This window comes from Saccostrea cucullata, unplaced genomic scaffold, assembly GCF_032062105.1.
Source record: "Saccostrea cucullata isolate Sc308-1 unplaced genomic scaffold, CSIRO_AGI_Scuc_v1 ctg1399, whole genome shotgun sequence".
Classification (NCBI taxonomy): domain Eukaryota; kingdom Metazoa; phylum Mollusca; class Bivalvia; order Ostreida; family Ostreidae; genus Saccostrea; species Saccostrea cuccullata.
Window position 1 is genome coordinate 216 of NW_026940060.1, and position 72,089 is coordinate 72,304.

The 72,089-nt window shown below is 35.0% G+C and overlaps 5 protein-coding genes and 1 long non-coding RNA gene across 6 annotated transcripts in view; 2 read left to right on the forward strand and 4 right to left on the reverse strand.

Moving 5' to 3' along the window:
• Positions 1-840: 840 nt before the first annotated feature.
• LOC134254688 (uncharacterized) lies at positions 841-2,875 on the reverse strand. Its single transcript, XM_062737228.1, has 3 exons — positions 2,780-2,875; positions 2,494-2,739; positions 841-2,281 (listed from the first exon to the last, which is right to left on the reverse strand). Exons 2-3 carry the CDS (start codon positions 2,705-2,707, stop codon positions 999-1,001), a joined length of 1,497 nt encoding a protein of 498 aa, XP_062593212.1. The 5' UTR covers positions 2,708-2,739; positions 2,780-2,875; the 3' UTR covers positions 841-998.
• A 30-nt stretch (positions 2,876-2,905) lies between these two features.
• On the forward strand, positions 2,906-21,831 carry LOC134254693 (probable RNA-binding protein 19). The gene is made up of 27 exons (XM_062737232.1): positions 2,906-3,006; positions 3,380-3,562; positions 3,906-4,031; positions 4,437-4,502; positions 4,633-4,849; positions 4,996-5,042; positions 5,274-5,390; positions 5,503-5,565; positions 5,974-6,052; positions 6,484-6,555; positions 6,775-6,878; positions 6,974-7,015; positions 7,638-7,713; positions 8,223-8,353; positions 8,462-8,522; positions 8,734-8,788; positions 8,905-9,001; positions 9,114-9,224; positions 9,487-9,687; positions 9,839-9,946; positions 11,557-11,676; positions 11,986-12,052; positions 12,330-12,468; positions 13,037-13,153; positions 13,551-13,656; positions 20,717-20,840; positions 21,619-21,831. Exons 1-27 carry the CDS (start codon positions 2,971-2,973, stop codon positions 21,687-21,689), a joined length of 2,736 nt encoding a protein of 911 aa, XP_062593216.1. The 5' UTR covers positions 2,906-2,970; the 3' UTR covers positions 21,690-21,831.
• Positions 21,832-28,051: 6,220 nt separating this feature from the next.
• LOC134254690 (14-3-3 protein epsilon-like) lies at positions 28,052-33,495 on the reverse strand. Its single transcript, XM_062737230.1, has 5 exons — positions 33,333-33,495; positions 32,145-32,344; positions 31,819-31,925; positions 31,341-31,684; positions 28,052-29,366 (listed from the first exon to the last, which is right to left on the reverse strand). Exons 1-5 carry the CDS (start codon positions 33,394-33,396, stop codon positions 29,311-29,313), a joined length of 771 nt encoding a protein of 256 aa, XP_062593214.1. The 5' UTR covers positions 33,397-33,495; the 3' UTR covers positions 28,052-29,310.
• A 9,693-nt stretch (positions 33,496-43,188) lies between these two features.
• Positions 43,189-44,978, reverse strand: LOC134254692 (uncharacterized). Its single transcript, XR_009989366.1, has 2 exons — positions 44,421-44,978; positions 43,189-44,133 (listed from the first exon to the last, which is right to left on the reverse strand). It is a non-coding gene; the product is annotated as an uncharacterized LOC134254692 (long non-coding RNA).
• A 1,070-nt stretch (positions 44,979-46,048) lies between these two features.
• On the reverse strand, positions 46,049-57,818 carry LOC134254689 (TLC domain-containing protein 2-like). The gene is made up of 5 exons (XM_062737229.1): positions 57,254-57,818; positions 57,083-57,165; positions 55,815-55,897; positions 48,008-48,179; positions 46,049-47,694 (listed from the first exon to the last, which is right to left on the reverse strand). The coding sequence occupies exons 1-5, from the start codon at positions 57,466-57,468 to the stop codon at positions 47,492-47,494; spliced, it is 756 nt and encodes a 251-aa protein (XP_062593213.1). The 5' UTR covers positions 57,469-57,818; the 3' UTR covers positions 46,049-47,491.
• An 11,256-nt stretch (positions 57,819-69,074) lies between these two features.
• Positions 69,075-72,089, forward strand: part of LOC134254687 (INO80 complex subunit B-like) — a 9,681-nt gene continuing 6,666 nt past the window's right edge. The window contains exons 1-3 of the mRNA XM_062737226.1: positions 69,075-69,192; positions 69,611-69,776; positions 71,137-71,213. Of these exons, the coding sequence (XP_062593210.1) occupies positions 69,147-69,192; positions 69,611-69,776; positions 71,137-71,213 (289 nt within the window). The 5' untranslated portion in view covers positions 69,075-69,146. The remainder of the gene's footprint in view (positions 69,193-69,610; positions 69,777-71,136; positions 71,214-72,089) is intronic.

A 72,089-nucleotide genomic window follows, 5' to 3' on the forward strand; every position in this document is an offset into this window, starting at 1 on the left:
ACTCATCAGTCAGGGGCATAACTTAAACAAAATATTTTTAAAAATAACTCAAATGAGTTATTTTTTTGTCTCAATCAGTTACTTCTCTTTGCTATGACCTACTTTTTCCAAACCTTAATAACTCAAACACGTTATTTTTCCAAAATAGCTTCAATAAATAAATAACTTGTTTAAGTTATTTTGTGTCATTTCTCCCTAACTTCACACCCCGTGCACCAAAGGATTTTGCTCGTGCACCAAGACAAAAACAAATGTTTGACTAAATATTTATAAACATTGCTCAATGCAGAAAAAGTGTTCAAAGTCTTGGGAAAAGTGCGGAATTTTTTTTATTTAATGATTAAAATTAGACATATACACCATGTGGATAAAACCACAAAATAAGGAGTAAAATGCTGTTTATCTCCACCTCCTCACCAATTCTCCATTGGAGTTGGTGAACTCCATCTAGTATTACATAATGGAATCCCAAAATGCAATGCAAAATGGCAGGAAACATGAAATTTCCAAGAAATCAATGTCCAAGTAGGAATTAAAAATAACTTATTTATTTTTAAAAAAAAAAAATTTGTGTGTGAAATAATGTAAAATAACTCATTTGAGTTATTTTTTAAAATAACTTGTTTGAGTTATGCCCCTGACTGCTCATAGTATGGGCAAAGTATACTCAAAAATAAATGCATAAAATTGTCAACTTGAAACATTCTGTACAGATTTTCAAATTTCTAAAACACATCACATTTTTCTAAGCAAATCATTTTGAGTATCGTGTGTTCTTACTAATGATTTAATTTGTGATTTACCATTAATATTATCTAAACATAGCAAATCTCAATCCCATTCATGGAAATCAGAGAAATTTATTTCACATATAAAGAAATGCAAAAACAAACATTAATCATGTTAATGAATGGCATACAGTTTCAGGTTTATCAACAACATTGGATTTATTCCACATTATTCCCAATTCAAAAACATACACTGCGATACAGTATACATTAGTTAAATGGAATTACAGATTGGCATAAGTTTGTAAGTCCACAGCATACAGTAACAATTTTGTCTACCACTGGAACCTGGTTTTCTTCAGAAGTCACTAAAAAGTCAACTGGCATAGTATCGGTAACTATCATATACTTATTTCGCAATAGTCCAATAACTCTCTCAACATGGATGCGGACATGGGCAATTTTGCGAGTGTTTTCAATTTCTCTAGCAGAAAGTTGAGTTTTTCCCTTCGTAAAATTTGGGATTTTCACTTCAGCACACACAAGTCCCACACTCTCATGGATGTCAAAGCCCCTGTCTGCAAGAACAATATCTCCTGGTAAAAGTTTATTTAAAAAGCCACTGTGGTCGGTTATGTGTTTGTCGCTCGTTCTACCTCCCCATGCTTCCGATATAAAAGATATGCATCCCTGAGGTGTTATACCTATCAAATATTTAACAGTGTTATGGTGCTTGTATGACGACCATGTAGCAGCTCGTGCAAGTAAATTGGATGGTCTTTCTATGAAAATCTCGAAACAGTCAATCACAACAGCCACTTTAAGGCCAAAGTATTTTCGAAACTCCATTGGCATAGTTTTTCGCAGCTCCTCCCTGGTTGGCCAATAGATGAAGTCTTTCAACTGAACATATAACACATGGAGGGTTGTAAGAAAAATTCTTGACACTGTTGATGTTCCAATTTGGAAACGGTATGCAAGATCTTGCACTGGTGCATTAAGTCTAAGTCGAATCAAAACCAGTATAAATTTTTGGAATTTTGTGACTGAAATCCTTGGACTGTCTGGTATGTAAGGTTCAATAAAATTGAAAAGGGCCATGAGAGTGATGAAACTAGGTAACCCTGTGTAGTAACTCACTTTTCTGTCATCTCCAGAAAATGTATCTACATTGAAAGTTCTGACACTGTTAATTTGCAATTTCAAAGATGAGTTTTCACAAATGAGTTGCTTACATTCTTCTTTTATTTTCATTAAGAAGTCTTGCCGATCATTGGAATTCTTCAAGGTACATTCTGTGCCACTGGTTTCATTTTCTAATCTTCCCTTGAATATAAAAGCACACACTGGGTTCGACCGTGGCTGGGCGTACTCTGGATGTTCAATAATCGATGCTGAGGTAGCTGCCTCCTGTAATTTCTTTGATTCCAAACGTTTCTTTAACCTTTCATGGCGCTCCATTCTCCCCTCTGGGCATTGCTGGTCTTTCGTATTCATATTGAAAGATGGGGCCCAGTCTGGGTTTGCAAAATCATATAGGTCTGCTCTTTCACCTAAAATGAATTCAATAAAAGACGTAAGTAAATTTAAAGTGCATTACACACAGTATCTTCGGTTATAAATATCACACGCTTTTAGAGTGTAATAATTTAGTGAACGGGGGTCCAATGAACAGTGCACATCTGAACTAAACAAATAAATCATCAATGCTCTGACATCTTTTTTAATGAGCATAAAAAATAGAAACACATAGGGCCTATTGTACCTGATATGAAATGATCTGAGCAGACTTTAGAATATTTGGATGGTTGGAAGTCTTTCCGATATATACGCGCAATCCATAACATACGTCTTTGTTCACTAAGTTCTTTAGTTCTCTCGCCTTCTGTCGTACGCACTGCAGGAATGGTGAAGAATTTCCGTTTCTCGGGATCATCTGACCTGTTTCTACACCCGTGAACAACACATGTATGAACCATTGTCTCGGTTACATAATTTTCCCTTAAATAATCTGGATTAATTACATCTCGCCTCGGGGGGTATGGTATAACAAAAATTCTGGTTGTAAACACAGCTTGACCCACAAAATGGCGCCTGAGCGAAACTTCCGGTAGCATGACGTCATATGAAAACTATCTATAACAAAGGGAAGTCACTCTATAACTTTCATGCACTTCCGGTTTAGGATTGACAGAGAAACAGATACACGTGCTTGCATTTTCGTCAATCATTGTGATCAGATATGTCGAGATTGATAGTGAAAAATTTACCCAAAAAGGTAGGCCTATTTAAATGTGGAAAAATCACCTGATATATGCAACTTTGCATGACATACTTGGAAATTTGAATGCTTGTATCACCTATCTCAGAGTCAGAGACAATTAAATGGATTATAAATAATGTCTGGTTTTCTATATGATTTTGTATAATTCATTGTTTATGATTATACTATATGCAGTAGAATAACACGTCGTTTGTGATAAAACTAAAACTCTATTATATATTTTGTACATTTTTTTCAGAGTTTGGAGAGTGATCCATTTTAAAATGTTTACTGTGTACATAACATGATTTGAAGAATTCAGCATATAACAACAGCTGTTACACTTACTTGTAGAATTAGAAATGTTTTATTTATCTTTTCCTATCAGATCAAAGAAGAGAGAGTGCGTTCGATATTTGGTTCAGTCGGAACGCTGACAGATTGTTCTCTGAAGTACACCAAAGATGGTGTGTTTAGGAACTTTGCATTCATAGGATATTCCTCTGAAGCAGAGGCTGACCAGGCTATTAAACAACTCAACAAAACCTTCATCAATGCTAGCAGAATTAGTGTAAGTTTAAAAATAAAAAATGATTTCATTTAAAGACTGAGGTAAACTGTTAATCTATACTTTTGTCCAAAATAAATGTGCATATTAATTATAAAGAGAGAATTTGTATATTTTAATCTAAAATGAATTTATCTAAATACAGAGTAAAACTGTTCATACATTTAGTCCATTGCCAAGATAAAAGAGATTTTACATACATGTAATTGTATCAATTCATAAACATGATCATGGTTTTGAGATGGCATCATCTCATGACGATGAGGTGATGCCAAAACAAGAGGCTGTAGAGGAGGGAGACAATGAAATCATGGCAGTTTGAGTTTTCTGTCATTACATGTCACAGGTTGAGAAGGCGAAGGATTTCAGTGACGTGAGTAAACCAAGAGCTTGGAGCAAATATTCTAGTGACAGCTCCGCATTCCAGAAGAAACACAAAGGGACTGAGGACCAACAGAGCGATAATGCCAAGGTAGTCAATGACTAATAAATGAAGATAAACTGTGTGACTTTCCGTTGTGGCTTAACTTAATTTATAAAATGTACTTTTCATGAGATGGTTTATATTGGGCTGATATGCTATTATAATATAATCAAGATATTTTTTATTCACTTTACATTTCTTTATGTATTGAGACATCTTTTTAGAGATTTTAATTTATGTCAAATGGGAGCTAATACTAACTGAAGTATTCAGATAAATAAACTTTCAGTAAGAATTCTAAGAAAATGCCATATGTATGGAGTAATCCAATAGAAACTGAAAAACTAAAATAATGATAAAACAACTAACTCACTCTGAAAATTGTCGGTTGGCATCTGCAAATGATTTTTTTTTAGTTTTTTCAAACTTAATTGTTACCTTCATTTTATGTAGAATATTGAGAAAAAAGAAAAGAAGAAAAAATCCAGAGAGAAAGTGGTGGCTGAGATGTTAGGAGAGGTAAACTTTAAATGTTTCCTGGCAGTGGATGGAGTACATTTAAATATTTCATAAATGATCTAAGTAATGGCAATGTGTTTTTGTTGGTCAAGTAAGTGTTATAAACCTCAATAAACCTGTATTTTTAAAGTTGAAAGATGATCCTAAGTTTGAAGAATTTGTACAAGCCCACCAGAGAAGTAGCAACAAGTCTTTGTGGGCAAACGATGAGGTGATGCCAAAACAAGAGGCTGTAGAGGAGGGAGACAGAATGGAGGGAGAGGAGAGGAAGAGAACTGAAGATGACAAGGAGGATAATGAGGAAGGCAAGGACATCGATGAAGATTTGGAGGAAGAGGATATTAAAGGTGTGAAATCAAAGCAGTATACAAAAACAATCTTATGTTGTTTGAAGGATTACAATATATTACATTAATATGTATAAACAGTGATTTTGAATTTGATGAATAATTTGGAATAAATGAAGCCTTGAATTTTAATGTTTTCTTTTCAGAAGATAAGGATAAACTGGCAACGAAGAAGAATGTAACTGATTTGGATGTAAGGATTATAGAGTCTATATTTTTACACCTAGAATTCTTAACATATTTAGTATATAAATGTATTTTCTCTGATTATAGAAGTTGAAAAAGTAACATAAGATTAGATTAGCAAGTTGGCAGTTAGAATACATTAAGTCAACTTTATTCCATGAGGTTAAGTAAGATTAATTAAGTTAATATATTTCCTGTATATTGTAATTTACGAATTCCTACCCCTGTAATGTTTTAGTACTTGAGATCTAAAGTATCCAGTCAGGCCGTGTTTGATGACAGCAGCTCAGACTCCGAGGAGGAAGATCCCGAGACGAAAACCACGAAAACGAAGCTGACAGACAAACAGGTCGAGGTCAGAAATAGAGACAGAATTCACTCAGTTAAAGATGAGAAAAGACGTACCACTAATTGAGATAAGCATTGTCTAATTGAAGTTCCATTATTTTTTATTTTTTTGCATTTAGCCTGTCAAAACAGAACAGAAATACATGCTGAAAATGCGGAACCTGCCTGTTTCATCTGGTGAGGTAATTATGGAATTTAGTTTTAAGTTCACAATAGGGGATTCAATATATGGTTTTATTTGGAACTTTTAACATTTTGGAAATCAAGTAAAGAATTCAAGGTTGCATGAACGAATGTTCTGAAATAAACGAAAAAAATCTTGCAAAGAAGATGTACTAATGGAGAAACACATTTCAGATAATGGGTTATTTTAGTGGTTAGGCTGGTGACAAGGTTTAATTTTAAAATTTCCTAGAAAGTTGGGTGAAAGGAGTGAGCTGATAAATATGTGTGTGTGTTGAGACCTCATAAGAAACTTTTAAATTGTTCTTGGACTACACTTATATGTTCAGTTACATACATGTACATATAACTAGTCAATATTTTCCATGTACAGGTATCACCACAAAAATTCTTTTTTGCTTTTTCAGAAGGCAATCAGAGAGTTTTTTAAACCAATTATTATTAAGGATATACGTTTGCCCCAAAACAACCAGAAGAAGCCTATAGGTGAGTACATTTTGCATTTAGGAAATTGTAAATATAAACTGTGCTGTAAGTAGGGAGGGGATTGGACTGACTTAGACATACATTATACATGAAATTGCAAATGAAGAATCATGTTATTAACCTATTATGACAGGAAAGAGGTTTTGAATCTTAAATAAAGGATTCAGGAATGATGGTCATCATGTAGTTGTATACTTTAGTTGCTAAATGGGTTGATATTTCATGCAATTCCCCGGAAATCTTTAATGGTTGTATATGTTACAGTATGGCCAATGATTTTTGTTTTCATTTATCAGATTAATTTTGTCCATTTCATAGCAGGAATACCTATCTAAATTGTTTTCATGTATTTATGGAAATTCTTCATTATCAATAGGACCTCTGAAGGGTATCCTTGAATGTATAAAAATAAATTGAATTCTCTTTTTCAGGAGTAGCCTATGTGGACTTTTCCTCAGAAAAAGATCTAAATGATGCCATGAGAAGAAACAAGAACTATATTAGTAAGGCTTTATAATATGTGGTAAATAAAAGTCATTGCATACCGGTAGGTTTTAAGTTATCTCAAAAATCGCAAAAAATGATTGATATATAAAATGATTGTCTTCTGTTTTCATCATGAGAAACACATGCTTTAAGGAAACAGTCTTTATCATCTTAAAAGAAAGAAGAAAAAAAAGGAATGGTGGTTAGTTATGATATCTACACAATAAATATTTCAGAAAGTAAAAGAGTTTACTTGAAAAAATGTGAGACAGGGGACATAACTCAGCCCAAAGAGGAAGAAAAGGAGAAACAGAATGATACACAGTCTGCAAATAAAAAGGTACCCTATAGAGAAACACAGAATGTAGACAGGTGTTCCACCAGACTTACAGATTTACATATGTAGGTAGTAAACTCTTAACATCTGTTTTATAGAAGTGGGAAGAACATGAAGCTCAGATGGACAGTGTTGCAGAGGTAAGAACAGAACAAACTTAGATCAGTGACCTCTTGATGAAAATGTGTAATACAATGTAGTATTAAATAAAAGGAAAAGAACTACAAATCATTGTAATATTGTAAATCAGGTTTTTAAATCAAAGGGAAAATATTACAGGGGTAGAAACTCCTTAAAATTACAACTCGGAATAATTGCAAGTACCAAAAATATGAACTCGCAATTTCAAAAGACAACTCGCAATTTCAAGCTTTTTGAAAATAAACCGTCATCTATCAATCTTTTTAAAAACTTCTTAATTTTCCACATGATCATCGGATTTGGCACATGCTTGTTCATTTAAAATTGGCAGATATAAACAGAAACTAAAGAGAGAAAGATTAATTTGGATTGAAATGGGTTTTTTTTCAAGGGTGAAATTTACACTTAAAAAATCAACTTGCAAATTTTTGGGAGTTAAAAAATTTTTAACTCTCAATTTTGATAATCTAACTCGCGTTTTGCCGTATGAATTACTGAAAGTGCATTTGAATGTAGAATTTATTAAAGATTTTATTTTATACATTAACTTGTATTTATGAATTATATATTCAGATATTGATTTATATGAGGGTTCAATGATGGAATTTTTACTTTATGCAGACAGGGAGACTGTTTGTTAGAAATTTGCCTTATAGCTGTACACAGGAAGATTTAGAGGAAGTTTTTGGAAAGTTTGGTAAGAAAGTTAGTGAAGTCTTAGTACTGTAGATCACTAATTTTTCGCGACACCTTATTTTCGCGAGATAGTCATTGACTCTTGATTAGCGACACAAAATTTTCACGAATTGTGGTTAAAGCTCTATATATTCTTAAGGAATGCTTTTATACGCGAGAATTAAATTTTAGCGAGCACAGTGTCTCGCATAATTATGCGAAAATAAAGTTCTTGCAAATAAAATTTGATTTACAGCAATTCTTGTACAGGGCATGATGTCACAGAAGCAGTAATTACCATTTGTATTTGTATACTGTTAGGTATTCCTTTATTACAAAGCCAAAATGAAGTCTGTCCTCATGCCCTAATTCTTAATGAAATTAGGATGTGAATGCAAAATTTGCCTTAAGTGAAGTTCTTCCACAAGAGATGTTTTCCAGTGAAAATAAGCGATGTCAGCTTCATGCTTGAAAGAAGTTAAAAACATTGGGTAACTTGCTTTTGTTGATTAGCTTTGTTTTCACCTACAGGACCCCTGGCTGAGGTTCATCTATCCATTGACACTGTCACAAAGAAGATTCGGGGTTATGCCTTTATTTTGTTCATGATGCCAGAGCATGCAGTCCGAGCTTATGAACAACTGGATGGAACGGTGTTCAAGGTTTGTGCTTCTAAGTGCTGCCTTATATTACAAAATTTGATTGATCTTTACAATTTCATTATAGGAATTTCTCCTTGACCTGATTGTTATTCTGCTTGTAAATTTCAGGGCAGGATGCTACATATTATTCCTGGTAAAGAGAAGCTGGATGAGGAAACAGAACACTCAGGTAAAATCAACAAAGAAACTGAAAATAAAATTGAAACTGACAATAATTCAAATCTGTTGTTTATTATAAAGTGACATATTCAAGACTGGAATGATTATGTTCTTGCTTTGTATTTATGAAAAACAATGCATACTGTTCGTTATGATTTATCATATTACACTTAACACGTAGAGACAAATCTTCATTTAGCAAGGTTTCTCTCATTTTGTAGAAGGGTCATCTTTCAAGACTAAAAAAGCTGCAAAGCAGAAAGCTGAGGCAACAAGGTAAAGCTTTCATTCAAATGTTTAAACATCATGGTATATACTGCCACATTAATATCTCATTAAGCTACACTACACTTAATTCATGATAGTTTTAATGAGTATGCCCGGTCTTTCAGCTCCCATAACTGGAATACCTTGTTCCTTGGAGTGAATGCTGTAGCTGATGTAATGGCAGCCAAATACAACACAGAGAAAAGTCACATTTTAGATCCAGTAAGTTCTCATTTCTGATCTTGTTCCTAAACATTTAATCTATCAGTTATGTCAGTAATATAACATTTTTTTCTTATTAAAAAATGCTGATTAATTGCTTTACACTTTAAAGGAAGCACCCCAAAGTCTTGGTGTTAGAATGGCTCTGGGAGAAACTCAGATTGTGGCAGAGACTCGGGACTTTTTAACGGAGAATGGAGTTGTCTTAGACAGTTTTAGTCAGGTTTATTTAACCTTCCATTATCATCTCATCACATCCATGTGTTACATTCATTGATAGATTCTTATTTAGTCAAAATTAGTATGGTTTGTTTGAATAAGAATTTTATTACCGTGTGTATCATAAAATCTTTGGCCTAATTTGCCTGTTTTCTTTATTGATGTCTTTTTATGCTCATGTATATGATGTGACATCAATTAAAATATTCCTCTGATACAATGTGCCTTGAGGCTAAGAGTATAAATTCTCATTACTCCATTCCTAGGCTGCAGCTCCACGTAGTAAGACGGTGATCCTGGTAAAAAATCTGCCAGCTAACACGGACCCTGAAGATCTGCGGACCGTCTTCAGTAAACACGGAGCACTGGGGAGGGTCATTTTACCTCCCTCTGGAATCACTGCCATCGTGGAATACTTAGATCCAACGGAAGCAAAATTAGGATTTAGAAACCTTGCTTACACCAAGGTATACATTCATTTGTTTGATTGAAACAAAATGATAGGCATGCTGAATATATACTGAATAAATGAAACTTGTATTTCTTATTGCTAAAAAACCAGATGTTTATGTGTATAGAAGAAGTAAGATGCACATCAGTTTTGTTTTATTCTTACAGTTTCAGCACGTACCACTGTACCTTGAGTGGGCTCCAATGGAAGTTTTCCGATCATCAGTTGTCAAAACAGAAAAAGAAGACACTTCACAAGATTCAGAAATAGTCAAGGTACATGCTAATTACATGTAACATTTTAGTAACATTTTAAAGTCAAGGTACTTTAAAATCTCTTTTAATCATATGTGTATCAACTTTAATAGTTGACTTCGTGCACTTCACATTTAAGTAAATTGCACTCCTTGATATTAAAATTTTTAATTGAATGATTTTTTCTTTTTTAGCTCACCTCAACAAAGTTGGGGGAGCTTATGTAATACCCTCGGCGTCGGCGTCCTCGTCGGCGTCCCGGGTTAAGGTTAAGTTTTTTGGAGCAGTTTTCTTTTTAAGTACTTCTATGTCCTATATTGATTAGACATGCATGGAAGATGTTTCTAGTGTGTTTCATTGTACCAGTCAAAGTTTCAGATGCTGCAATTTCAGCAAAGGAATGACCAGGTTAATGTTTTTGGAGCAGGTTAACATTTTTGGTGCAGTTTTTGGTGTAGGTCCCATTTAAGTAACTATAAGCCCTATGTTGACCAAACTTGCATGGATGGTACATCTTAGGATGCACACTACCAGGCTTGCTTCGGATGCTGAATCTGACATACATTTTCCGCATGAGTGAACAGGTTTATGTTTTTGGTGCAGGTCTCATTTCCAAGTAACTATGAGCACTATAGTGACCAAACTTGCATGGATGATACATCTAAGGATGCATACTACCAGACTTGCTTCGGATGCTGAATCTGACCTACATTTTCCGGTTGAGTGAACAGGTTAAAGTTTTTGGTGCAGGTTTCATTTCAAAGATACTATGAGCCCTATAATGACCAAACTTGCATGGATCATGGTACATCTTAGGATGCATACTACCAGACTTGCTTTGGATGCTGAATCTGACCTACATTTTCCAGTTGAGTAAATAGCTTAAGGTTTTTGGTGCAGGTTTCATTTCCAAGTTACTATGAGCCCTATAATGACCAAACATGCATACTACCAGACTTGCTTCGGATGCTGAATCTGACCTACATTTTCTGGACGAATGAACAGTTTAAAGTTTTTGGTGCAGGATTCATTTCCAAGTAACTGAGCTCTATGTTGAGCAAACTTGCATGGATGATACATCTTAGGATGCATACTAATAAAACTTGCTTCAGATGCTGAATTCGACATACATTTTCCAGATAATGGACCTCGTAAAAGTTATGGGTGCAGGTCTATTACCAAGAAACTATAAGGCTCATATAAACCAAACTTGCACAAATGATGCATCAAGGGTTGAAAACTCTCAAACTTGCTTCAGATGCTGGATTTTAATTACGTTTTCATGATAGAGAACTAGTTTGAAGTTTTTTATATAGGTCTCTTCCAAAGTATCAAATCAAAATTGCTTAAATTTTGCATTTTTGGATGTACACTTTTTGTTGGTTAATTGTGTGACTTTGCCTTACTTAAAGACAACGTTCGTTGAGGTGAGCTCTGTAATCTTTGATTACCTATGTTTTCTATAACGATTCAAAAATTAATTTCTATTCATTTTAAATAGCAAGTACTAGATTAAAATTTTAAATACTTTCACATACATATTTTCACTTAAAAAAAATTGTAGTAGAGGAATGAAGACAACCTTTCCTTATGAAATTTGGTGATTTAATTGATGATTATTTTGATGACAGAAAGAAGAGAATGAAGAGGAGTCCTCTGATGAAGAAGAAGACGATGGAACCCCAGAACCTGATTCTACTCTCTTTGTGAAAAATCTTAACTTTACAACAACGGAGGAAAGTCTCAGAGAGGTAGGAAATTACGCTGTTGTCATTAGATTACTTAGTTGTGATCTAAATTTAACTGCGATTTGGCAATATTTTTTCCTAAGAGAAAAACTCTAAGTCAGTCAAATTTTATGAAAGATTATAAGGTTTCATTTTCACAAATGTACATGGAGACACACCTCTTCCTCATAAAAGGCTATAACTTAAACTGAAATGAAAATTATCAAATTATATGATATTAAATCATGTGCATTTTACTAAAATTAAGGGGATGTCATTGAAGAGGAAAAGATTGCAAGCATTATAGCACATGATCCACTGTTTTTATTTCAGAAATTCAAGAAATGTGGAAAAATACGGTCAGTTTCAATTGCAAAAAAGAAAGATATGAAGAATCCAGGTATGTGATTTTATTAGTGATAATGCATGTATCTTATTTATACTGATACATGTACATTAGTTTATGATTTGTATTAAATAGTAGATTACAAACTCTGAAGAAATTATGTGTTTAGAATTAGAAATCAAAATTGTAGTTCTGTAGCAAAAAAGGAAAAGTAAGGCTCTTTAGTTAATTTTATATAAAATTAGCAAGGTTTATTCTGTGAGGAAGTTGAGAATTTTTCTGTGTATTTTGAGTTAACCCTACATATTAATTACTGTCCATTAATTTACAGGGCAGTACTTGTCTATGGGGTACGGATTTGTGGAGTTCCAGAGTAAGGAGAGTGCAATGAAGGCCATTAAAGAGCTCCAACACTCGGATATTGATGGTCATGCTGTGGAGTTAAAGATCTCCAACAGGACAACTCTTACGTGAGTAACATACAGAGTAATGCACAGATCTGTCTCACAACAGAAGGCTTAAAAATCCAGACAGGCAGTCTTATTTTGTTAGTTTAAAAAAATTTTGTCTTTTTAGATTGCACTTATTTCAGATTGCCAGATTGGACAACACTCTGAATTATACAACAAATGAAACAATTGATTTCAGTAATAGGCATTCAGATTGGAAATACTCAATATCTGAATAATACAGGTTTCACTGTACTTGAAATATTGTTAACTTTTAATATAATAAATCTGAGAAAAACAAAGATAATGGAAACAGATGTGGCATGATATTCATGATAACATTGAAATTTGAGCATAGTCTGATGGAATATAGTTCTCTTACTTTGCCCAATGTTTTTAATCAATCTTGTTTACAATTTTTTTCATGCATTTCCTTACTTACCTTCTTTCAAGGTTTTGAATATCTATATCAACAGTTTTCAATGATTTTAAAAAAATCTTTATAAAGAGTTATGTCCCTTTGATCATGACTGTAACAATATATTGAAACGTTGCAGTTTATGCTAAGGATCCAAAAATTCTTTTTCAGAAAGGAGAAACCAAGCACAAAGAAGAAACAAAAAGTGAAAAAGCAAACAACAACAAAGATTTTAGTGAGGAACATTCCATTTGAGGCCAAAAAGCATGAAATATATGAACTTTTTAAGTATGTGCATTGTTATTTAACAAGATTTGTTTCACACAAAATACAGCAGAGGCAATTTAATAAACAGTAATTGTTAAGAAATGCATTCCTTATTTGTGCCTGTCGAATTAAAGTTTAGGTAGAACATCTCTATTTGTGGATGACAAGAAATATAGATGTACATCTTGTTTTTCCTTCCACAACAGTAAGTGGATGCAATAGGGTAAAGTGAGTATTTATGTAGATGCCTTGATTGTACATTTACTTCAAGTATTAAATGGTAGTTTAGCTCTGCCATCATGCATATCTTGGTACTGTATATGCTGCTCAGTTGTACTTTGATGTTATAGTAGATAACTATTTTTTAATTTATTTGAATTATCTAAATCAGTACTAAGTGCAGCTTGATGCATTACAGGGTGTTTGGAGAACTGAAGTTTGTGCGACTCCCTAAGAAGCTTGGAGGGACGGGTTCACATCGAGGATTCGGATTCGTGGATTTTCTGACAAGACAAGATGCTAAGGTAAGGCCCAAGTTTTCTCCCTTTATTTTTTTTTTTTATGACAGGTATATAGAGTACAAATAAAGTTTGGAACTGAAAATTACCCAATCCTTTAGTGAAAAAACGTGTATCAGCATAAAACTTCTCTGTTAAAATATACGCAAACAAACCTTTTATCATTTCTACCTTAATGGAATTACCACCACAAATTATCCTCTTCTGATATTGTTTGCCCCAAGTAATACAGTCAAACCTGTTTTAAGAGGCCACTCGTGGGAGAATGACAAATTGGCCACATAAGACAGGTGGCCACTTATTCCAGGTTTCAATCCAATGAACAAAAGAATTGTGACCACAGTTGTGTATTTCTTTTCACACGTATCCAAATCCAATTTCAAAACATTTAAAAAGTTCAGAAATTTTTAATCAAATGAAATCCCTTTTACATTTAATTTAACATGAATTTCTGAAAGAAATCTGTTATTATTTTTTTGTGTGTGCGTTGGTAATTTAAATTTTACAGGAAATCATAAAATGTTCTAATAACGTAGCATTTCCCTCATACTGTGTTAAGTTTTTTTTTAGTTTTTCTAGATATATATTTATTTATTTAATATAAAAGATTAAAACGTGAGACTGACCGTTTGACTTGATAACCTCAGGCGAAATTGAATTGTAATTAATGCAGTCTATTGGGTTTATGTCATGAAAATATTCAACAACTTAATTTGTATATTAAGAACATCAATAAAGATCTTTTAACAATAAATCATTTAATCATATTAATTAAATCCTGACAGAATTCAAATTACACCTGCAATTATTGGTCATTAACTCATTATCAGCTGTTCATGTTTGGCTTCGTATGAGGATGCGAGGTCACATGACAGACGGAAGTCATGTGACAAAACAGACAAAATGGCCGCTGAAAACAGGCATGTTGAGCAAACGGGACTCAAGAACACTGGCCACTGGCCGCGTTAGACAGGTGGCCGCTTAAATGAGTTAAAATATAGTGAAAAAATGAACGGGCGGGATTGAAACTGGCCGCTCATGGGGAGTGGCCGCTGATTAAAGGTGGCCGTAACAGCAGGAGCGACTGTACTCTTCTACATAGCTATTTGTTTCATTACGCAGGGGTATCATACATATTGTAACATACATGTATCTTTTGAATGCTTTAAGAATGGAAATATGATACAGTAAATTTCGTTTAGTAATTAGTATGAACACGGATATTTTCATGTCACAGATATAGCAAAGTTTGGGAAGTTTCTAGTATGCCGGTCCCCAGAATCACGCGATTGCGCATGAGCAGTTATTTCCCTTGCCGTTGCTATGCAGAATGTAAACAAACCGCAATTTCCCACTCGCTTCAACAAAACACATCCGATCGAGTGATTAGGGTTAGGTTATATAGTTTTTAGAATTGGGGTTGTTTTATAAATCCACTCTGTAATCTTTCTGACTTTGGGTTAATTTATGTAATTTTTGCTTACAAATGGCACTATGAGTGCCTTTTGTGACCAAAAACTTGCATGAATCAGCCTGTCAAATCGTGCCGATATCTTACACTTTGGTTTAGTTCATAAAATTTTTGCTTTACAAAGAACAGGAAAGTTTAAGAAATGAAGTTTCGGGAAAATCAACTCTATTGTCGAAACATGACGATTTTCAGCGCTGAGTTTAGGCAAGTTATTGTAAAAGCGACTTACCGTTAACTGCAGCTCGATATCCTGACCTCCTAATCATGTCCAAATATTTAGAATATTTTTCCTTTCAAATCGATAATGATGCACAATTCAATCCATCGATGACTAGTAATTAGCTAACATTTGTTAAATCCCTGTATTTCTCACAAAAATCACGCAATTTTAATAACATTGCACTTTGAGTCCTATCAGGCATTACGTCAAAACACAAGTGACGCATCTCATGAATATTTATCAGATTACGTCAAAAATTGATCATGTGACTACATTCCTAAACAAGGGGAGATGGAGATTTACTTCCTAAACAAGTACGTTATTTTACGAAATCTTTTAATTCTCATTTAAAAAACTGTGTTTAAAAACCAGTTTTTTAAACCAAATTTTTCACAAGGAACACGAATTTGGGGTCAAATTTGCAAATTTGTGGCTTCTTTTTCGATTTTGTCGATCGCTCACGCGATCGTCTATATACTGTACACCGCCTTCGGCGGCACCTATTTTAGCGCCATAATTATGGGGACCGGTATACTAGAAGTGTTCCCAAAGTTTTCTTAGATCCCCTGCTTTAAAGATTTAATGTATTTCTTATACGAATATAGTGAATTACGAATATAGTGAAGTAGTTTTATAGGTCCCAGTGACTATTATAATGGAGTTTTATTGTATTTACACATGCAGGTATTACATGATGTAAATGCTTTTGTTTTTATGCCCTATTGTCTCTAACCTCAATGATTGTTTACACCATATCTTTTCAGTCATGTGTGTTAGATTGTGAATACAATCATGTTCAAAGCTCAAAATGATTGAGGGCCCACTAGTCTGGGGCCACTGAATTTTTAATCTTAAAATTATAGAAGGCATGAGCCCTTTGGGTCAGTTGTTTTTTTTCTGTTTTAATGCATAACAGGATTTATTCATGATCAGTTCATGCAGTTAATTTGACTGGGTTGTGCATTTAAGTTCTGTCATTTCTTGTTCAAATTTTTTTACGCTGTACTCCTAAGTAACAAAATAAATATAAAATATTACTGTATTAATTATTATGATTTTAAGTCAGTCTTTAAAAAATCTACTGGACTACTGGGACAATGAATGTACTGAGTTGACCAATAAAAATTTAAGTTGATTGTCCGAGTGACAAATTAAAAAAAGTATTTTTTGCCCTGATGTTCAAATAATATAACATTTAAAGCAATATCAAGGTTATTGGTTTTTTACCTTGATAACAAAAATCTTATCTTAAGCACTTCTATAAAAGTTCTTTAAAAAGTTGTTGACCTTGTTAATTTGAAGTTGACATCATTATGTGCCAAAATATATCAGCTTTTTAAAAAATTTTCTGTTCTCTTTCCTTTTTTAATTTTTTTTTTAGATAATAAGGCTCTTGGGTGAGTGTTGTTACCCATGGGCACTAAATTTAGATTTTGTATTGATTTCAAGTAAGGATCTCCAAAATTGAAGTAAGTATAAAAGTTTGCATGGAACTTTACAAATAAAGGTATTCAAAAGCTAAGCTGGGGGCTAGTATATTATAAAGACTGTTTATGGAGTGGGAATATTCATGAACTTCATGATGATGTGTTGAAGAAGCCAAGATCAGGCTTAAGTTTGGTGAATGAAAAATATGTACTCTCTCTATGATCTAAGTGGAGATGTACATTTCAAACAATTCTTTATCTCTGAATCTAAATGTATTGCATAAAGTGGTGTTTACTGAAGTTTCTGTCAACATATACCTACACTACAGGTACCGGTATGTCTGTGTATAGTAAAACATATACCATGTATTTATATTGAAATACCAGGAATAAGAAATTTTGTTTTGCTATTAGCATAATTTCTTCTGAATCCATTAATTTCATAAATATGTTTTAAAACTATATTGCTGTGAGCATAAATTCACTTTAAAGGTGTATTTAGAGAAAAGAAAGTGTTTGTTAAGTTATCTAACCATGATAATTTTATATGCTGGCCCAACCTTTTTTTTGTTGTTGTAAAATCTATTTCTTCAAACATAATGGTTTATAGGTCATAAGGTCAGTTTTTAATAGTCATTTCTAGAGCTATCAAAAGTTTGCCTTTAGGTATAAAGTAAAAATAATAATAAAATCTTACCTACTGACCCTATTTATTATTCATTAGCTTGTAATTGGAAAACAAAATTGCAGGCCTGATCAAATTTCCTTCAAAATATTTTTTACCATAGTGGCTTGTTTTGTATTTTGGGAATGATTGAGCAATTTGGGGAGTTGTGCCCCTTTGACTTAGAAAAATTCCAATTATTTGGGGGAAGGGGGCATATTAAAGACAAGTGTTTCACAAACATCTCTTGTTAATCATTAATTGGATTGAACACAGGCATAATTGCTGATAAAAATTCTCTCCATAGGTCAAGGTAATTACTGATACTTTTAATCACTGAAAAATGCAGTAATGGTTGGTAGAGGTCTCACTGCATGATTGGAAGATCATGTGTTCAAATCACAGCTGCGACTTATTAAGTCGATAAAAAATAGCTGTTAGCTACATGTAGCAACTGTTCCTTTGGCAAGGTATTAGTACTTTGAAGTGAAAATTGTGAGTCCTTTGGATAGGATTTTAAAAACCTAAGCTTTCTAAATATCATGTTAGGTGTTGGCACGATTAGAATCCCTCACTGCTCAATGGCCCTGAGTGTTGAGTAAAGGTCTAAATTTGAAGCCCTTTATTAGTAAATGGTCTCTTTTATATGAGTGAAAAAAGTCTTAAACAGGACATAACAAGAAGTCTGTGAGCCAATGCTCACTTATAATACCCGCGCTCTGTTGTGAATGTACACAAGTTCAATTACAGACAGATGCACAGATGAATAGGAATTTGACACCAGGTTCATATAAAAATTAATCCAGCCATATTGCATGCCTCTAAAAGTATGTGCTAGAATTTCAAGCATCTGTAATGAGTAGTTGCTGAGAAAATTGCGACAAAAATTAGTTATGTATGAAACAGACAGATGCACAAATGAACAGGAATTTGACATCGGATTTAAATAAAAATGTATCCCAACATATGGTATGCCTCAGAGAAGGTTGTATTAAACTTTCAAGCATCTGCGATGAGTAGTAGCTAAGAAAGCTGCGACCAAAATTTGTTATGTATGAAACGGACAGACGCACAGATAAACAGGAAGTTGACATTGGATTTGAACAAAAATGTATCCCACCATATGGCATGCCTCATAGAAGATTGTGTTAAACTTTCAAGCAACTGCAATGAGTAGTTGCTGAGAAAACTGCCACCAAAATTTGTTATGGACAGCTTATAAGACGGATGGAAACACAAGGGTAAAACAGTATACCCCCCACTCCTTCGGAGCTGGGGGATTATGATAAAATGGAATCAATCAATTAACAATCACTGAAAATGTAGTATGTGAAGTAGCTCATTGATAGGTTCATGTATAGAATGAAGCAAAAGAGAGAGCTAAAATGAAACATATTGTACGTAAACTCAGGGTGGGAAAGAATCCCTTACAAAATAATATACTAATATAAGATAATTATTCTTCCAAGCATTTCATGATATACTAAGTTTTCAATCAAAACCTCTGAGTTTCCTAAAATACATGCACCGGGTAATGTAATGGCTGTAACTGTCACCATAAAGAAAGGAGTGAAAGAGTTTTTATTAGGGATGTCAACGAATATTCGAGTACTCGACTATCGTTCGATCATGCCGCCTATAAATTTCTTTAGTCGGTTATTCGTTAAAAATGTGTTTCATCAAAGTAATTTTGAATTCAAGGCAATCAACTTAGATTTGCCCATTTCATTTATTTACAGATCAATATTTTCTTATGTAAAGTTCAGGGTATGGTTTAACTGTTCAAAGGAAATTATTGACGTCGATGTACATGTATATTCCGCAAACGTGTCTTCAAAATCTACAGTTTTGGTATAGTTGGTGATTGTCAACCTCTTACAGTTTTAAATGGAGAAGGCAATTCTTTAGTTTTGTAGATACAAACTAAGATCTGACATGATACAACTATTCAGAAAGAATATTAATTAAACAGCTATTACAAAATTGTAAAATACATGTAAATTGGGGTCAGTTATGATCATAATTAAACTGTGTTTTCTTTTTCTGATATTATAATTTCATAATTACAATCATCGATTGTTTGCACAAAATTTCATAATCAAAATATATATCACAAGCTCTCGCTCTTTTTTTGTTTGTATAAGAGACACGCTTTAATTGTTTACAAGTAAAATCATTGACAGACATGTACAAATGGCTTCAATTATGGGGTACATGTACAATGTACTACTGGTATGTAAAAAGAACAAGTGAGAGTGTTTCACTTTGATATCCTCCATTTAGATAAAATGTGCAGCTAATATATATTTTGAAATTAAATACATTGGATACATATTGATGTACAGTTTTCATTGTACTACGTAAATGTATACAATTCAGAAATTTGTTGTATAATAGTGATAGCGTAGGTTAAATATTGTAAACTCGTCTGAAAAAGACAACAGTAAAAATGACGTAAAAAATTAAATTAAACAAATATTCGACTATTGTTCGACTAAAGCATCCGACTGTTCGACTAAGCTGTCCAAATAAAATTGACATCCCTAGTTTTTATAAATGACATTTTCTGACTGAGTTTGAATTAATTTGTTTGGAAGATCAGTTCAGTGTTGAAAAAAAGACACCATTGAACGAAATTCAAGATTGGAATTTTTAAAATCGATCAAATATTACAGAAAATTTAGTAATTTGTGTGAATATGTTTTGTTTCTTGAAAGAGAAAAAAAAAGCAGACAGAATTAAACAGTGATAGCCTTGGTTCAAACAGAATGCCTCAATACTAATGCTTTTAAGCTTGCTGTCTTTGGACATGTTAATGGAAAAATCAATCTTCTGGCACCATACAAACAAGTCATTTAAGTGATGTTCTGTGGAAGTTAGACAAACTCTCACTTCTTATTGCATAATCCAGTTAACTCTGATGATTTTATTGATTGACATTGGTTTCTTTTCTACATTGCTGATTTGTACTTGTCTTACTTATTAACCTCTACTAATAAGTACTAGTATGTTAAATTATATACACTGTACATCATTGTTGCATAATTGTACAGTAACACTATGAAAACCATGTATTAAGAATGTACACATGGATATAGTGTTGAACATTAAGTTCCCTAACTTATAAAGCAAGCCTCTTCATGTGCACTAGCTGGCTCTTAAACATGTTAAGTGTTACTCTATATGCACTGACCTAAAGACCAAACTCTTAGATCTCTTTGTCCATTTTAATCTGTGAGAAGGGAGAGATAGACAAAGTAATTTGATTTGATTCTTTTAATCAGAGAGCTTTTGATGCCCTATGTCACAGTACACATTTGTACGGGAGGCGGCTGGTGCTGGAGTGGGCGGAAAGTGCCGAGGATCTGGACCAGCTCCGTAAGAAAACAGCGGAACATTTCCATGAGGGTCAGTATCCTTAATGTTTTGGTTCATATTGTGCAGTAGGAGTCTACTTATATTATTTATAGATAAAAAATAATGTCCAATAGAATTGAAATACACGAAGCATTCCATGTTTTAATCTTCATAGTCCCCGCTCACTGATAGATTCAATGACAACCTTGAAATTGACATTGATATTTAGAGGCACTTGACCTTTGTAAATTTGCATTCACTGAATTACAAAACAGGAACAATTAGTAAACACATGTAGTTATAACTTTCAAGAGCTTTAAAAGAGAAATTGGAAAAAAGTAAGTATTTTAGGATTGAGATGGTGTCATAAAGTAGGATTTATGTGAACAATAATACAAATGCATTTTCAAAGCCCCTTTTTTTACTGACCTTATATTCTTCTTTGTTTGATTTTGATAAAGAAATTGAATTTTTTCAATGCAAAATATACATGTAGCAGTTAGCTTTTTTGGAAAATGCTCGAGTATTATGTAAGAAAAGGTGTCTTTTGTTATTATAGTTGTAAATAAAATTGAGTAACGAAGTCAGCGATTGGAACCTACAAAAAATAAATACAGTACAACCTCCCCCACCCACACATTTACTCGGGGAAATTGCCTTGGGTTTCTCCTCATTGTGGTGAAGCACTTTGGGCTGATAATCTTCCCACAATAACATTCATCAATTTTGATTATTCTTATATGACATGTACTATGCATATTTAAAGTTGCAAAATAATAATTTTTTTTATTTTTTTTTTTTATTTTTCAAATATTTGTTTTTGTTTTAGGTGGGCCATCCAAGAAACTGAAGAAATCAGCAATTCTAGACAACCTACAATCTTCAAATTTAGAATTTTAATAGTTGCAAAATACTGTGTTCAAGTTTTTAATGACATTAGTTCTGCTATAACCTAAAATAATTTGTTATTGTATTTTGACTGTATACATTTCTCAATGCAAGAACTTCTTAAACATAAATATCTTTCTGTGGAAAAATATCCTTTTCAAATTTATTTTTTCATATTAAAGCTTGAAAATATCGGGTAGGTGTTTTTAGCACCCTTTTGGTTTGCATCTCTGTGTTAGATGGTCAGTAGTTGTGGCATCAAGATCTTGAATTCAAACTCTTTGTTTGAAAAACATCAAACTTTCTGAGGAATTATAGATGGGGAAGGAGTTAAAAAATATTGGTTTCAAAAGAAAGGTTTTATCACAAAGATTATAAAGTGAAATGTTAAAACCCTAGCACAAAGTTTTCAAAAGTTATAAACAAGCTTAAAGTTTTATTTATTACAAATGTACGATAGGTCAAGCTCAAAGGTCATGATTAGGGGATCAAAACTATTGGTAGAAGGAAGGTCTTGTTGCTAGAAAAGGCCTAGCACAACACATTCAAATGTTATGGTCAAGGTAAAAGTTTTTCAAAAGTAGGTCAAGTTCATGGTCAAGGAAGGTAAAAAGAAGGTGTGGACAATGGAAAATGCCATGTAAAAAAATTAATGCTAAAGCAAACAAAAGTTACTTCCAGGGAATAAGTTTGGTAAAATTTTGCAAGTTTTTCAGATGTTGAAGTCATGAATTTGAAAGCTTTAGCAACAACCATTAAAAAATTATGAGCAAGATTTTTTTGTTTTGGGGAGGGGGATCCAGGGACCCTAAATGTATCAACTGACAAAGTTTAACAATTCTTAGCCAATTAGTATCTGAAATATTTTATTTCAAAAGTAGGTCATGATGACATCAGCTGAATCATCTGTATCTGCGCAATTCACTTATTCCAGTCCTCACGATTCATTGACAATGCCAGATTTAATAAATAATCTTTCCTACAATAGTCATATTTTTTTTTTAATTGTTCACAGTGACCTACTTTTTGGTTGACGTTTTCTGAAGACCCAAGATGCATCAAGTGACAAAGTTTGATGATTCTATGCCAATAAGTACCCGAGATATTTAACTCTAGCCAAACAAGAGATGTTTGTGAAACACTTATGCCCCCTCTCCCAAAAATTGGAATTTTTCTAAGTCCAAAAGGGCATAACTCTGTCAACCCAAAATGTAACTGGACCTAGATATTCATCTGACTAATATGTATAAAAAATTTCATTTCAATATGTGCAACCTCTCCGAAGAAAATGAATGGAAACTGCAAATAAATTGAGAATTTTTCAAAGTCCAAGGGGCATAAACTCTGTCAATTATGGTGCGATCATACCCAAAACATAACTGGACCTAGATATTCATCTGACTAATCTGTATACTAAATTCCATTTCAATTTGTGCAACCTCTCCAAAGAAAATGAACAGAAACTGCAAATAGTTGGAATTTTTCTAAGTCCAAGGGGCATAACTCTGTCAATTATGGTGGATCTGATATACCTGTATACCAAATTTCATTTCAGTATGTGCAACGGTTGCAAAGAAAATGAATGGAAACTAAATGGACCGACAGACCAACCAACCGACCGACAGACAGCAGCAAAGCAATATGCCCTCTCTTCTTTGAAGGGGGGCATAAAAATTTCAAAAGTAGGTGACAGTGAACTACTTTTGGGTTGACAATATCCAAGGACCCATGATGCATCCACTGACAAAGATTGATGATAATACGTCAGTTTGGACCTGAAATAAGTGAAGATAATCCACCCAAATTATGCCAAATGATTCATTTTCCACTGAGAAATTGGATAATACATAAGTTTCAAACTTTTAAGTGTTCAAATTCTACATTTTTGAAGTTTTACAAGGACATTTGCGACAACTGAAAAAATAATGTCTTCATTTCTTGGTTAATGATGCATATTTAAGTTCGATGTTGCGTAAATTTCATGTCAGTTGACAATGTTTAAACAAGTGTCAAGGAAATGGTGTACCCTCGTTTGGAAAATTCACAGAAATAAATCGGTCGAATTGTGTAAGACCCACAAAATTGGTTGTGTTTAATTCCATAGAGAGTGGAATTTTAATTTTAAACCATGTGGAATAAAATATAGATATTTATCGGTATTCTGCTGAAAAACACAAAAATGTACTGCAATTTTTTGCGCAAACCATTGAAATTTGGCAAAAAACGTAGCTTATGTAAACTTTTAAAATTACAATGTGTTCAATGGGTTTTTTACTTTAAAAGAAAATTCTCTCACACAAATGCTGCTTTTGTCAATCATGTCCTTTACTTTCTATTTCGATTATCCGGGCAACCAATCAATTAGTGCAAACCAATCAAAACGATGAGCACCAATTTCTTATCATATCATATGATGAAAATGATTTGTTTGGAGGCACATTTGTTTAAATTTTTAGGAAATCAGAAGAAAAATAAGTTTTGCCTTTATTTCTTTTTATTTTGAACACAATGGCTTTGTTCTTCATAGAAATAGTAAATGCAGTTGGGTGTGACATAATTATTGTTTTAAATTGTGATAAATTAGTAAAACGATGTACTTGGAACAAAAACAAGAATAATGGCAAAAGTGTGTTTTGTACATCTTTTATTGAATATTATTTTTCGAATTTATTAAATTCAAGTAATATGCGTACAATTAAACCCCAAAAGAAAGCATGGAACGTGGTGCAACTTCGGTCCAGAAAGAAAAATAACAACAAATATTAAGTACAACTCTGGAAAAAATGTACTTTTGTGGCAGGAAGTGAAACCAGTTTTTAAAATTTGATAATGATCACAAAAAGATTTTATTACATAAACATACGAAGAGTACAAATTTAGTTTGAAAGTTAACTCATCAAGAGTTAAATCACTGTATAAAGTTGGATTTTTATCCAACAAGACACAAAAATATTTTTTGATATAATTTGAAAAGAATCGGCTGTTACCATTCTATACAGGTATTGTTTTTATATATAGACATTTATTACAAGTGAACATTAGAAGTTTTGTTAATTGTAGAGGAATATGTTCACTAAAATCCCCCATTGCCTGATTTTAATCGCTTTTGTTTTATTTTAATAAAAATTGCAATAGGGGGGGGGGTCCCCCATTTGGTAAGTAATATTCGTTACCGATATGGTAGATTATCTACCAAACGGGGGATAAAGTACCATTTGTTAGGCTGTGCCCAACCTGATAAAGTTGATGATTCTAATCCAATTAGTACCAGAGATTTTTAAAATAAGCCATTATATTTTGAAAGTAGGTCATGGTGACCTACTTCATGGTTGAGTTCTTCCAAGATGCATCAATTGACAAAGATTGATGATTCTAATTAAGCAATGAGTACACCAGATATTAGAATATGGCCATAAATTTCAGAAGTTGGTCACATTGATCTACTTTTAATTTGACATTTTCAGAGGATATAACATTAAGTTTGACAATTCTTATCCAATCGGTATCGGAAATATTTGATTATAGTCATTAAATTTCAAAAGTCACAGTGACCTAACTTTTGGTCAACATTCTCTGAAGACCCAAGATGCAGCAACTGACAAAGATGGATGCTTCTAAGCCAGTAAGTACCAGATATTTGAATACAGCTTTAAAATTTCAAAAGTAGGTCACAGTGATCTTTTTATTTGACAATTTCTGTTGACAAGAGATTCATTAACTGACATGTTTGAGGACCCTAATCCAATCAGTGCTGGCAATATTTAAATATAGCCATAGAATTTCATAAGTAGGTCATGGTGACCTACTCTTTGGATCATGTTCTCTCAAGACCCAGAATGTATCAATTCACAATGCCAGTAATACCCAAGATATTTATATTATAGCCATTTCAAATTTGAGTTGAAGGATTTTTTCCGACTTGTTACTGCCTTTAGTTTTCATAGTATTGTACACGAAGCTCCACCTCAATGGCTTTCCATGACTTGTGAGCATCTTCGTATATTACAGCCCTTGGAAGCATCCATAGAATGACAGCTAATTTGAGCTAAATAATGACAAAATATCAAACAGAAAAAGAAACTGATAGATTCAGATATGCTGCACTCTAAAGCAACGAAAATGAAAATCAAAACAATTGTAGTAATTTACTAGTTAATGTATTTACTTTCAACTCCCAATATTGGCACCACCTGAACAACACAAATCCAAAGAGTATTCTGAAAGGACACTAGTGTACAAATATAGATAAAACAAACCTATGGGCCTTGCACATTGTGATTGAAATATTTTCCTTTGTCAATTGTTACATGTAATTTCAGGTCCAACTTTATAGAACTCCATTTTTGAATTACACATTTTTTTTCATTGTTATTGACCTTTCAATTGCACTTTCAATTGCACATTTTAATTATATTTTATAATCAATGTATATTAAAGGGAGTAACATTTCCTCAATGCTCAGGAAATACCTAACCCAAGCACCCAGGCCCCAATTTCAATGGTCAAATTATGTATTCACAAAAATTTCTAATTTGCACTTTTCAAGGTAGATGCTCAGGATCAGAAAGGATTTATGAATAATGTTAACTATTTGACCAAGATTATACATAACTCGGATTAACTCCAACACCAGAATTCTTTACCCTGGAGCAAAAATTTTTTCCATATTTCTGTAGAGGGTTTCACTATCGACAGTCCGACTGCTTAACAATATAAACTAGAACTGTCCAAACGGGACAAAATACCCCCCGCTGGGTTTTTCAGAGGTAAGTTTTTCCATAATAAAGATATATGTATCACACATGAATTATGAAATTTTTCTTCCATTGACCTTGAAGTTCCCCAAATGACCTTGGGTCAAGGTCATGACACACCCTTGGGTCATGGGCAATCTTTGTGTGAAATGAGAACCTACCAAGTTTATCCATAAGAAAGATATGGACCAGACACAAATTATGAATTTCACTTCCAGTGACCTTGAACTTCTCGAAATTATTACCTTGGATCAAGGTCATGACACACCCTAAGGTCAAGGGCAATCTTTGTGTGAAATGGGAACCTACCAAATTTATCCATAAGAAAGATATGGACTGGACACGAATTATGAACTTTTTCTTCCAGTGACCTTGAATTTCCCCAAATGACCTTGGGTCAAGGTCATGACACACCCTTGGGTCATGGGCAATCTTTTCATGAAATAAGAACCTACCAAGTTTATCCATAAAAAAGATGTAGACCAGACACGAATAATTAAATTTTTCTTCCAGTGACCTTGAACTTCCCCAAATGACCTTGAGTCAAGGTCATGACACACCCTTGGGTCATGGGCAATCTTTTGTGTGGAGTAGATATAGATTATGAACTTTTTCTTCCAGTGACCTTGAACTTCCCCAAATGACCTTGGGTCAAGGTCATGACACACCCTTAGGTCATGGGCAATCTTTGTGTGGATATGGACTGGACACGTTTGCACAGACAGCTAGACAGACAGACAAGGTGATTCCTATATACCCCCCCAAACTTCGTTTGTGGGGGGTATAATAAAATCAGACTTGTATTTTTGCTTCTCTTATATATACTTCAATATGCAGTGGACCTTCAGATATCCGGATGCTTCAGTATCCGTACAACTTTTCATTAGAACAAACTTTTTTTAAAGTTATTGTCTTGTTTAACAATAACTGGTAAATCAGATATCCGGATGCTTCACATACCCACACAAGTTGACCAGGAACCAAAGCGTTCGGATTAATGAGGCTCCACTGTACTGTTTCATTAAAGTATGGAGAAGTCAATTTTATGAATGACTGTTGTAACATAAAAATTGAAGTCTAATTTTAACTAAATTGATAGCATGCAAGAGTCTCATAGTAAGAATGATTTTTGAAGATTTGCTTTTTGCCTCATGTGTCAAGCCACTAAATTCCTAATTTTTTGGACCGCATTACCACAAGAGGCCAAATACTGTTGTGTAAGTATCCAGAAAAACAAAAATGTGTAGGTTTATATGCAACAAAAAGATAGCATTTCACTCCATTTCCAAATAGCATTTTGTAATTTTGCACCACAGGCACTTGTTTCGTATACAGGGCACCCCCTATAAGTAGGGGTACCACTATAAAGTAGGGGTTCTGTGTGTACGAAACAAGTACCTGCATTGCACCCCTAAAAAGCCCCTGCTGTTGGAAAACTGAATAATTGTAGAAAGTACTTTCTAAGGGTATTAACAGTTACAAGACTGTGTCCTCCTGAAGTATTCTTCATATTATTATAATAAAACCCTAACATCTGCTGTTTATTAGCACTCTTTACTGTTAAAAGCAAGACACTTTACAAAAGATATATTGGGGAAAATATCTAGAATAAACTAGGTATAAATCTATCCACTTTTTATTGTGATTAAGACTTCTTCAAACTTGTGAGATTTTAATGTCACAACACCAGACAAGACATTTTAAAACAGCAAAGGCCGAAATCAACAATATACTAGAGCACAGATTCATATACGATAGTTGGATTTATTGTTCCAGAATTGGTGATGTCTGAGACACTGACAATATTCTCCTTTCTTGAAGACCTTTGGCTTTCTTGGCAATCTTAGATGTCAGTCCATCTTCCTGCATTGCCAGAGCTAGGAACCCACCAATCAGGAAATATTTAAAATTCACAATAGAAATATAGAAATCAAGCACATTTTTCTTCAAGATCAAATATGCCTTTTACACAATGAAACACAACTAATACTGACAAATTCCATTCTTAAATAATAAAATAGTACTACAATCAGCTCTCCATACATAAAAAAAATGTGCACTAAGTGTTCTAAACTATAACAATATTAATAAGAATCATCAAAAGTTAGCAACATTTAATAATAATAATAAATATAAGTCCAAGCGACAGATTTCAAATCCTGGCATCCCCAATCCCCATTTTACTCAAATGTTAAAATATTATTAAAGTCAAACACTTTGAATGCTTTTCTATTACAACCAATCACATAGATATAAAAATCTGTTACAATATTTAATTCCATCACAACTGCTTTCAACTTTTTCACTTATACATGCTGTGTATTTCAAGTTAGGTAAAAATGACACAAAGATGAAAACTGGTCTTTGATTACACTCCATTTTTTTTTTTAAATAACCCTATGTGAATAAATATGTCTGGTAATTCCCAAAACTATTAACCAAAGATAAACCAATCCTTGCATTTCCTACCATGCAAACAAAGAAATAATAGAGAATTTCATAAACAGGTAAGGTACAAAGTTATAATCATGCTCCTCTCATATTACATAAAATGAACAGACATTGGGTTCTTTACTGTAGGTGTTAAAGGCCTAGAAAACATTTTCCTAAAGTGATAAGGATGGTTAGGATCTTGTAAGATCAAAGTACAGGGTTATAGAAAAAGAGCAGATATCTAACTGATCATATGTATCACAATAGTGTAAATTCCCTAACAACATGCAACTGTTATTTTCTCCTTAATTGATGTCTGTCCAATACATGAATGGAACATGATCAGTGAATGAATGATATACGTCCACACAGCTCAGCACATCAAGTGTCCAATGGCCATGTTGACTATGTCCAGTATCTTATCACTTCTACTACTACAGGTCCGATTATGATTCCTCTTGCTCTACATCCTGCAATTGCTCCCCTCCTCTTTGTTCACTATCTGTTTAAGCATAAATACATAATCATTGTTAATGATATTTCATAATTTTGATCTTCTTGGCCATTTACTGTGGCAAAAAAGACCTTTCAGTTAACATTTCATCTAATACATTATCAGGGACCAACCTGTTCACTATCTGATCATTATAAAACTTTTTAAAAATAAACACATAGTCTATATTGTTAGTAAAAATAATTTTAAAAAGGGAAAAAGAATCTGAATTTTCTTCCAATTACAAGGTACATGTATATCTAGCCAAAAAAAAAAAAAATGACAAAGTTTTTTTTCATTTCTTGCATAATATGCACATTGAATTAACTTTTAAATCCTATCATTTCATTTAAAATTTTCAGCCTCATTGTGTTGTCATAATTTTGTTACAAAATTTGTTTTATGATGATATCTTCAGAATCATCAATAACAGCAATGAATTAATTATTTAAAGCTGTTTTGCGTTTGGTTGTGACTTGTAACAATCTTGCAAAATTTGAAGGAAACAGGTGCAAGTGTCCTGCTGTTTCGTTTATTTCAGCAGTAATAAAACAAGATTTATAAACTACTGACGATTCTACCATGTTTGTTAATAGATATTTTATGATTTTCAATAAAGGTTAATTTTGCAAATGTTAAGGCGACTTAAACTTCGCTTTCATGATAAATTACGGCGAAGTTTGGAGCCCAAAAGCGACTATTTCGCCTCAGTCGCCCCCTAGGCTGGTCCTTGCATTATGATGATATCTTCAGAATCATCATGCAATGAACAAAATGACGTCTTGCAAAATTTGAAGGAGACATTGTATAAAGGGGAAAATAATACTGCATCTTTCCAATGCAATACACAGTTTGTCTTGATTTTAGTCTTTAAAGGCTCCAATCAATTATATATATTTCAATAATCTTTGAAGAATTTGGTCAATGTTGAAGTATTAAAACTCCTTACACAATAAACATACAGACAAATCTTTTTATCTCAACATCAACTGGACAACGAAATAGAAGCTGCGACTTCCAAATCAGTTTTAGATATCCATGGGAATAGAGATATATTTCAATGCAATCAGCCAAAGAGAAATTTTTAATGACACCCTGTTATTTGTTGTATGTTGTACATTTACATCTTTCTATGTTGTACATTTTATTAACATTAGTCATGCACTTCACTGAACTTAAATAAACAAGAGATGTTTGTAAACACTTATGCCCCCCTCCCTCAAATTGGAATTTTTTTGTAAGTCCAAGGGGCATAATTCTGTCAAAAATGGTACGATTGTACCCAAAACAGAACTTGACGTAGATAATCATCTGATTAATCTGTATATTAAATTTCATCTCAGTATGTGCAACATTTGCAAAGAAAATGAAAGGAAACTGCAAATAATATTGAATTTTTTTTTCAAACTCCAAGGGGCATAACTCTGTCAAAAATGGTGCAATCGTACCCAGAACAGAACTTGGCCTAGATATTCATGTGATATATATGTATACCAAATTTGATTTCAGTATGTGCAACGGTTGCAAAGAAAATGAGCGGAAACTGCAAATAATTGAAATTTTTCCAAGTCCAAGGGGCATAACTCTGTCAAAAATGGTGCGATCGTACCCAAAACAGAACTTGGCCTAGATATTCATGTGATATATCTGTATACCAAATTTGATTTCAGTATGTGCAACGGTTATGAAGAAAATGTACGGAAACTAAATGGACCTACAGACAGCAGCAAAGCAATATGCCCTTCCTTCTTCGAAGGGGGGCATAATGAATCATTATCTTAAAGGTAAGATTAGAACAAACTTGACCCAAAAATGAATCAAACATCAAATGGAAGACACAAAGTACAATTCACTTGCATCATAATTAGACATTTCATCACTATTCAATAATATTATTACACTAGAAAAAAATAATTTATGCATTATACTTTAAACCAACCAAGAGTTCGACAATTCAAAATTAGAAAAAAAAGCCACTCTTACCTTCACCTTGCATATCAGAGGTCCATAGGGTTAAATTATCTCTTAATAACTGCATTATCAATGTTGAATCTTTATAGCTTTCTTCACTTAAGCTATCCAGTTCAGCAATGGCATCATCGAAAGCAGCCTTGGCCAACCTACAAGCCCGGTCTGGGGAATTTAGGATCTCATAATAGAACACAGAAAAGTTCAAAGCTAATCCTAGTCGAATTGGGTGTGTGGGTTGAAGATCAGCCATTGCTATATCACTAGCAGCCTTGTAAGCGACTAAACTAGATTCTGCAGCATCCTTCCTGTCTGTTCCAGTGGCGAATTCTGCAAGATATCGGTGGTAATCTCCCTTCCTGCAAACACAAGCATTAGATATGTCAAGCACAGTCTTTTCCTTTCGCAGAATATAGAGTGAATTTATATTTCAAAGCATCTAATTAACTTTGCAGTACATTTTTACTGCTATACCTTGAATGTATAGACTTACATTTTATAGTAGAAAACTCTTGATTCACCAGTGGTTGCAGATGAAATTAGATGATTATCAAGGATCTCCAAAACATCTTTGCAGATATCTTTCAATTCAGTTTCAATCTATTATGAAGGAAGAACTGATCAATTGGTTGATTTCAAAGAGTTTTTACAAATCTCCTGCATGCCTGATGTTAAAATAAGTCAACTGAGTATCTTGAGACTTCTCAAAATATACTTTTATCAACTTTATCTTAAAATCATGAAAATGTTTGGAAATCTTTTACAATTTTAACCATAAATTTCTTGCATACAAGAGTACATAGAGAATGGGTTATCAACCTGTTGCCTGTAGGCTTTGACTTGGTTCTGTTTACTTGAATCGTCCTTGGATTCACTCTTTTGTTCAATGCTTGTCATGATTCTCCAGGATGCACGTCTAGCCCCGATGACATTCTTAAATGCTACAGACAGCAGGTTCCTTTCCTCTACAGATAGTTCAATACCTGACACAGCCACTTTCTTCATTGCTTCAACCATTTCTACAATAATTAAATAAATGCCATACACATGTATTTATTTTAATTATCACTAAGTAATGTTGCTGAAGGTTCCTCCAACTCACTGCATGCACATTTGCTCATATTATTTAGAGCTCAAGTGCACATAATATGATAAACCGAAGACCTACATGTATACAGTCAGTAGAAGAAAATGTATAGAATCTATCAAAGTCATTGTTTTGATCTATGTCTTTCAAATTGGTTAAAAACATTTATCAAACAAAATATCTTTCCACAGATTACATGTGCCACATTCTGTTCCATTACAGTGAATATATATCATCTTTCATCTGAGGCCAGACACTAATATGACTATGCATAATTATATGCTGACTGCCTACACTGACACTTGTAATTTTTCCATATTAGGCCTATGTTGTTAGTAGCTGAGTGAGAACATGGATTTTGTCTGATTCGTTTTTTTTCCAGGTTCATATAATACCACTCTTACTCTTTACTGTAAAATATAGAATTAACTTTAGTAGGAACAGACTTCCTGTTGATCATTGGATTACCTCATGATAATCAATGACGATTATCTGTGACCGATTTATTGAATACGAGAAAATTCTCGTAGTAAGAACATTGGGAATGGATTTTTTAGGAAGTAAAACAACTGTAGGACAATATATTGGTAATTATGGCTGTATGTGAGTGACAGAGACCATCCTTTTATGGAACTGACTCATTCAAGATGGCGACGACGAACATTCAATATCCATGGACACAGTTCCGCATAACACCTGCTTAACTTCGACAATAATTACTTATTTTGGAATGTTTACTGAAAATCAGAATGACATATATGATTCTGTAACCCTTAAACTCATGGCATAATCCTAGGACACTGACAAATGTTTATACTACATACATTACGCTATGCAAAAAACCGTAATACTCGCATTCCGATATTTAACGTGGGATAAGGGAGGGGTACGAAAAATACACAAAATAAAATAAACATTACCATCATATCTTTCAGCCTGTTCAGCTAACTTGGCTCTATAGACGTTATCTTCCCGATCAGCCATTCTAGATGATTGTTCTTAACCTTTGATTGGCACGGATTTTCACTGTCCTCTTCTGAAAATATTTCCAAGATGGCCGAAAGCGCCAAAGAAAGTAGTGCGTAAATTGTGGAGGTCAATATATTCATACGCCGAACCGCAAACATGTTCATTCATGAAGTCGTATTTAGTGTGTGCACTACTTTTATACCAAAATTTGACTAAATCTAAGGCAGTACCGTCAGAGTCTTGAAACACAATGTATTTACTGTGCATATCAAGGAAAAAGAAGACAATTAGAAACCAGACCTGCATGTTTATACGAGTGTCTCAAGTGACCAAAATATATTCCCACGCCCTTTTTAATGAAATATTTACTACAGAACGTGCGGATCCAGTGGGGTCTGCAACCCGTAACTTTATAGTATTTAGATATATATTGCAGTTTTAAGGTACAGACACAATTTTGCAGCCTTGCAGAAGGCTCATGGGCCTTTACAGTCACCTGAGTATCAAATGGCCTTGAAAAGTTCTGCATGACACATGCATAACTCGATCCTTCTGGAACATTAAGTACTCTGCATGGTCGTGACTCTACTAAAGGGGATCGAAGGGGTGGTAGGAGACTTCCAAAATTTTTTGTCGATATATAGTAAAACATGGAAACTATAGATACTTTATAATGTCTGATGACCTTTTTTGCTAGGTAGTATACCCCCATCCAATATTAAAATATGTTATAAAAAGTGCCTACCCACCACCAACCACCTAAACTGGGCCAAAATGAGCATGGCTGGAGGATAACATGTAATCTCATCAATACAGAAATTATTTCGAGAGTTACAACAAGAAAAAAAGAGGGGAGCCATATGCAGCCAGCCTATGTTTGATAAGCCCCCTAGAACCCCCCCCCCCCCCCGCTTAAATTCTTCCGGAAAATTCTGTGCTACCTCAAGTTTCAGAATGAAGGATATGGAGATAATGAACCTGTATTCAATATCAAAGTCCATAAAACAATACAAAATAGGAGTAGAACAAACACGGACTTCTAAAACATCAGAGGTAGGATCGGGTGCCATGGAGGAGTGAGCATCCCCTGCTGATCGGTCACACCCGCCGTGTGCTCATTGTCATGATCGGGAAATAACGGAAAAATCCGTCGTCAATTCAGTGTATAAATAATGGACTAACAATTAGTATGAAAAGCGTCAGTCAGCATTTGACTCAATGATAAATTGTGAGTATATTTGCTGACAAGGTCATTGTATCGACCAAAGAACTTACGAAATGATGACTTTAAACGAGACTGCTGATATTCTTGTTTCATCAACTTGTTTGTCAATAATTTACCTCGTTTAAGAAATTGTTCATACGTAGAGCATGCTCTTGCGTATCGAATCAACTGAGATATATCGCCGTATGCAGGTGATGAAGGTATATTGCTGCATGCATAAGTAAGGGAAGTTGACGATAGAAAAGTTAATGCCATCAAGTTTATCATAAAGCTTGGTTGTTAGATTACCATTAACGTCTTTTTCAAGTAAAATATCCAAGTATTAAACAGATGTGTCAGCTAGACTCTGTGGTATCTTTTATCTCAAGCTCACGAGGATATATCGTATCGACATAAGAATAGAAATTACCATTGTTAATTGACAGTGCGTCGTCGATATACCTAAATGTCGAGTTCAAGGCCGCAGCAAGTGTTTTCTTTTCACGTATAAGATTTTGCACAAATTCTACTTCATATGAATACAAAATTAGGTCTGCTAATAACGGGGTGCAATTGCTACTCATGGGATTCCAATAAATTTTTGGAAGACCTGGTCTCCAAAAACAACATAGATATTGTCAATCAGAAACTCAAGCAACTTTTTGATGTCGACTTCAGAGTACTTGTGTGTACACTCAGAATGCTTTTTAATAAAATAATTTTGCAAATGACCAATGACAAGTTGAGTAAATTTTCGAGTTCCATTTTATTGAAAAAGCAGCTGTCAAAGATATCGAAAAGCCTAGACTTTAATTTATCGTGGGGAATGGTTGTATATAAAGTTGACTGAAACGTCTTAAGTTTTTAAGCTGTTAATTTTGGTAAAATCTTGTGATTTCAAATAGTCCAAAAGTTCCTTGGAATTTTTAAGTATCCACATCTGATTTACACCACTTCTTGAATATATTGTTGCTAAATACTCTTGAAGTTTCTCCTTCACGACCGTTAATATCATAGTGAGGAGTAAAGAACGAAGGCTTGGTCGAACATTTACTGGAACCCGCAATGCATCTTTGTAAGAATTCTTATGAACTTTCGGAATCCAATATATATGGTAGTTCAAATTCATTTTGGTTCTTAGGGATATTAAAAATATTCAAATCTGACATATGATTTTGAAGAATTTCTTCCTTAGAAAGGGAACTATGAGTATAAGTAGGATTACCATTTGTAGAATTAAAACCAAGTTCTTCTAAAATACAATTTATATAATGAGCTTTACAAACAATGACAATGTTGTATTTGCTTTGTCAGCAGGGACCAGTACGTACTGATCATGTAATCTATCTAATTCTTTTTTCACTTCTGGATTATTGAATACAGGAGGATAGACGTTTTACATATTGCCCCTCAGTCTCTTTTAATACGCAATTTTAACATGGATCTGATACATAATTTACTAAAGTAATCCATTCTGACAAAGTGTCAACGTCTCCTTTTTCATACCTGGTCCATCGCCTGGCGTAATCTTCAACAGAATCCATAATATTTATGAAATTCCAGTTGAAGGATCGGGACTCCCTACATTTAGGACCTTTTAAAATACTAGTAAGTGATCTAAGATCCTTATCATTAACTATATTTACGTCACCTGTAATAACTTGTCCAGCAGGACTATAGAAGTGTTATAGGGTGAAGAAGAACATGAACACGATAACGCATATGTTTAAGATACTCGATATCCAGGCCATGTAAATTTTTTTGGTAAATTGAAAAAAGTTTAAGGAAAAGACATTGGTTTAGCTGTATTTTCTTAGTAAAACAAGGTGCAGTCTTTAAATATGATTTAATTATAATACATAATCACAGATCAGAATAGGGGAGTCATATTAACCGCAAAAATTCCTTATATTGGTATTTAAAAGTTTAAGGAAAAGACGTATTATTTTAGCTGCATTTTCTTGATTAACATAAGGTAGTAATGAATCAAAAAGATACATCGTGTATTAGAGGTTTATTGCAAGACCGATGCCCATGACTACGCTTACGTCTCTGTGTATGGTTAAAAAGTCCCATAACATTTACATTAATGTTGTTAAAAGTTTCAAATAAACATACAGTTTTGTGCGAATATGTGTACGAGATATAAGATGTTTGTTTATTTTTATAGTTCTAAAACAAAACAAAAATTTGTATTAAACAAAATTTATTGCAAGACTGATGCGAAATATGAAAATTAACGCTTATTTTCTCTTTGGAAATTTTAAAAAGTCCCATAACATTTACATTATTACACTGTGGACTGGAAAGATTTCCAACACTATCGACATTGTCATTACATCCATAGAGAAAGGCTGTCCATTGTTTTCTAATCCAAAATTCTTCTCGTCTACGGAAAAATTCCAAACTTTTACTTTGGCCATAACTTTTGAACGGTAGATACTAGGACTTTCATACTTCACATATGTATTCTTTGTGACAAGACCTTTCATTTGATACCAACTTTTGACCTTTTCACCTTGACCTTGGAGATTTATGTACTTTTTAAAAACTGGCCATAACTTTTGAATGGTAAAGGTCATGGCTTTCATACTGAACATATGTAATCATTGTGAAAGGACCTTTCATTGGATACCAAATTTTTTTTACCCTTTGACATTGACCTTGGAGTTTGACCTACTTTTTAAAACAAACCTTGACCATAACTTTTGAAGGGTTAGGGCTTTCATACGTCACCTACTGTATTTAATCCCTGTGACAAGACCTTTCTTTGAATACCAACAACTTTGACCCTTTGAACTTGGAGTTTGACCTACTTTTTAAAACTTTTGAATGGTAAGGGCTAGGGCTTTTTCTATGGCTTTCATACCTCACATGCAAGTGTATTCATTATGATAAGACCTCTCCATAGATATATATATATATTTTTTACCTTTTGACCTTGATCTAAAAGGATACATTTTTGAAACTTTAACTTTGGACATAACTTTTGAACATTTGACCTTGCTTGCTTACAGAGTGTTACCATGGCAATCATAAAAATTATTTACAGCTTAAAAATGCTAATACCTAGTCACTGTAAGTCAAATATTTTAACTGTTTTTCTCAAATTGTTGATTGATGTTTTTCTCAAGTTGTTGATTGATTGAGTTTGATCACCCAACACCTACCATTACTGAATACTCTGTGTCTTTCAGCATTTAAAATAAATGTATTCCAAATATATCCATGTTTACTACATACTTAGAGATATATTTCACAGATTTTTTTTATAGTATAAGTGGCAACAAGGTGGCATGTTTTTGCGAGAATGGTTTCTTTGCTTGTCCTAGTTTTAATTAAAGCACAATAAAGATTTAAAGTAGCTGAAAATCTAATTTTTTCAAACTTTTCCAGATGTAACCATGGCAACCAAGACACAAAGCAACCAAATTTTATTTGAAATAGTAGTATATTTTTGGTGTCCAAAACAATTTAATGAAAATTAGCGATTATTCGAAGCAGAGAAGTTTTTTAAAAGTGGTTATAGGGAATAGCTATTTAATTAAAGGCCACAGCAAGAGACCTCCTCATTTTATGCAGAAGTTTTTTTTTCAAAAAAAAAAAAAAAAAGAAGAAGAAGAAGAAGCTGCTTCATATTCATAAACAAGAGACGCACCGGGGGCCACATCGCTCACCTGGGCAAATCGGCTAGGAAAAAGCACAAATCAGATCAGAACTGAAAAGATTACTGAAGGGGGGGGGGGGGATTGAATTTTAATACTACTTGAGATTGCGTTCATATTAATACAGAATATGACTTTGCTGTTCTTGATAAAAAGATTTTTTTAAAACATTTTCTTCCTATATATTACTTCGTAATAATTTAAATTTGATTCCCCCTTGTTTCCCTTCCTATCCCAAAGGGCCATGATTTGAACAAATTTAAATTTTCAATACATGAAGATGCTTACATGTCAATATGACTAAACATAGCTTTTCTGTTCTTGGGATTTTTCCACCATTGTAGCCCCACCCTACCCTTTGGGGTCATGATTTGAACAAACTTAATTCTACACTGCCTGAAAATTATATGCTTCCATATAAATATCACTAATCATGGCTTTGAAGTACTTGAGAAGAAGACTTCCCTATCTAGTCTTATGTAAAACTTTGATCAGCCATTTTGGCCCCACCCTACCCCGGGGGTTATGATTTGAACAAACTTGAATCCACACTACCTGAGGATGATTTCACATGAGTTTCATCGTTCCTGTCACAATTGGTTCTTTAAAAGAAGATTTTTCCTATATATTCCTATGTAAAACTTTGATCGGCCGTTGTGGCCCCACCCTACCCCCGAGGGTCATGATTTGAACAAACTTGAATCTACACTATCTGAGGATGCTTCCACATGAGTTTCATCTTTTCCTGGCCCAGTGGTTCTTGACAAGAAGATTTTCAAAGATTTTTCCTATATATTCATACGTAAAACTTTGATCGGCCATTGTGGCTCCACCCTACCCCCGGGGGTCATAATTTGAACAAACTTGAATCCACACTACCTGAGGATGATTTACATGAGTTTCATCTTTCCTGTCACAATGGTTCTTAAGAAGATTTTTCCTATATATATCCTATGTAAAACTTTGATCGGCCATTGTGGCCCCATCCTATCCCCGATGGTCATGATTTGAACAAATTTGAATCTACACTATCTGAGGATGCTTCCACATGAGTTTCATCTTTCCTGACCCAGTGGTTCTTGAGAAGATTTTAAAAGATTTTTAGCTCTACTGGTCAGAGACCGGAAGAGCTTATGCGATAGTAATGCGTCCGGCGTCTGTCCGTCTGTCTGTCTGTAAACAATTTTTCAAAATGCTACTCCTCCTACAGTTTTGGTCTGATTTCAATATAACTTGGCACATGAGTAGACTACACTAAGGTACATAATTCTATATATCGGTTTTTGATTTCGATGAACGGTGTTGCTGTTACTAAAAAAAAGAAATTTCTGTGATTTTTTTTTTCAAAATGCTACCCTCCTACAGCTTTGATCTGATTTCAATATAACTTGGCATACAAGTAGACTACACTAAGGTACATAATTCTGTGAATCAGTTTTTGATTTTGATGAACGGTGTTGCCGTTGTTACTAAAAATAGAAATTTCTGTAAAATTCTTTCAATATCTACGTCTCCTACAGTTTTGGTCTGATTTCAGTATACTTTGGCACACAAGAAGACTACACTAAAGTACATAATTCTTTGTATCGGTTTTTGATTTCGATGAACGGTGTTGCTGTGGTTACTAAAAATAGAAATTTTTGTGAAATTCTTTCAAAATGCTACTCCTCCTACAGTTTTGGTCGGATTTCAGTATAACTTGGCACACAAGTAGACTACACTAAGGTACATATTTCCATATATCAGTTTTTGATTTCAATGAAAGGTGTTGCCGTGGTAACTAAAAATAGACATTTCTGTGAAATTCTTTTAAAATGCTACTCCTCCTACAGTTTTGGTCTGATTTCAATATAACTTGGTACATAAGTAGACTACACTAAGATACACAATTCTGTATATCAGTTTTTGACCTTGATGAACATTATTGCCTTGGTTACTAAAAATAGAAATTTCTGTTAAATACTCTCAAAATGCTACTTCAAATACAGTTTTAGTCTGATTATAAAATAATGTGGCATGCAAGTAGACTACAGTAAGAACATAAAGAGACTGAATCAAGGATCATTATTCTATTTACGAGGGGTGATCAAAAAGTTCGCAAACTAATTGAATAACTTCCATACAAGAAACAATATTTGGTTTTAATGTTGATTATATTTTAAATTAATCCTCCCCGATTTTAATGCACATCAACCACCGTTCTGCGCATGCGCGAATCACGTGATATTGGCGGTCACGTGACCCCCTCCGTAGCGTTCTGTCACAAAAGTTAAAAGATTTTTCCGAGTTTTATATTTCTTTCCACGTGAGTTAATTTTTATGACAAGAACAGTTAATTTGTCAGAAATGGTCATATCTCGGCAACAGAATGGGTGGATTATAACATCCTTTCCAAAAATAAGCATGGCGACCATTAAAACACAAATCTTCTGTCTCAGGAGAGACCTTTATTCAAGGTGGATAGAGAATGGGTGCATCCTTTTTAGCTCACCTGAGCCGAAGGCTCAAGTGAGATTTTCTGATCACATTTTGTCCGTCGTCCGTCCGTCTGTCTGTCCGTCTGTCCGTCTGTAAACTTTTCACATTTTCGACTTCTTCTCAAGAACCACTGGGCCAATTTTGACCAAACTTGGTACAAAGCATCCTTGGGTGAAGGGGAATTTAAATTGTTAAAATAAAGGGCCAAATTCCCTCACAAGGGGAGATAATCAAGAAAAGACAAAAATGGGGTGGGGGCATTAAAAAATCGTCTACTCAACAACCACTGGGCCAGAAAAGCTGAAACTTATGTGGAAGCATCCTAGGGTAGTGTATATTCTAAATTGTTCAAATTATGACTCCCGGGGGTTGGGCGGGGCCACAATGGGGATTCAATTTTTACGTAGAAATATATAGGAAAAATCTTTGAAAATCTTCTTCTCAAGAACCACTGGGCCAGAAAAGCTGAAACTTACGTGGAAGCATCCTGAGGTAGTGTAGATTTTAAATTGTTCAAATCATGACCCCGGGGGTATGGCGGGGCCACAATGGGGAATCAAAATTTTACATAGAAATATATAGGAAAAATCTTCGAAAATCTTCTTCTCAAGAACCACTGGGCCAGAAAAGCTGAAACTTATGTGGAAGCATTCTGGGGTAGTGTAGATTTTAAATTGTAAAATTTATGACCCCCGGGGGAAGGGCGGGACCACAATTGGGAATCAAAGTTTTACATAGAAATATATAGAACAAATCTTTAAAAATCTTCTTCTCAAGAACCACTGGGCCAGGAAAGCTGAAACTAATTTGGAAGCATCCTTAGGTAGTGTAGATATTAAATTGTAAAAATCATGATCCCTGGGGGTAGGGAGGGGCCACAATAGGGAATCCAAGTTTTACATAGAAATATATAGAACAAATCTTAAAAAATCTTCTTCTCAAGTACCACTGGGCCAGGATAGCTGAAACTTATATGGAAGCATCCCTGGGTAGTGTAGATATTAAATTGTTAAAATTATGACCCCTGGGGGTAGGGCGGGCCACAATAGGGAATCCAAGTTTTACATAGAAATATATACAACAAATCTTTAAATCTTCTTCTCAAGAACCATTGGGCCAGGAAAGCTGAAACTTATGTGGAAGCATCCTGGGGTAGTGTAGATTTTAAAGTTTTAAAATCATAAAAGTGAAGGGGGTAGTGGGCATGATAGGTATAGCAAGAGGGGGAATCTGGTAAACGAACTGCATCACCCAAGTTACTCAGGTGAGCGATGTGGCCCATGGGCCTCTTGTTATCATATCTAATATGTTTAAAATCTAAAGTAAATGATATCTTAGGTATTTAATACTTATATCATTGTTCAAATATTCAACTATTTTTCAAAGTGCTAATTAGAGGTCTTTGATAGCAAATTGCTTAATTAAAAATACATTAATCTTTTCAAACTTGCTTTCACTGGACAAGATGACAAGAATCATTTTTAACCATCAGCCTTCCTTCACTAAAACGATTAATCCAATCATTAATTGAATTTATAGGAACTCATTTATCTCAATAAACTGTTTACAAATTATTATATGATACTGTAGAGGGATTTCTAATAAATTGTACAGTCATTTGTTGAACGAGTTCGACTGAGACAACCATTTTTCGTCACAAGTGACCTAAATAGTGACGTCATTTTCACATTGTGATGTCACAAACAAGGAGAGAAACTTTATTCAGCATATTCTATTTACAGACCTTGTGTATGGCTATGTGTGTACCGAATTTCATTCTAATCTGAATTGTGGTTTTGTAGATATAGAGATAGTTTGCGAACTTTTTGATCACCCCTGGTACTGCTGTTGTAAATTTTCAATTCCCGACTGCTCAAGTACTTTTCTCTTCCTTTGCTTAAGTACAAACCAGTATAGAGCTTCAGTCTTGACAGAGACTTCTGGTTCCTATATATTCCTATGTAAATCTTTGATCGGCCACTGTGGCTCCACCCTACCCCCGAGGGTCATGATTTGTACAAATCTTAATCTACACTACCTGAGGATGATTCCACATGAGTTTCATCTTTCCTGGCCCAGTGGTTCTTTAGAAGAAGATTTTTTAAAAATGCCATTAATTTTTCACAAATACATAATTATCTCCCCTTGGAAGAGGATGTGGCCCTTCATTTGAAAAAAATTGAATCCCCTTCACCTAAGGATACTTTGTGGCAAGTTTGGTTGAAATTGGCCCAGTGGTTCTTGAGGAGAAGATGAAAATGTGAAAAGTTTACGACAATGACAACGACAGACAACGGACAAATTTTGATCAGAAAAGCTCACTTGAGCCTTCGGCTCAGTTGAGCTAAAAAACCTGGTGATAATGGGGTGCCATTAGTATCCATAGGAATTCAACAATTGTAATTTGCTGGAAGGCTTGATCTCCAAAACCTACATAGATATAGTCAATAAGAAACTACATTATAAATAAAAACAATTTTATTTTCATTATGAGCACATTACAAAACAATGTCTACATATCACAAAAGAAACTGAGGTGGTTGGTTGTTTATATATAAGCATAAGAAAATACAATCTTCAAGCTGAGAATACACAACCAAATTAACTATATTTTACAAAATAATTTTTGTTCCAATAAGTTTTGATAATCATAATCTACAATGATCTTCATACAGTTATAAATAAATACAGAATGTTTTCAATGTAGCACAAATAAATTAATATTAATAATCAAAGATTTGTTCCTGTTCAAAATCAACACAAAGAAACTGCAAAAAGAATTAATTTACAGTATATAATTCATAAAGTAAATATAATATATGGAATATGCCTGTTTATATTTTTTCTCTATTGTTTTTCTTTTTTCTAGGTTATAAATTCCCCACAGGAGAAATATATGACAAACACATCAACTGAACACAGCTAAGTTCTACAGTGTGTAAAATAGCACCAGCGTAAAGTTTTAATATCAAAGTTATGGGACTTGGCAATTGGAACATGAAAGCAAACCTCTATTCAGCACATACACCACAATTCTGACGCTTGTGGGATTATATATCAGTTAGATTGGAATATTCATCATGTTCAGTATTCATAAGGCAATTTGTTCTTTCAACTAGGCTTCCAGTAAAGTTTTTTTTTCCAAAATATATGTAAATTTGATGTACAAAAATATAATTACGTATAAAATGAACATTTGAAGCAATAAAAAAAAAATAAGGGTACCAAAACTTCTTTGGATAACACAAATTGACCTTAACAGCATAACTTGAGGCAGCCCATAATATCCATCTTCAGAATACAATTATCCCAAGACAATTCCTTAACATCAGACAATTAATCCTAATAATCTTGTCATTATGTCAAGTAAATCTTTAATCATCTCAGGATTACACCAGAAAATCCCTAGACAAATTGGGATTATATCATACAGTTCCTAGTTATCTGGGGAAAATAAAAACAATCTCTCAACATCTCAAGATTACATCAAATAATCCCTTATCATGTCCAGATTATATTACATGATCCCTAATAATCTGGAAGTATGACAACAATCTCAAATCATCTTGGGATTATATCATACAATTCAAAATCATCTTGGGATTATATGTATATCAGACAATTTAAAATCATCTTGGGATTAAATCAGACAACTAAAATCATTTTGTGATGATATCAGATGATCCCTAAACATCTTGGGATTTTATTAGATAATTCCTTATCATCTTGGGATTATATCAGACAATCCTTCAACATCTTGGGATGATACAGATAATTCCTTATCATCTTGTGATGATATCCGACAATTCAAAACCATCTTGGGATTACAACAGCCAATCTCTACTCATCTTGTGATTATATAAGACAATCCCTAATCATCTTGGGATTGAAATGATTATTTCTAACCACCTTGAGAATTTAACTTCTCTAATCATCTTGGGATTACAACATACAGTTCCTGGAACATACTGGGATTACATCAAACAGTTCTTGACAATGACAGGATTACACCAGATAATTTACACCAGACAATTCCTAACCAAATCTGGATAACATGGGACAATGTTTTACATACAGTTTTAACATCTGACAGACAATTCTATACAATACTGGGATTACATAAGACAATTCTTAAGTGCTACATGATTATAATAGACAACTCTTTAACATCATGACTTTGAGACATCTCAAGATTAAACAATTTTAAAGAATATATTCATCTGTGGATCTAAACATCATCGAAAAACTGACATAAAGAACTATATGCGGTATATTGCATATGTTTGCCCCCACAAAAGTCAAATTTTGAAAACTTCCTGAAATGTGCTGAATTCAATAAATTGTACGAGAAATATAAGTTAACAGAAAATGTTATAGTTCCAGAGCAGTGTATTCACAATTTCTGTTTTTATGACGTCACAAACTAGTCCGATTTTATATCCTTATCCAGAAAGAGGACAAAATGGACAAAATTTCAACAATTTAAGCTTTAAAATTTATAGAGCGCATGTGTGTTCAGGAACAATATTGACATATTTCATTGATATTATCATTCTACACATTATATCAAAATATTTATCCTGAACACACATGCGCTATGTGACTTTTATTCAAAATATCGATGAAATATGTACATTTTTCTGCAAAATTCATAAAAAAACTGAAATTACGTCATATTTGTGACGTCATTACGTACATATGACGTGATTTCTTATGAAATTATTCTGTGCTTTGAATTCAGCATATACTCCCCTGTTTAAGGACTTAATTAAATATTACTCCATCAAAGTTTGATTTTGGGGGGCAAATGTTGGTTAATACCACATATAGTTCTTTGAAACAAAAATAAAATATCTTTGCTTCCAATTTTTACCCATTCATTAAACCTGTCTATGATTTTGACATCAATGCATGTCTTTTAAGAACTGGGTGTACATTTACTGATTTAAAGAGGCAAAAATCAATTGTTTATTAAATAAAATTTTATAATACATATTTAAACAAGCAAAGCCTTGCTACATAGATCTTTATACAATGAATCAAAATAAGTTATTTACAATAAAGAAAAGCCTATTTAAAAAAGCTGTTGTACTATTGAATCTTAAACAAAACTGAGGCAGTTGGGTACAATTTGTGGTATAAAGTAATCATGGAAGATATTAATTTTGAGCATACATGTACACAGTGTTAATAGTACATTACAGAGTATATAAAGATATCTACTGTGCCATATTTCTTGTACCATATGATTTACTAATGACTACAACTAGACTACTTAAATGTTAATACAGTGTATTGTACACAACTAGAATAGATAAGATGATTGTAAGTTTACATGTAGAATAATTAACATTAACCAACTAGATCTAAATCTAATTTTATTTTTATCTTCGGATGCCTGAAAATTCTTTTATTCAAAACATCATAAAAAATAAAGTTTTCTTAGAAATATCTTGTGTCAAGTACACCCCTGAGATAGGTTAATAACTAACCTTAGTTTATAAAACATGTATTTAACATTTTGTTATTTTGCTTTTAAAGATAATCAGACTTACTCATCTGATGGTTAATAATCAAATGGAAGATTAAATCTGAAATATTACAGCTTTATAAATTTCATTTTATCCAACCATAAAGAAGCTTAAATCATAAAATTCAAAGATTTGTCATCTTAATTATCAAACTCTTTTATTTCAAGAGGTATCTTTGGTCCCCTTCCAAGCACACTTTTATTAAACATCTGCACATTTTGATTAACATCTGAGGCATTTTCATACATTGTACTTTAAACCATGTCTTTATACCTTTGTTATGAACTAATTTGGTTTCCCTTTATCTTTACCAATAACAAAGATAGCGCCGAGGAAACTTAAGAACTTGTTTTCAAAGTAAAGTGTGTTCATTTACATTTAAATCATTAACAAGTCATGAGTGTGTTGAAAGTCACCAAATTACATGTATTCAGTTAAAAACAAAAAGACATATTATATTTGCATACTTGAGAAAAGATAAAAGGCAACCCAGTAAAATACCTGTTATAAATGTAAAATTTATCTATTATATCCACTCATTTCTTACAATTCTTTAAATGTTTATCAGAAAAGTTCCCCAAATTAAGATTTCCTTTACATTTAGTGGTCATTATTCAAGTTTTTGAAAATTAATAACTTTCACAGTACATTTTTATTTATACAAAATATTGCCAAAATACCACAACTGTATAATTTTGAGATGTAATTAGGATACTTAGGATAGTGAGGTGGTTTGGTGCCGTTTTTGGTTTAAATTGTTCGAACTGTTTGGATTATTGTCCATTAACAATTATATATTTTGATTTCTTATAAACAAGGAATGCTTAAATGGCTCAATACAAAAACTTCAAAAAAATTAACAAATATTCTTCCTATAGATTTACAGAAATGATGTCCCTTCAGTAGATGAATTACATTTTAACATACATGAAATTATACTGACAACACACTGGCGGGGTTTGATTTAAACACGTCTGCACTGTTATCTTTGAATCAAGCAGATAATATATTGACTCAGTCTGAGTAAAACTTAATCATGACAAAAAATGTATTCAAAATTAATATGACAGACATTTTTAGACATCACACCTAAAAAGTCTTAATCAACTTTTCTGAATTAGAAAACAAAAATATCTCTTTCCAACACACATAAAATTCATTTAAACATTCTCATATTTCAATTAATTAAATAATTTATATTAATCATAAAAAGCTATCTAACTACATGAAGGCTAATCCACTTTGACGGTGGATTCTTTCTTGCGGATAAAATCGCTCTTCAGGAGACGGTAAAACAGCACAATATTCATGACAGTCATGACTGCTAGCCCAATGCTGCCGAGGGTGTAAAACACAAAAGGAATGAGGTCTTTGTTGATCAACAGCCATTTACTCATCCATGCCATCACAGAAATACGGAACGCCACAAATGTACCTAAGAAAGATTAAATATGATAGTAAACCAAAATATGGAATGCTACAAATGTTGAGAATGGTAGCGGTTCTGGAACATCTAATTTTAATTAGATTGGAAAATATGGCAGATCAGCATGACACAATTGTACTGCTGAAATCTGGATTTTTCCTGGATTTATGTTGGCTTTATAAGGTTCTTGTATGGACTCATTATTAATAACCAACTACCAAATGGCATAGCTGATAGTATAATTATATACACTCATGTTCACTTTAAAGGCATAACCATATAATAATTTTCCTGATTTTATGATTGATGTAATTTTCCATACCTAGGTTGATAATGCTATTAAGTCTGTAAAATTTATTGTCTTTTTTAAACTGGCAAATTTGTAAAATCTGTCTAAGATGTAGGAAAATACTGTTGAGCTCTATCACCAAGGCAACGACAGCGTAACCGACGTACATCCTGGATACGATGGACACACCAAAACAGATGATGATCTGAAAACAGAAAATAACTGTTACACTGGGAATAGTTATACCTTTAAAAGCTGTTTAATGTTTAATCTGGTAATTAAAATTAATTTAAATGTTGTCAAATAATTGAAATGTTATTTCTGCTGCTTGTTTTTTTCTTGCATCAATGTCTTTTTGACAATAACTTAATCTGTGTGAAATGTTGATCTTGCTCAGGTGAGCTAAAATGTCCTGAAAACAAACTATAACAGGATGACAATAATGGAATGATGGACAACTAAAACCCTGCTGGTCCTCAACCCAATTATTTTTTTTCTATGCAAGAATTCTATCATATGTTGTGCCCCCCTCCACAGTAAATGTTTACTGAGTGCACAAGGAATTTAAAATCTGAACAAACTTGGATCTATACTATATATGTAATACCAGAGGATGCTTTCATAATCATTCATTGCTACAGTATTGACACATACGAGGGGTGTTAGAAAAGTTCGCGGACAAGTTCTATTGTGAGCGCGCTATTTCCACGACTTACGTCAAGTGATTGTTCCGTGAATCCCATGACCTTATGATAAAAATCGTTGTAAATTTTCAAAATTTTATTTTATGGACCTGATTTTTTACATACCAATAAAGAAAATGTGGGAATTTATTCACACATAGGTCATACTTCACAGTACACAATAGATTTTTTGTAATTTAATGTGTCCGCGAACTTTTCTAACGACCCTCGTATGATTGAGAAGACAATATTTAAAGTTTAAACTTAACGATCGCGACCACTATCTTGAGCTGTAAATAACAGAAAAGAGATTACACTTCACTGTCAACTACGTTAAAAATTAGCTAGTATTTACCTTAATACACACTTAAAAAATCATTACATAATAGCTGATGCATCTTGTCCAAAGTGTAATTACCATAATGAAGATAATGAACACTATTTTATGAATTGTCCAGAATATAGGACACAAAGAAATAAACTAACAAAAGCTTAAACATGGTTGGTGTACCATCTGAGCTAAGATTCTTTTACATGGCAGTTTGGGGATTTCCTATCAAACAAATTTCAATATCATAAATTATGTACAAGAAAGTATTAGATTAACAAAACATTTTTTAAGTATGTTCCATCTTAATACATTTTTAGATCACCTGAGTAAACTCAGGTGACCTATTGCTATCCGTTTTCGTCTGTCGTTGTGCGGTGTGCGTCGTGTGTTAACATTTACACATTTTCAGCTTCTTCTCTGCAACCGGTTAACCAGTTTCAACCAATTTTGGCAGAAAGCTTCTATGGGTGAAGGGGAACAAAAATTTTGAATTTCATGGTCCCTGCCCCCTGGGGCCTGAGAAGTGGGGCCAAAACCACTAAAATTAGTGCAATCTTAAAAAATCTTCTTCTTGACTCCTGGACATCAAGCAGTCAAACTGTAGGTATGATGTAATCAGCTTTGAGTCATCTATCAAAATTGTGAAATTCATGGCCCCAGGGTCAGGGGTTCTAGTGCTAGGGTGGGGCTATATTGATTATATAGTGAAAATGCATTATTTCTTTGAAAATTTTCTTCTCTGCTCCTGGGTATTAAATAAACTAACTAAGGCCAAAAAAAATAATAGTCTTGTTTCCTGCGACCAGCCAGAAAAAAATAGGGTAGGTAGGTAAGAAAATTATTTTATTTTTTAATTGTATTTTATTTTTTCCAACGGTATTTTTAGATGGAGGCTTAGCCTCCGCTCTATTGGTACCGCTCATCTGAGGCGGAAGGGAATTTGCGATCGCCATCTAGCGGCAAATCACGTTAACTTTGATTAGCCTGGTCCCCAGGCTCATACTTTCCAAGGCAGGAGTACACGAAGCAAAACAGGGACAGGGAACCAGGCTAAATTTTGATAAACTGGCCTGCCTGTCTGATATCAGATATGCGCTGTATACAGACAGGTGATCAGTGATGTATAGAGTCTGCTGCTGACACGCTCATTGGCTGATAAAAACTCTCGCTGACACAGAATTTAAATTGTCGGGGAAACCAAAACAGATCACCGAGTGCAGTTCTCTGCATCTAATTTTGATGCAATTAATCTAATTCGGTTACAATATTTTCCAAAAACAATACATAATTCTTTTTTTCCTCATGAACCTATAATTATCTGACCTCGCCTGAGGGCTTTTAAATTAGTTTGCGAAGGTCCTATCACATTAATACCCTACATTACCTAGGTAAAAGAAATCTGCATCATTGTTTAATTGAAACTGACATATTTTAAATGTTCACTCACTGACTCAGCAGAGAGCTGCGTCTTATCTGTTTATAGCACAGGTACAGAATCTCTGCTGCATCTATTTTTAGAATTCCTTATCACATATTTCAGAAGATTTTGCAAACTATTTAGATGGGACAAACTGACCTACATGTTTCTATGTTTACATGACCAAAACAGTGGCTTGAATCTTACTTTGTGGTGTAAATTAATTAAGTAATATTATGGCTAATCTGTGCAAAAAAATGATGCATTAAAACACTGTTGTCATGGAATCTGCAATAGTGACTCAAAGTATGCCCACAAAAAATATATGCAAGGAGTTAAATTTATTAGGTTTCCCAAACCTTGGAGAGATATTGAAAAAGTGTCAAAGATGGGTGAATGCTTGTAAGCGGTTCATTGGTGGATCCAAAGGAGGGTAGGTTCCGGGGTTGGAAGCCCCCTTTATTTTTTGTCAAGTGGAGAGAGAGAGAGAAAGAGAGAGAAAAAACATTTTCCGAGAATAAATTAAAATACATGTATTTGTACGTCTAACTTATGTATTAAATACATGTAGATAGATTCTCACACATCAAGTTTCTGCCACTCACTATTCCCTTTTATATGAAAGAATATAGAGTATACAGTACAACCCTAGAACTCCCCTTTCAAAAATGGCTGGATCCACCTCTGAAACGGGAAGGATTTTCCACGAAATTGGGTATTATCCGTAAAATCACATACATGTATAATACTGGATATTAGGGTATCGTTGAATCCATGAGATCTAGTATTAAGGCGTTGTAATCACTTTATAAAAACTTAAACAATGGGATGGCACATTTTGCGGTACGTGTCAACTTTCACCTGGATGCAAATGTTTTCTTAAGGTATCACCAGTCAAGTAAGAATTTGGAAGTCAGGATTAATGCACACTGGAAAATAAAAGCTATAGAGCTTAGTACATTTTATGATCTGGACCAAACAGGCGTTTGTTCTGCTTAATATTTTTCATAATGTTTGAAATATTTGCATCCTCTTCATGTTCATTACCCAACACAACAGAATTGTTAATCAAAAGTTGAATGTGCATGTTTACATCTATGCATTGATATATCTGAATGCTTGTATCTCAGCTCCTTTTAGTCCTGAAGAGTTAGATATACTAAAGTACTTTTGGTTTTCTCACATTTCAGGAAGCTCTTACCATGAGTCACTAAAGAATTCAAATTAATATAGTTTATTTCAATTAGAGTGGTTTGTCCTTTTGATGAAAAATGGGAATTCAGTAAATTACATAATTAAACATTAGACCACGATAAATAAATGAAGAAGATGTATTTGTGAAACACTCTGGCCCCCCGTGTGGCAATATAGCGAAGATGCAAATTTAATATATTGGTACCAAAAGTATGGTATTCTTACTGGAAATAAAATTGTGAAATATGAAAGTAGGCTAAGGCTAAAGTTAATCCATAAGTACGGAAATCTCCAAGGTAAAGGTCAAAAGGTCATGATTGTTGGTATGCTATGAAAGGTCTTCCCACAAAGAATACATATGTGAAGTATGAAGCCCTAACCCTTCAAAAGTTATGAAAAATGATATTTTTTTTTAAAGTAGGCCAAACTCCAAAGTCAAATGTCTTGCTATAAAATGAAAGGTCTTGTCATAAGGATTAAATATATAAAGTATGAAAGCACTAACCCAAAACCTTTTCAAGTTATGGTCAAGATTTGCTTTATAAAAGTAGGTCAAACTCCAAGGTCAAAAGGTCAAAGTTCTGGGTCTTCTTACAAGGATTACATATGTACGTATAAAAAGCACTATTTATCCCTTACCATTCAAAACTTATGGCCAAAGTTAAAGTTTCTTCATAAGTATGGAATCTCGTAGGTCAAGGTCAAAAGGTCAAGCTTGTTAATATCTAATGAAAGGTCTTTCCACAAAAATACAAATATGAAGTATAAATGTCCTGGTATCTAATGTTCAAAAGATATGGCCAACTACCTTTAGGCAAATGTTGGGGTCAGAATATGAATAAAAAATTCCCAAAGAGACAACAAATCATGTTCATTCCAAGCCTCCGTCTATCAGTACTTTCAGTACTTTGATTTTGGATATGAACCACTACAAAACCAAATTGAACATGTCATAGCTTAGATAGCTAAAGCCATTATCATCTTTCAAAATGAAATTCCATGTCTTTGGATGCACAACTCAAGTGGAATTTTACGGAAGTCCATATTTTAAACATATATTTCATGAAATACAACTTGAGAATACATACATTTTTTTCACTTTTGAAACATGAAATTTCTAAAATTTTGAATTTTTTCCCCAAAAGCTAAAAAAAAACTTTAGGGTCGGGTGCAAAAAAATAGGGTAGGTCGGGTAGCAGGAAACAAGACTATTTTTTATTTTGGCCTAATGACCAAGAGAGCCTCTTGCAAAATTTTGAAATTCATGGCCCCAGGGTCAGGGGTTCTAGTGCTAGGGTGGGGCTATATACATTATATAGTGAAAATGCATCATTTCTTTGAAAAGCTTCTCTGATCCTGGGTATTAAATAAACTAACTAAGTACATAGTTATGATGACCAAGAGAGCCTCTTGCAAAATTTTGAAATTCATGGCCCCAGGGTCAGGGGTTCTAGTGCTAGGGTGGGGCTATATAGATTATATAGTGAAAATGCATTATTTCTTTGAAAATCTTCTCTGCTCCTGGGTATTAAATAAACTAACTAAGTACATAGTTATGATGACCAAGAGAGCCTCTTGCAAAATTGTGAATTTTATGGGCCCAGGGTCAGGGGTTCTGGTGCTATGGTGGGGCTATATTGATTATATAGTGAAAATGCATTATTTCTTTGAAAATCTTCTTCTCTGCTCCTGGGTATTAAATAAACTAACTAAGTACATAGTTATGATGAGCAAGAGTGCCTCTACCAAAATTGTGAAATTCATGGCCCCAGGGTCAGGGGTTCTGGTGCTAGGGTGGGGCTCTATTGATTATATAGTGAAAATGCATTATTTCTGTCTTACATTTGAACATTTTTAGTTTCTTCTCTGAAACCACTGCACCAATTTCAACAATTTTGGCATATAGCATCTATGGGTGAAGGGAAACAAAAGTTGTGAATTTGAATTTCTTGGTCCCTGCCCTCCTGGGGCCTGGGAGTGGGACCAAAACCACTAAAATTAGTGCAATCTTTAAAAATCTTCTTCTTTACTCCTGGACATCAAGCAGTCAAACTGTTGGCATGATTGTTATCAGCACTGAGTCCTCTACCAAAATTGTGAAATTCATGGCCCCAGGGTCAGGGGTTCTAGTGCTAGGGTTGGGCTATACTGATTATATAGTGTAAATGCATTAATTCTTTGAAAATCTTCTTCTCTGCTCCTGGGTATTAAATAAACTAACTAAGTACATAGTTATGATGAACAAGAGTGCCTCTACCAAAATTATAAATTTCATGCCCCCAGGGTCAGGGGTTCTGGTGTTGGGGCGTGGCTCTATAATGATTATATAGTGAAAAACATTACATCTATGAAAATCTTTTTCTCTGCTCCTGGGTAATAAACAGATGAACTACCTATATAGTTATGATGTGCAAGGGTTCTTCTTCCATAATTGTGAATTTCAAGGCCCCTGGGTCAGGGATACCAAAGGGGGGGGGGGGGGCTCTACTTATATACAAAATGAATTGTTTGAAATCTGCTCCTTGGTATTAATCAAACATTTTAGATAAGCAAGTGTGCCTTTTCAAAAATTGTGCAATGTGTAGACCCAGGGTCAGGGGTTCATGTGTGGTAGGGGCACTTCTGATTATTGCTGAATATTAATGATTACTTGAAATGCATTTTTTGTTCCCCTACCCTGCCTATGGGTATTAAGTAAACAAACTAAGCAATTGCTGAGTGTATAGTTATTATTAGCAATGGTGCCTCTTTCAAAATTGTGAATGCCATAGCATCTAGCTTAAAACATGAACCAAATTCAATCATTTGAAAGTTGTTGCATGATGCTCAGGTGACCTATAAGGCCCTTGGGCCTCTTGGTTTTTTTGGCTGTCAGTGTTATTTATGCAACTTTTGATATTTTTTATCTGGATCTGTGTGAGTCAGTTGTGCTTGTGTGTGTGAAGGAGGATATGACGATATGTGAGAGGGTGTGTGTGAGAGAGGGTGTGTCTGCCTGTGTTGTATTAATAAAACATTTACTCAGTTCATTGTATTTGTTACCTATTATCTTGTATACAGAGGGTATTTATAGGCAGTTTGTCTATTGGGCAGTGTTGCCCAATCTAGTCCGTTTTCAGAATTTCTGAATAATTATTGTTTAAATCATATCTAATGAAAATCATGTCAACAAAAAAAAGGTCCAAATTGTGAATTTACCAATTCTACATCCAACCTAAAACATTAAATATCCTCTATATATTTGTTCTACTTAGTTTTCAAATGTAATTTGGGTAATACTTTTACCTGAATTCTTTGAAGTTTTTGTAAACATATTTGTATTTAATGTTAAGTTCAAACCTAGCGATAAATCTCATAGTATTGAATTTAAATGTCCTAACGGTAGCTCTACCTATGAAACATTAATATTTAACACCATTCAACAGGCAATAACCTTAAATACACAAAGATATTACAGTGAAGTCACAATGTCAGCATTTTTTCACAATTCCTACTGCTTGCAAGTGCCCAGCTACTCTCTCCTGATATAACTATGCTATTTGTGCAGTGTTGTGAGGAAAGTTAAGTTTATAAGACTGTAGGTCGGTGGCCCTTAATTGTTAAGTGTATTCAATGATAAGTGTGCAAGTCATAGTTCAAAGGCTGTATGGGCTGTTTTACTGTTGCTGACAACAACAGTCATCTAAGTTGAACAAGTTACTTTTTCCATCAAGATATGACTGCAAACCAAATGAATATTTTCCAAATTCCTTTTACTGTATAAGGATCGAACCACTTAGTATAATAACTTCCTTATTAATTTAGTGTTTAATTTTTTTTTTATTACAATTACACCTCAGATATTACCCGAAGAAATTATAGGGTTCAAAGATTGACTTCATAAAACATGAGATTTAAGTCCTTGTGGTCTAATTTAACAATTAATGGGGTTTATCTGGCTTCAACAACAAACCCTCCCAGATAAAAAACAAATGGGGGGGGGGGGGTCCAAAGAGCTGCATATTCCACAGGCCAGCACCCTTACTGGGTATATGGGGAATTTTTGAAATATTGTTGAAGGAAGACAGATACCAGTTCAGCATATTATGTTTAATTTAAAAAAAAAAGTATTTACTTAATAAGCATGATAAGTATATACAGTCACAAGTAGACTAGAGAGTCCTTTTTGTACAAAGGTTCACAGATCTGCTGTCTGTTGAATTGAAATGTACTCACCACAACATGATGTCCTAATAATTCAAAGGACTGTCTATTTCTCTGGTATCTCAGCATATCAACACTATCATATATAAAATAACCTACAAAGAATATTGTACATAATATAACTTTTATAAATTTTGAAGACTTCATAAATATAGCAACACAAATAATTATTGTTAGATGTGAAAAAGGAAAAAAAAAGTATTTGTTATAAAAATTAAATCCCGCTAAAAGGAGAGAATACCCCCCCCCCCCCCATTTCCAAAAACTGCAACTGTCCCAATCATCCAAACATAGCTAATTCTTAGAATCTTTCTTCTCTTTTTTATAAATAATATGCTAATAAACTGGTATATACTTTTTTAAAACAATTTAATTGAAATCAAAAAGGTAGATCACACCTGGACATTGAAACTCTTTAGTGTTTCGAGAAGAGAGGATCCTTAAGATTAGTATTTTCCACAGTAACTATGTCCACATCATTAACACAAGACGGGTGATCAAGTCTTAATTCTTTTCAAGTAATTGAAATCAAACAAAGAATACAAAAAATGTTTTATTTTCTAGTAATTATAGTTGCATGCCTATCAATTTATCATCATTTCAGTTAAACAGGGGAAATACAATAAGATATTGATTATGTGCGATGTTTCTTTGTACCATAATACGAAAAATTTACATACAACATTGTATAATTTATTGTATTATATAAACTACTACATATGTGCACAGGATTTGACCAGTGAGTCAACCTCCTTAATGATTTAACTTCACATTTATTATCACAACATGTGACTATTAAATGTAAAATGGGTCCCTTGTTCAAGTTCAACGTTATTAAATGCATTATTTGTGTTAAATAGACTTGCCAGGAAACATAAAAATGCTTCAAACTATAGTTATTATTGTAAATAACTGCGACGAGAGCCTATTTTTCTTTTTCCATTGTCAAAATAACACTTTTATATCTTTTGATTGTGAGGATGGTTTTAAATGATTGTCATATTTCTCAACTTCTATGTAGAAAATTTATCATTTTAAGAAAACATTTCGTATCGGCCACGCCCCTACTGTGTATAAAGCTGTTATAAATCATAGTTTGAGGTACGGGCCCCATAATAGTTCTTTCATAGTAAAATCAACACTTGTGTGAAAATAAAACCGATAGGTTTCAGGGGACCAAAAATACCCATATCAAAGTAGGTCACACGTGTTTGCACAACTTGCGAGTTGCGTAACTCAAAAATTATAAATGCATAGTAATTACAAATGATGATATTTACCAACAGACACGCTGATCAAAGTGTGTGCTAATACTGTGTGAGTCTTGATCATGTCTTCTGCCAACTTTGGATTGTCGTAGAAACTAAAAAATATCATTAGAAATTTGAAAATAGATACACACAAAGTTTGTACTAAGTTCTAAATTATGATACTGTTTTCATTAAACCTACCACAAACAAGACCAAAACCCAGTTATGACTGAATGAACTAGCGATGTAGAAATGTTTTTCCATTTCCAAGCATTCTTTTCGGCAGCTTTGGGTAGCAAAAATTCAGCGAAAACACTTAAAACATAAAATCCTACAAATGATATGGAAACCACTGTTAATCCGTAAACAGCCCCCGAAAATTCCTCTGGCCAAATTTCCTTATTTATAAACTCCATAGTCACTTATTTCATGTCTCGAACAGTATTGAAAATGAGCAGCAAATCACGTGTACGGTCGTTTAATATTATGACAGAAATCACGCCAAAGTTCAGAGAAACGAGGTCACTCCTTATTGACAAACTGAATGGCGTCAATTCAGATGTACGGAAACTCCTTTGGGTAATCTAAATTTAACTTGTAGATATATAGCAGGGGTTATACACGGGCTTCACAGCTTGACCCTTCAGCGGCGTCTTATTCAAAATAGTTCAATGAATAAATTATGGTAAAGAACCATAACAACGATAATATGGGGTTGGGGTGGAGTTCCCAGAAAAGTTGATAATTTAAACAAGAGGCTCACGGGCCTTTTAGGTCACCTGAGTATCGTGTGACAACTTTCCAACAATTGAATTTGGTTCGTGTTTTAAACCAAAAGCCATGAAATTTACAAATATGAAATAGGCACCATTGCTTATCATAAATATACACTTAGCATGCTTACCTGGGTAGTTCAGAGTAACAGAAAACGCATTTTTCACTTTATAACCAGTTGCGCACCCCACCCCACCCCCAGGAACCAATGACCCTAGGGCCACATGGAAATTTTATCAAAGAATTTATTTCATAATAAATGGTTGATTAATATCAAAGAGCAGATTTCAAAGCATTAATTTATTTTCAGACTATGTACCCTGGAACCCCCCTTCCCATCCCATCCCCCGGTACCCCTAACACAGGGGCCCTGAAATTAAGCATTTTGGAAGAGGCAGCTTTCTTCATCGTAAATATGTACTTAGATCATCGGCATAATACCCGGGAGCAAAGGAAAACATTCAAAGAATTCATGCATTTTCACTATTTAAACATTAGAAACCCCGCCCTAACACATGCAAGAACTCCTGACCCAGGGGCCCTGAAATTCACAAATCTGGAAGTGGCATCCTTCCACATCATAACTATGTACATAGTTCATTGGTTTAATACACAGGAGCAGAAAAGAAGACTTTTTAAAGAATTTATGCATTTTCACTATAACCTATATAATCAAGAGCCTCAACCTAGCATCAGAACCCCTCAACCCGGGGCTATGAAATTCACAATTCTGGAAGAGGTAGCCTTATTCAACATAACTATGTACATGGCTAGTTTATTTGATACACAGGAGCAGAAAAAAAATTATAAAGAAGTTATGTATTTTCACTACATAATCAATAGAGCCCCGTCCTAACCCCAAAACCCCCTGCCATGGGGCCACGAATTTCTCCATTTTGGAAGAGGCAGTCTTATTCAACATACATGTATTAGCAATGTACTAGCCTAGGTTAGTTTATTTAATACCGAGGAGCAGAGAAGAAGAATTTCGAAGAAGTAATGCATTTTCACTATATAATCTACAATTGTATTTAGCCCCGCTCTAACACTGGAACCCATGACCTTGGGGAGTTTTGGAAGAGGCAGCCTTATTCACTTTCGGCTGGGGGTGCACGGCTAGGAGGCGCATCCCCTGGGTGGCGGATAGGGGATCCCTCACTAAGTGAGGGGTGCACCAGATAGATTGAAGATAGTGCCGTGTACCAACGCAGCATAAGGGAAGGACACCCTGACAGAAAATCACTGGTCCTCCAAGCTTGGGGGTTGGGCAGGAGGCCGACTACCTCCTTCGGAAAAAAAGACACAGAAGCAATGGACATTAAAGAGCAAAGAAGACCGAGTGAAGCGGCGACCGCCAATAGTGGCAGTAAGACGACGAGGGGTGAAAGCCTTCGGGAAGCCCAGCGTCCAACTAGATCCGTGTGACACCCAAACAAATATTCACCATCGGTCTCTGGAATGTGAGAACAATGTATAGAGGTGGAGCTTCAGCATAGATGCGAGAGAAATGGAAGGATACCAACTGGACATTTTTGGAATCAGTGAGTGGAGATGGACAGGAGCTGGGAAGATGAGACTTGCCTCGGGCTAGACCGTCATATACAGCTGGAATGAAAAACTACATGAGGGAGGAGTTGCCATAATGATCAGCCAGCAGGCAATGAAATCACTCATGGAATGAACACCTGTCAGTAAGAGAATCATAACAGCACGATTCTATTCAAGATACAGGAGAGTGTCGGTGATCCAAGCATATGCGCCACATAATGAAAAGGAAGAGGATGAGAAAGATCAATTCTATCAGGAGTTACAAGAGATCCTGGATGGATGTAATAAGTACGACATCATTATTATCATCGGGGATCTAAACGCCAAGGTTGGGAGTGACAATAATGGATATGAAAGAACTATGGGTATCCATGGACTGGGAACACAGAACGAAAATGGAGAAAGACTGTGTGAATTTAGTCAGACCAACGGACTTCTAAATAGAGGAACATTGTTTCCCAACAAAGACATACTGTAGATCACTTAATTTTCGCAACACCTTATTTTCGCGAGATAGTCATTGACTATATTTACAAGTATTAGCCCCGCTCTAACACTGGAACCCATGACCTTGGGGAGTTTTGGAAGAGGCAGCCTTATTCACTTTCGGCTGGGGGTGCACGGCTAGGAGGCGCATCCCCCGGGTGGCGAATAGGGGATCCCTCACTAAGTGAGGGGTGCACCAGATAGATTGAAGATAGTGCCGTGTACCAACTCAGCATAAGGGAAGGACACCCTGACAGAAAATCACTGGTCCTCCAAGCTTGGGGGTTGGGCAGGAGGCCGACTACCTCCTTCGGAAAAAAAGACACAGAAACAATGTACATTAAAGAGCAAAGAAGACCGAGTGAAGCGGCGACAGCCAATAGTGGCAGTAAAACGACGAGGGGTGAAAGCCTTCGGGAAGCCCAGCGTCCAACTAGATCCGTGTGACACCCAAACAAATATTCACCATTGGTCTCTGGAATGTGAGAACAATGTATAGAGGTGGAGCTTCAGCATAGATGCGAGAGAAATGGAAGGATACCAACTGGACATTTTTGGAATCAGTGAGTGGAGATGGACAGGAGCTGGGAAGATGAGACTTGCCTCGGGCTAGACCGTCATATACAGCTGGAATGAAAAACTACATGAGGGAGGAGTTGCCATAATGATCAGCCAGCAGGCAATGAAATCACTCATGGAATGAACACCTGTCAGTAAGAGAATCATAACAGCACGATTCTATTCAAGATACAGGAGAGTGTCGGTGATCCAAGCATATGCGCCACATAATGAAAAGGAAGAGGAGGAGAAAGACCAATTCTATCAGGGGTTACAAGAGATCCTGGATGGATGTAATAAGAACGACATCATTATTATCATCGGGGATCTAAACGCCAAGGTTGGGAGTGACAATAATGGATATGAAAGAACTATGGGTATCCATGGACTGGGAACATAGAACGAAAATGGAAAAAGACTGTATGAATTTAGTCAGACCAACGGACTTCTAAATAGAGGAACATTGTTTCCCAACAAAGACATACTGTAGATCACTTAATTTTCGCGACACCTTATTTTCACGAGATAGTCATTGACTCTTGATTAGCGAGAAAAAATTTTCATGAATTGTGGTTATTGCTCTCTATAATCTTAAGGAATACTTTTATACGCGAGAATTAAATTTTCGCGAGCACACTGTCTCGCGTAATTACGCGAAAATAAAGTTCTCGCGAATAAAAAGTGATTTACAGTACACAAACCAACATGGGTTTCTGCTAATGGAACAGCGAGAAACCAGGTTGACAATCTTCTCATCAGTGGACAGTGGAGATTTTGTGTTCTTGACACCAAGGTTCAGAGGGGAGCGGATGCCAGCAGCGATCACTACCTGTTGGAGACCCGAATCAGGCTACGGCTCAGCACACACAAGAATAAAAACAAGTTGAAACCAAGTTTGGATGTAGAAAGCCTAAAAAACAATGAAGTTAAATCAAAGTTCAATGTCTGTGAGAAAGAAATTAGAAGAGCACAGGGAAAAGACTGAAGATATCAAGAAAATTTGGGAACAGCAGAAGATGGTGAAGAGCAAAGATGGAGAGCTGCTGAAAAATAAAGAAGCGAGGCTTGCCAGACGAAGGGAACATTTTGAGGAAGTACTTAACAGAGACACTCTAGAGTCACCTCCACCAGATGAACATGATGAAGGAGAAGAGCTAGACATCTCGGATGAGCCACCCACTACACAGGAAATAAGGACTGCACTGAAGACGCTTCGGAATGGGAAGACCCTTGAAGCAAATCAAATAACTGCAGATATGTTAAAGGCAGACCTTAATAAGAGAAGCCAGGAATTGAAGCACACCTTTGACCGATATAGAAGAAGGAAAAGGTGCCAAAGAATGGACCAACGGACTGATCTGTAAAATTCCCAAGAGAGGCAACTTACAAGACTGCAGCAACTGGAGGGGAGTCACATTGCTGCCCCTAGCCAGCAAAGCACTCAGCAGGGTCATCATTAACAGAATATAGGCTGGAGTTAACCGCACCCTGAGGAAAGAACAGGCATGGATCCGGAGAGGGAGAGGGACTGTAAAACAGATCTCCATCCTCAGGAAACGTCTTTGAGCAAGTCAACGAGTGGAATGCTACACTGTACATCCATTTTGTGGACTTTGAGAAAGCCTTCGACTCGGTGCACAGAGACAGCCTTGGGTAATCATGAAGAAATATGGAATACCAAGAAAACTGATTATGATAGTCAAAGCCCTGTACGACAATTTTCAGTGCTCTGTGATTGATGACAACGAGACCAAAAGACCCTTTTCCTGTGATAACTGGTGTCAAACAAGGATGCAGCATGTTAGGCTTTTTGTTCCTCCTAGTGATAGACTGGGCGATGCAACAGACTGTCAGAGGAAAGAGAACAGGAATTAGATGGGATTTCACCACTATGCTTGAAGACCTCGACTTTGCGAACGACATTGCCCTATTGTCATCAGGAATGAACAATCTTCAGTCTAAGACAACAAAACTGGAATAAAACGCAAAAGCTGGGTTGAAGCTGAATGCCAAGAAGTGCAAAGTGATGAATATTAATAGTAATACTAGTAGTGAAATCAGCCTGAGAGTTGGAAACAGCAAAACCGACGAGGTGGACAGCTTTACCTACTTCGGCACCAATGTCACCAAGGATGGAGAAGGAACTGCTGACATCAGGAAGAGGATAGCACTGGCCGGTGCATCCTTTAGGAGGCTAGTTAACACCTGGAACACTACAGACATCAGTAGAAAGATAAAAGTCTCCCTCTTTAAGAGCCTAGTCCTCTCTGTATTATTATACGGATGTGAGACCTGGAAGCTTACCAAGACAGAGGAAAAGAAGATTGACATCAATACGACCAAGTGCCTCAGAAGGATTCTTAAGGTCAGATGGCAGCAGCATATCCCAAACAAGACAGTTCTGGAGATGGCAGAAGCATCAGTGGTGAGGTGAGGAGAAGGAGATGGAATTAGATCGGCCATGTGCTTAAAAAGGATCCCACTGATGACTGTTGTAGCCCTCGGGTGGATGCCTGAAGGGAGAAGGAAGCGAGGTCGCCCCAAGACAACATGGCGACGGATGGTGGAGATGGAGTGAAACAATGCTGTCTGGAACTCATAGAGCACGGCACGCCGTGCAGCCTCAGACCGGCCCCAGTGGAAAAGAGATGTCCAGGCCGTGTGTGTCTCCTTGCACGGAGAGAATTAACGTTAAGGCAAGGCCGTATTCAACATAACTATGCACTTTGTTAGTATTTATGTCCAGGAGCACAGAAGAAGAATTTCAAATAATAATGCAATTTCACTACATAATTTTTTTAGCCCCGCTCCAGCACTGGAACCCCTGACTCGACGGCCATGAAATTCACAATTTTGGAAAAGGCAGCCTTATTCAACATAACAACCGGGTATGTACTTGGTTAGTTTATTTGATGCCCAGGAGCAGAAAAGAAGAATTTGAAAGAAATAATGCATTTTCACTATATAATCTATTTAGCCCCGCCCTAGCACTGTATTCTTTGAATTCGCCGCGTTTTAAATTCGCCCAAAATTGTAGGGCGAAAGGGTCGAAAATATTACCTCTGACCCTGCGGCCATGCATTTCACAATTTTGGTAGAGGACTTAATGCTGATTACATTCATGCCAACAATCTGACTGCGTGATGTCCAGTAGCTGCAATAATGTAGACCTCTTCAATTTTTTATCTGATATTTTCTAGAGAGCCCCCCCCCCCAAAAAAAAGGGAGAGGGCTACATTATTGCAGCTAGATGTCCAGGAGTAAAAATATTTTTAAAGATTACATAAATTTTAATGGTTTTGGCCCCACCCCCAGGGGTCAGGGACCATAAAATTTTTGTTCCCCTTTACCCAAAGATGCTTTATGCCAAAATTGTTTGAAATTGGTTGAGGGATTGCAGAGAAGAAGCTGAAAATGTTCAAACGTAAACACACGACGCACACCGCTCGACGACGGACGAAAACGGATAGCAATGAGTTTACTCAGGTGACCTAAAAAGGTTAAATACCGGGAAGAGAGGAGAAAATTAAGGCTAATCTCTCTAACTTTTTGACACACTTTCTTCTTAAAAAAATGCTGGAATTTGCCTAGCTTAAACATTGAGGAATCTCTGCGAGTCTAGGAGTGGATAAGAGCTCCAATTGTAATGTTCAGGAAGGAGAAATTATGGCTGGTGTCTGTATCCAACCCAGGATCTTTGCAGGTGCTCTAAACTGACAGACTCGTAGGAAGCAATTATCAGTTGGGAGAGCTGACATTTTCAGTTGGAGGCACTTATCAAATACCAAAATCTCCTTGACAAGCAAAAAAAGGTCATCAGACATTATTTACTGAGTGGTACAAGTGAATGGTAGCTATATATTTTCAATACTGTTCTATATATCGACAAAATAACTGGGTTCCCGGTTCCACCAATTAATGCAGCCAAGATGACCCGCACATACAAAACATATATTCTCAAATCCTGCTCACGGCCCAAAGAAAAGAATTATATCTATTAACCGGGAATCGAACTTGTGTCTCAAAGTGAAAAGAGTTGCCCATAGTGAAATTTCTCCGCAGAAGAGGGACTTCTTAGCAAAACAAAGTGAGGTTCCCCCTGGTTTGGATTTTATTCATATTGTCATAAAATGCTATTTCCGGGACAAGTTTTCTCTACGATTTTAATTGACTGTGTGTATTTTAACTCGACACATCGCCGCAACCCACACCACAGCCAGAACATACGTTCTTCACTTATTCTGGAAATGCCGACTCCAGTTCGAGACTATAAAGATGAGCTTAACAAAACGATTGATCAATTGATTTATTTATTATTTAACGTCCCTCGCTTATAGAAAGGAATATTTTAAGAAACGTGGAGAAAGACACGGACACCATTAATTGATTTTTCTCCAAAAAGTAAAGTGTATCGGAAGTGCTGATTCACTGTCGTTGTTGTATCATCAGATTTCCATATAAAGGGGACTGCCCCTGGATATATACTGAGGTATTAAGAATCTTTTCCAGTCTTCCAGACTATATGATGTCTCCCCAAGGTATCCCATCCGAACAATAGCAATACTAGTATATTGGGAAAATACTGAAAAGAACTATTCGGAAATTAAATTTAAGAGGGAAGCCTCGCTTTTAAGGCATCGAGAGGGGCTTGTTTCGAATAAAACTTTAGACATAGACAAAAATTCAATTCTGCATATTACTTTCCATTTTACATTGATTTGAAAATGTTTTTATCCCCATGCAACGGAGTTGGAGGGGATACAGTTACGCATTTGTGCGTGTTCGTGTGTGGGTGAGTGAATACCCGAGAGAACCCAAAGAAAGTGTCACAAGGAAACAACTGTGAAAAAAGTCCTTGTATTAATTAGTTATTACTTTACTTACTTAGACCTGTCGTTCCGTGAGGAACAGATGCCATTGACGACAGACCTCCAACGAAAACGATCCTGGGCTGCTTTGACTGCGTCCTGCCAGGTCATGTCGGGAGTCACACCTCCATATGTTTCTTGGACACCCCCTCTTTCTTTTGTCATGCGCGTTCTAGGGCCACGTTTTGATGCTTGGAGGTGGCTTCTTTGGAATGTGTCCGATCCAGACCACTTCCTCTGTCCGATTTGTATACGTCCATCGGTTCTTATCCTGCCCTCTTTTATTATTCTTCCTTTGAGATCCTTTCAGCCCATGCTTGGGATGTTGAAGATGCGCCTGACACAGGTGTTGTAAAATGGCAAGATCTTCTGGAGGGCTGTTCTGGTCAATCTCCACGTCTCTCCACCATACAATAAGAAGGACTTTACATAAAAGTTGAAGATCCGTAGTTTAATAGTAATGCGGATGTTCTTTGAGGCCTAGGTGTTCTTTAACATGGCAAATGCAGTTCTAACCTTGCCAGTTCTTGATCTGATGTCATGGTCTGTGGCACCCTGTCTGTCCACCACACAACCCAGGTAGATGAAGGCCTCAACTTCTGGAGTCACCACCACCTCTGACTGGTGTTTGGGAAGTGGTGTTGACCTTCATCATTTCTGTTTTCTTTAAGTTGATCTTTGGTCCTATTCCTGATGATGTTAAAACAAGGCGAGTTGTTTTATCTTGCATCTATCTGTGGTTGTGCAAAAGAAGAGCCATGTCATCTGAAACTTCTAGATAGTTGAGTTGCGTCAGGAGTGTCCACAGTATACAATTACTGGTATATTGAGCATCATCCTTACTGCAGAACCCAAGTCTAAGTTAGGGGCCATGCATAAATTTAGCAAGTTTGGAGAAACACTCTTTAAGATTCTTTCGGCTGCAGAAAACAAGCTGGTGTTTATGAACATAGGTATGTTGCCCGCCATTTGTGTCGGAAGATTAATCCGACTTAACCCTAGCTTCGATTCCTTTAACTTAAATTTGCCAACAAGGAACAGATGATGTTAACCACTATATCTGGTGTAAATATTTCAGGCCAAAGTCTGAACTCCGTATTTCCTTTAAGTATACCCAGTTACTTCCAAACTTTTCAAATATAAGCTAACTTACAGTTCTTAGATATTAAAAATCTTAAATAATATCCTCTTACTGTTTTGTTTTTCTTCTTTTAACTACACGTCATTACTATTGATGTCAGTAAAGTTGAAAATGATAACCTAGCAGGCAGAGGAAAAAAAACATCAACTTCCTAGTACCTGAAGAAAACTTGATAAGCATAAAAGGGAAACTTGTCCAAACTCCGAGTCAAATACTGGCGGGGTGAAATGCTGGTATGGGGCCCAAGGGATGCTAAGTGTCACCAGATGTCATCTCTAAAACCTCTAGTTAATGCCCAACATCTCTAATAGGTTCTGCCAGCAAGTCACATGTCACACCTCCCCGTTTTGGTGACCCTGGAAATGCTTCGGTAGCTGAGTGATGGTGGCAGAATGCGAGACTCCGGAGGCTTTCAATAACTGGAACCAGTGACTTGGGGAAGGAAAACCCCCAGAAAACCACCAGTCCTCCGGGTCAAACTGGGGTTAGCAACTTCACCACATGAAAAACATGCTATTGAAACCGTAACATATCACAACATTAAGCTCGAGACCAAGATCCTGAGGATTACTCTAAAGAAGAGCTCATGACGTGTGCAGATGAAAGCCATCAGGAAACCAGTTCACCGGCAAACCTTCTGTCGATATATATGGCAAACGTTAGGATAGGGATCTGCAATATTAGAACCCCGTGTGAGGTCGGAAAGTCTGCCAAAGTAGCAAAAGGGATGAAATGATATAACATCACGGTACTTGGTTTATGTGAAGTAAGATGGAATGGAAGAGGACCAGTCTGCTTATCAGGCGCTGATCGAGAGACCATCATCTACTAAGAATATGATTGATTGTATTTTTTTAACGTCACTCTCGAGAAATTTTCATTCATATCGAGGCGCCACCACTTGCCGGTGGAGAGCGGCAAATTTTGTCCTATACTCGGCACTTAGGGTCATTAAGCAGGGAGGAATCTTTTTCGTTCCAGCACCTACTGCAACACGGGACCTCGGTCTAAACGGTCTCATCCGAAGGTTTTTTTACGTCTCACAGTGGGATTCGAACCCGCAACGTAAGGATCAACTCATTACTTCGCGAATTAGGAGCAGTCGCTCTAACCGCTGCGCCAAACGGGCAACCTCAGGACATGAGGACCAGGACCATATGCACACACTCATGGGGTTGTCATAATGCTGTCATCCACTTGAAGCAACAAAAGCAATGATAGCATGGGAACCAGCGTCATCAAGACTCGTGCCAACCGGGTTCTGTTTCAAGGGAAGGAAGGAAGTACGACGTTCATTCAATTCTATCCTCCAATTAATGTTGCAGAAGAGCATGAGAAGGGAGAAATTTATTCTGCATTACAGTAATTGATGGACCGTGCACCTCGCAGAGATATAAAAATTGTGATGGGAAAGAAAGAGGGCGTACAAGGCGTGGACAATCCCCCGCTCTGAGAAAATATGTTTCTCAATTTTCAAAATTCACGGAAAAGTTATATATAATTTCTAAAATCATGTTCTCCGTAATGTCATCTTCAAAATAGTTTATTATTTTATTTTTACTGAACGACTTATCAGTTGACAATCTTGTTCTCAAAGTTGACAGTTAAGCATATTTAGTGGAAAATGGGTTAACTAGTGCAATAGAAAATTAATTTTGAACATGAATTGGATACGGCAAGGATCAGACACAAGCTCTGATCAGCTACACTGAGGATGAAACTCAGAGCACTCAAAGACAAATCAAACACACCACACTACATGTTCAACACCCAGTTTCTTAAAAGCAAAGAGAGAGGAGTTCAACATTGCAACATATAACAAGTTTGAGACATCAGAGTGTCTGACAGTGTCCACTGTAGAAGATCATTGGATTAAGCTTCAAGACATTTTGAAAAGTGTATACATATAGTGAAGAAAAAAAAGAAAAGGAGAGAGCACAAAGAGTGGGTGACAGCAAGGTCAAAGTGGAGGGGGAGACTTTAAGCAAAAAATCAGCCAGTGTCAGAATACTCAGCAAATGGAAACTGAGAACAAGATATAGGGAAGCCAACAAGCAAGTCAAAAAGAGTGCTTGGGAGGAGTCAGTTAATTCGTCCATGACATGATTGAAGAGACAGATAAAGCAGCCAGACAGAACAGCATGAAAGAGCAATATGAAATAACCAGAATATTTCGGGAAGAAATGTGAACACCAACACTCCACTGAGGGACAAAGAAGGCAAACATCACTTATGACGTAGGACAAAGGGCTAGATGGGTAGAGAAATGCCCACCCCCCCCCTTCAAAAAAAAATTACTCGCTGCATTTTTACTGTTCAATACAAAAAAGAGTACTGTCGAATTTTTTTGAATATATATAGTCAGACCTGTGTAGATTTGTAAATTTTGGTTGAATAAAAATATTATTTACATTTACATGTACCTGTATATATTTATAAAAATTAATATCATTCAAAGATCAGGAAAGACAGATGAATGAGATTTGCTAAAACAGCAAAACCTTGTGTAGGTAAGTTTTTGAGTTGTTGATCCTTGATCACTTTTTTGAGTTCGATTTACGTTCAAATAAAATAGTGTTTTTCTTTTCAATGGATTCTTGTTCTCTTGTGACTGTGAAAGGCCCTCTAACATCCTATATGCCATCTCTCTTATGTACGAGTTAATAAACTCTTTTGTCGAAATATTTGGACTTCCGGTATTTTTTTTCAAAGAAAAGCTATGGGAAAACGAAAAGAATCAGGGACAGAGGAAGACATATTCTCAGGTAACAGCTTACTTTATCAGAAAAGAACTTACAGAAATCAGGAAATAAAGTTAAAAACTACATACGGCTGAGCCTTTTATTAATTATGTCATTACAATATATTGTGACAGAGAACATTCGAACTGTTAATGCATTCATTGACCAAACTCTCTCGGACAGTGACAGTGTTTGTTCTCGCGTCTTCAGAGAGACGTCAGTCAAAATATTTAGCCTTTACAAATCTTATTTAGATTAGAAGACAACCACAAAGGATAAACAAACATTTTGGGAATTGAGTATTTAAAATAAATTATTTTAATAGAGATAACTATTTCTACATCATTACATGTTATTATTATTGTAACATATATGGCAAGAAATTAGAATATACACTGTAATGATACAGATAGATATTTGTTATAATTTTACATGATTACAGATTCTTCAGCAGTTGGACATAAAAAGCATAAGAAGCACAAGAAAAAACACAAAAAGAAGAAGGACGTTGGGGAAGATTATGCCGTCATCCCCGAGGGAGGGACCAGCAGTGGTCCTAAAATCAAACTCAAGCTGAAGATTGGAGGACAGACAATGGGAACAAAGAAGTAAGCAGTCTTTTGATACAAACATACACTTTAAAATGTTCTTAATTCCTCGTTTACTCATGAAAAAAAATTCTGCTTTAATCCACACTAATTATTTTTTAAAATTGATTTTTGATTATAATTATTTGTTTTATTCCTTAATTGGTAAAATTTGACAAACTTGTCCTTTTGACAGGATAATTCATTAGTCTTTTAACTCCAGAAGAGTTATCTCTCTTCTCAGAGATCCAAGTTTAATGATATTTTTTTTATCAGTCTATTTTATTTTACTGTTATGCAATAACAATAGACATGTTTTATTTTTTTCTGACCATTATCTGGTATTTTAGTTTGGATAGAATTCCTCTTGAAATAATTTAATGTCTTAGTTTCTGAGTAAACACATTCATAAAGAGAAAGAGTATTTTTACACAGGTACTTGTGGACAGGACACACACACACACCCCTAATATTCAACCCCGGGGCTTATTGGAATTCTTTTTTCAAAAATTATATTTATTACACTTATTCATCATGTGTACAATATGAAGAAATCATCAAAACCCCAAAACAATCGCTCCACAGAAAAAAAACAAAAAAACCCTCTATACATTATAAGGGAGAAAGGTATGCCACTCCGGTTTGTTTACGTTGTACCCCCTCTGGTCTTTCTGGGTTTAAAAACATGTATTTATTTTATTTCAACCTAAAATGACAATTCACATCGTCTCTACATATATTTCTGTCTTAGTGCATGCTATTGGATTAACTCTGCATCTCGTAAGAATCTCACAATATCTGATTATCTCCTTAAACAGTTTTCCAGTCAGAACGTTAAAATTTCCCTAGGTAATCGCAACGGAAGTGCCTAGAGAATGTTTCACTTATTAGGATAACATCCGAGAGAGTTTTGGCCTGACGTAATCATCTCTCTCGGGTGTTATCATACATTCTCTATGCACTTCCGTTGCTTTTACTCAGGGAAATTTGAAACCGGAGTGGCAAACCTTTCTCCCTTATAATATATAGTGGGTAATTTTTTTTGCGGAGCGATTGTTTTGGGGTTTTGACGATTTTTTTCATACTGTACACATGATGAATAAGTGTAATAAATATTATTTTTGAAAAAAAATGTCCAATAAGCAAGAAAAAACACAGGGGTTTAAGAAGAAGGGGGGGGGGGGGGGGAGTCCGTCATCCACAAGTACCTGTGTATTTTTACTATTCAATATGTTCAAATCAAGTTTGTTGATAATAAGTATCAATAATAGATTAATGAATAAATGCTCAAGAAGAAGACAATTTTTGACTAGTGGCCATGCTTAGAAAGTTGCTGCCTACATTGCCTTTGTTTCTTTATTCATATTAAATTGCTTGTAAGCTTGCCATCAGTGGAGAAGACAGAAAACAGTGGAGATGATTCACCTATTATTGACGTCACAGATGAAACGTGGGGAGGTAAGTAAACTACAAATGTAAAATTTACAGATATATAATATTTATTGCTCTAACATTTCATTGGCTCCAGAATGTCAATGGTTAATGATATTTTTTTTAAAGCTATTTTATTTTACTGTTATGCAATAACAATAGCTTTTCTGATCTGGTATTTTAGTTTGGATTTTTACACATTTTGTCCGGCGTCCGAAATAATTTAATGTCTTAGTTTCTGTCTGTAAACTTTAAACAGAAAGAGTTTTTTACCACTGGGCCAATTTCAACCAAACTTGCCACAAAGCATCCTTGGGTGAAGGGGACAGTTTTTTTTTCAAAAATTATATTTAGGGGAGATAATTGGGAATTAATGGAAATTTGGTGGTATGTTTTAAAAATCTTCTTCTCAAGAACCGCTGTGCCAGGAAAGATGAAACCCATAGGGAAACATCCTCAGGTAGTGTAGATTCAATTTTGTTCAAATCATGACCCCCACTGGTCTTTCTGGGTTTAAAAACATGTATTTAATTTTTACATAGAAATATATAGGAAAATTCTTTAAATATTTCTTCTCAAGAATAACAAAGCCATAGTTTATCAGATTTATATGGAAGCATCCTCAGGTAGTGTAGATTTAAGTTTGTTCAAATCATGTCCACCAGGGGTAGGGCGGGGTCACAATGGCTGACCAAAGTTTTACATAGAAATATATTGGAAAATTCTTTAAAAATCTTCTTCTCAAGAATGACAAAGCCATAATTGATCATATTTATATGGAAGCATTCTCAGGTAGTGTAGATTCAAGTTTGTTCAGGGAAATCATGACCCCCGGGGGTAGGGCGGGGCCACAATGGCTTATAAAGATTTACATAGAAATATATAGGAAATTTTTAAAAAAAT

Excerpts from the sequence above, each read along its gene's own strand:
- LOC134254689 (XM_062737229.1), bottom strand. The coding sequence starts at position 57,468 with ATGGAGTTTATAAATAAGGAAATTTGGCCAGAGGAATTTTCGGGGGCT. Across the intron at positions 55,898-57,082 it reads TTTGATCAGCGTGTCTGTTG|GTTATTTTATATATGATAGT; the intron begins GTAAATATCATC and ends TATTCTTTGTAG. Across the intron at positions 47,695-48,007 it reads TAATAGCATTATCAACCTAG|GTACATTTGTGGCGTTCCGT; the intron begins GTATGGAAAATT and ends AATCTTTCTTAG.
- LOC134254693 (XM_062737232.1), top strand. The coding sequence starts at position 2,971 with ATGTCGAGATTGATAGTGAAAAATTTACCCAAAAAG. Across the intron at positions 4,850-4,995 it reads GGAGGAAGAGGATATTAAAG|AAGATAAGGATAAACTGGCA; the intron begins GTGTGAAATCAA and ends TTTTCTTTTCAG. Across the intron at positions 6,556-6,774 it reads AAGAAACAAGAACTATATTA|AAAGTAAAAGAGTTTACTTG; the intron begins GTAAGGCTTTAT and ends TAAATATTTCAG.
- LOC134254688 (XM_062737228.1), bottom strand. The coding sequence starts at position 2,707 with ATGGTTCATACATGTGTTGTTCACGGGTGTAGAAACAGGTCAGATGAT. Across the intron at positions 2,282-2,493 it reads CTCAGATCATTTCATATCAG|GTGAAAGAGCAGACCTATAT; the intron begins GTACAATAGGCC and ends AATTCATTTTAG.
- LOC134254690 (XM_062737230.1), bottom strand. The coding sequence starts at position 33,396 with ATGGCTGATCGGGAAGATAACGTCTATAGAGCCAAGTTAGCTGAACAG. Across the intron at positions 31,926-32,144 it reads TCAAAGCCTACAGGCAACAG|ATTGAAACTGAATTGAAAGA; the intron begins GTTGATAACCCA and ends CCTTCATAATAG. Across the intron at positions 31,685-31,818 it reads AGAGTTTTCTACTATAAAAT|GAAGGGAGATTACCACCGAT; the intron begins GTAAGTCTATAC and ends TTGTGTTTGCAG.